At 42.8% G+C, this 68,553-nt stretch overlaps 4 protein-coding genes across 8 annotated transcripts in view; 1 reads left to right on the top strand and 3 right to left on the bottom strand.

Annotated features, from left to right (window-relative positions):
* Positions 1-4,159, top strand: part of LOC125306996 (trichohyalin) — a 151,964-nt gene extending 147,805 nt beyond the window's left edge. For 4 of the 5 annotated variants that reach the window (XM_048262682.1, XM_048262685.1, XM_048262683.1 and 1 more), the window contains 2 exons: positions 2,543-2,720; positions 3,210-4,159. In XM_048262682.1, the coding sequence (XP_048118639.1) occupies positions 2,543-2,720; positions 3,210-3,500 (469 nt within the window). In that variant the 3' untranslated portion in view covers positions 3,501-4,159. The remainder of the gene's footprint in view (positions 1-2,542; positions 2,721-3,209) is intronic. The other variant, XM_048262687.1, reaches the window with a different exon arrangement.
* A 4,646-nt stretch (positions 4,160-8,805) lies between these two features.
* On the bottom strand, positions 8,806-36,816 carry dhx38 (DEAH (Asp-Glu-Ala-His) box polypeptide 38). Its single transcript, XM_048263154.1, has 27 exons — positions 36,654-36,816; positions 35,774-36,208; positions 33,989-34,182; positions 33,546-33,716; positions 33,107-33,269; positions 32,827-32,945; positions 31,946-32,022; positions 31,529-31,684; positions 31,061-31,222; positions 29,714-29,821; positions 25,527-25,645; positions 25,249-25,386; positions 24,801-24,987; positions 23,487-23,672; positions 22,817-22,957; positions 22,560-22,670; positions 21,900-22,016; positions 21,660-21,767; positions 21,440-21,552; positions 18,036-18,244; positions 16,601-16,755; positions 16,204-16,359; positions 14,935-15,069; positions 14,619-14,744; positions 14,359-14,454; positions 13,203-13,324; positions 8,806-10,088 (listed from the first exon to the last, which is right to left on the bottom strand). The coding sequence occupies exons 2-27, from the start codon at positions 36,082-36,084 to the stop codon at positions 10,007-10,009; spliced, it is 3,762 nt and encodes a 1,253-aa protein (XP_048119111.1). The 5' UTR covers positions 36,085-36,208; positions 36,654-36,816; the 3' UTR covers positions 8,806-10,006.
* An 11,693-nt stretch (positions 36,817-48,509) lies between these two features.
* Positions 48,510-55,866, bottom strand: LOC125307567 (cytochrome b5). The gene is made up of 5 exons (XM_048263611.1): positions 55,456-55,866; positions 54,072-54,200; positions 50,225-50,251; positions 50,053-50,087; positions 48,510-49,864 (listed from the first exon to the last, which is right to left on the bottom strand). The coding sequence occupies exons 1-5, from the start codon at positions 55,645-55,647 to the stop codon at positions 49,771-49,773; spliced, it is 477 nt and encodes a 158-aa protein (XP_048119568.1). The 5' UTR covers positions 55,648-55,866; the 3' UTR covers positions 48,510-49,770.
* Positions 55,867-67,956: 12,090 nt separating this feature from the next.
* zgc:162592 (uncharacterized protein LOC561993 homolog) overlaps positions 67,957-68,553 on the bottom strand; it is a 3,331-nt gene continuing 2,734 nt past the window's right edge. Inside the window, exon 2 of the mRNA XM_048263291.1 lies at positions 67,957-68,553. This exon is cut by the window's right edge and continues 1,032 nt beyond it. The gene's annotated coding sequence lies outside the window, so the exon portion shown is untranslated.

Below are 68,553 nucleotides of genomic sequence, written 5' to 3'. Positions count from 1 at the left end.
CGCCCGCCACAAGCCCAGCAAATGTGCTGAGACCCCACAAGCACTCCATAGATATGTGAGCATGCATATGGATGCACTCCTGATCCCTCTTATCTCCCTCTGAGGAGCAGCATTAGGACAGAGACACAGAAAGAGGGAAACCAGGGGAAGAAAGGCAGGAGGGGGCGCTGAGTGTGTGTGTGTGTGTGTGTGTGCGTGCGCGTGTGTGTGTGCGTGCGTGTGTGTGTGGAGTGTGCTGTGCAGTCATCTTTAATGGCAGGGCCAGAGAGCTATTAGTAAATGAAGGACAGCGGCGTTCATGCTTGATTTGTTGTCATAAATATGTAATAAAAGCCATATTTCTCTCACCGGGGAGTATGTGCTGACTCCAAAACTGGGCTCGGCAGGCTCAAACAGGTGAAGGTGATGTACTGTTCTCTGCCACAGCGTGATGGGAATCATTTTGGGTTGCGTCTTTGTTTTTCTCGAGGCTACAGGGTTGTCGGGTACATTGGGTAGTTTTGTGATGGCGAGAAATAGAAAGAGAACAGAGGCGTCGTTAGGATGCTCGTTTCATTAGCAATTTCACTTTCCGGCTCACTTGCCGCGTGCCCCCCTGATTGATGGAAAGCCAGCGATGTTTATTTGGATATCAGGGAATGAAATATTCATATTGTACGCCTTTCCAAGCAGAAGTTATCTAGATGCGGCGTAAATGGTACTCGGGATTAGATTTTCACAGCAGATTGCTGTTATTAAAGAGAAAGAATGGGGGGATGGATGCAGGAAGGAGGAGATGGGGGGGTGAGCAGCCATCATCCTTGGAGGCAATCTATTTCTTTTCTCTCTCTCTCTCTCTCTCTCTCTCTCGCTCTCCCTCTTCCCAGGCCAAGTCGGAACGACCAAGCGGGCTCTTAATGCACTGAAGCAAAAGTGCTTGGGTCCGCAACCTTTCACGCCTTCACCTCCCCTTTACGTGATTGAATAGTTAATGACTTTGACTTTCCAGAGAGAGAGAGAGAGCATGGGGCCCAGGGCCTGACCATGTTTATGCCTGCCGCACTTGTCTGCCTGTCTGCCACACGCACGTACACACACACACACACACACACACACACACACACACACGCACACACACATGCACACACATAGACACACAAGAACACACATGCACACACCTGCTTGCCTGTCTGTCTGCCTGCTGGCGTGGCCCCACATGGTCAGCTGCTGGCCCCCTGCCCACACGCTCTGACTCAACACTTGACCGGTGATCTGCTGGCACTCTAGCTGACAGTGCCGGCCAGGAATGTGGCTCCCAGGAATGTGGTCTTCCTGGCCCGCCAGCTCCTGGTTCTTTTCAGCCATATTGGCGGCAGAACAGCTTCAGATGTTTCTCTCTTGTGTGTTTTTCATCTGTCCATTCTCCTCTGCCTACCTTGTCTCTGTCTCTTATCTGCTTGCTGATACACGTGTAGGCAAACAGCTCTCTGTCTCGCACATTTATACACATTTGCACAGGCCCACTCTACACACATACACACATGCAAATGCATACGGCACATCTTCCTTCTGTCACACATTCTATCTCTCCTTTTCTGTTTCTCACAAGACACACACATACAAACACACACACACACACACACACATACACACATGCTGTCTTTCACTGAGGTCCACACTCCCACATTAACAGCATCACACCTCGTTAGCGCATCCTGTGCTCTTCATTGTGGCAGAATCTGACCCTGTCTAATTGCGTGCCCATGGCTTGTGCACGTGCGCTTGTTTGCTCCGCTCCGGCTGACGCTGACATGGTGACTGCTTATTTATTCTCCTCGGGGCTCGTCTAGCGCATTACAATGATTGACTCATTTCATTCCACACACATTTTCACCCCTGACGATTATTTGATCAGCTCACAGCTCCCCTAACATACACACGCACACACACACACAAACACACACACCGTACTCCCACCCCCACATCTCGACTCTCGGCCCCACACTTGTTAGAAAGTCCTAATGCCAGCCAGCCACTTTATTATTATTCACACCCCTCATTGTCTCTTCTGCTAATTACCCACGCCGGAGTGTATCTTGCCCCTTTTCTCTTTTTTCCCCTTTTGCGTGTGTGTCCGTGAGCCTGTTTGTCCCGCCGGAATTAAGTGGCTCGAAAGGGCACGCATTAGCAATGCAGCCGGAATGGCCAACTAGCCAATTGCGTATGCAAAGCCTCCAGACGCGCACAAAAACAACCATCTCTGAGAGAGAGAAAAAAACAGAAGAAAGAATAGGGCCGCGTTAGCGCAGGAGGAGCTCAGCTAAATGAGCAGACAGGGCATTTGCATTCATTTAGGGGAGAGAGTGCAGGCGCAGCACTGGCGGTCAGGTAAGGCCGTGGCCCTTTTGTTTGGACGTGAATGAAGAGCGAGTGGGGTTGCACCCCAAGCCTTGTCCCTGATGCACACAGGAGTTTGGTTAATGATGAACGTGCTGCTCAGCTCACCGCTCGGCTGCTTCTTAGCTGACCCTGACCCTCTTGACCCCCAACTCCACCAACCCAGCCCTTCACACAGCAGTCAGGTCAGCCGGGAGACACTCTCCCCAGCACTCAGCCACAGCTGCAGGGAGAGACAGAGCCCCAGCCCCAGCCAGGGATCCCTAGAGCAGGAGCAGGAGCCAGAGGTGCACAGGGACAGCAGGGCACACCAGCGCAGTGGAGAGGAGGTCATCTCTGCAGGGGTAGGTTAGAGCACAGGAGGAAAGTGCTCCTAATGGTAGGTCACAACAGGGGAATGCAGCTTTGGGAGCTGTCAGGCACTTACAAAGTGTAGGACAAATTAACTCTTGACATTTGAATTTGATATGCATATCCTAGATAAGATGTACAGTACTGTGTTGGGTGCTGCTTTTTGTAATTACACTCATAAATGAAAGTAAAACTGGGCCTTTGTGGGTCATTTCACATATTTACAGGATGGCAAAATGTAGCAATTTCTTGCTGGAATTTTTTATACTGTATTAGACTGTTGTAACAATTTCATTAAGTCATGTTGTGAGCCAAACAGGTTTAGAGGATGGTATAGTATCAAAATATGAAGCTAAGATAAGAAAGACCCATATAGCGCCATGGCTTTCAGTGCTCCTGAGTTAATATCACCTCATAGTCTCTAGCAGTTCCAATGTATGTGAAGCAATGTGACGATGACACACCTATTCTGTTGGTCTCAGGCCTCTTGTCCAGACGTGGAGAGGGCTGGCGAGCAGTCGGAGGGAGCAGAGCAGGAAGCAGAAAGCCCTCGCCGTCAACCTGACCTGCAGCTAATGGCTAACGCCCACCACCCTGTGCCCTCTGTGCCCGGGTACACCTTCGCTATGGCAGTGGCGTGGCGAATGGGCCAGAGGGCGTTGGAGAGGAGGCCACTGCTGAGACTGCCCCGTGGGGGTCAGGGGCACCTCTGGAGAGGCAGACTCCCAGGCTGCTTAGGGAATGGACATCCACTACTCACCCAGGCAGACTAGCCATGAGCCAATATGAATTAACTGTGAGAATAAACGTCCTATAAATGATGTGTGTATACAAGACCGGTTACGCTGTAAACATCCTATAAATGATGTGTGTATACAAGAGCAGTTACGCTGTTGTTTTTCGCATTGATTTTGGGGATGTGTACGTAATTGTGGGACAAAAGTAATACATAACACTCTGTCATCACAGTTTACCTTTGTAGATTGTGAAGTGTTTGTGTGTCCATTTGTGTGTGAGAAAGTGTGCAGATGTTGGTTAATGTTCTCATTAGGCATGGGCCTTCATTGCATTTAAATGATCAGATATGTATGAGGGTGTTACAGGGAAGTTATTAAGGTTATTAAGTTATAGAATGCTCATGTCACAATAGGGAAAATATATTTATTGAATTGGATCACAACAGTAATTATTTTTTATTCAGATTTCTTAACAGGGTATATTGCCAATTATTTTAGGTTATAAAAATGTATGCCTTTTGCAGGAGGGCTTGTGGTCCTTGGATCGCCTTGTTTTTTTGTAATCATTGATGATAATATACTGTGAGTCTTACAATATAAAGCCATATTCATCACTGTATGTAAAATGTATGAAACTGATTTGGCAGCATCAGGATGTATTCTATATTTGGAAAATTAAAACTTTGAAAAATGAATTTCTTGTGTCTCTATAATCAGCGTCTAGACTGGAGTTATATGTGCTTGGTGCTTGGTGTGTTCTGATATGTACAGTAAAGAATTGAGGAATTGAATTGAGTAGTTAAATGCAGTAGAAAGGTGAATTATGTATGCAGTCTACACCAGTTGTTCCTCTCTGAACAGAAGCAAACTATAGAATCAGACCCAGAGTGTATCAACTAGTAGTATAAGCTTGTATTAAGCTTGCTAGTTCCACAGACTGTTGGAGACAGTAGTGTAGCTCTCATAGCCTGCACTCACATTGCTATACATATATAAAACACAATTACTTGCTAAATGTATTTCTACTTGCATTAGCTAGACAGCAAAACAGTGCTGCATAATAATAGAATTGGAGGTGAGATACTGCGTTCATGAAGTGGACCCATTTAAAATGAGCACACATTTTCATATCCACCTATCATTCCTGAAGCTGATGCATTCCACCCACATTACATTTTTGTATTACATAAAAGCTTAAAGCCAGCTTAACTGTCATTTCCATATTGCACCATGATTAGCCTGAGTATTGGTGTTTAAGACTTGAAATTAAGAGCAGTGCTCCAAGGGCTTTAATAGGATGATTTCCCTCAAGCTGTGAAATGACAAAATGGAAAAGCGGCATGTTTGCTCGTCATGCATGTGGACTGAAATGGGATTTTTCCATCTTCAGCCTGCAGACACGAAATAGTGATGACCAACATTAAGTTGGTACACCTGCATGTTTTACCGAACCTGTCCATCAATACATCAAAGCCACAAGAACTTGTGGGATTTGAGGGGAAAAAAATATATATATTAAGAATAATATATTCAAGAAGTTTCCAAACATTAATGGCAACGATGTAGTTATCTTTCAGTGATATATCGTGCATGTCTTCATCCAAACACTCACTCAATTCACCACATAGTGCACTGGATAATGAATAAGCACCATATAGTTATTCACCATCTAGTGCACTCTGTAGTGAATGAGTGGAGGTTGTGGACACAGACAGGCGGTGTCTGTGAGTGTGTGTGTGTGTGCTGCGGGTGGCCCCACACCTTAGTGGTCAGGGGTCGTGTGTTCCCCTTGTTGATTTCCTGTAGCTGTTGACAGTGAAGCGATGCAGGAGTGGCTACAGTCAAAGGGATCGAGCTGCGGCTGTTTGCTCAGGCTCCCGGCCAGCTTAATCCCTGCCTTTCAGGGCGAGGAGACCATCTCTTTCTGCTTTGGCGAAATCAATAGGCAACATTCTCTCTAGCAAAGCAGTCAATACCCCACACTTAAGGTGTCGGAGGGAACTAAAGAAGGCCAATAATTGTTATTAATGCGCGGGGCTTCCCCTGGCCCGGCCTTTAAGGGCACTTATAGTGTTCCACATGGAACGTCAACACAACATGTGCAGTGGTGGCCCTGCTACTTACACCTGTACGTCATGACAGAATAGAAAAGTGGGAGCAAAATAGGACAGTGTGGCCAAACCACAAGGGGGGTGATGAATGTGTGAATAATCTGTCAAGTAATTTCTCCCAACTTTTCAATTTTTATCCATGCTGCTGTAGTCGTGCCTTTGATACAGTAGCACTTAATTATTGAACAATATCTGTCCCTTGTGACTAATATGAGGGCCACATTGTTCAGGCTGTGTGCAGACTGGGATATCAGACAGCATGGCAGATTAAAGTAATGATGGCACTTGTTAATGCAGCTTTCTTTTCCCTTTTAATGAAGCCAGTTTATTTTGGTGTGAGGAGGCGATGGCATCAATAAGAAAAGAGACGTGTGAGCCTTACAGGAACATGAGAGTGATGCTGTTCAAGAGGGATGCTGCTTTTAATTCTGCGTAGGCTGGGAAACATGATAAAGACAGCCTATGGAATGCGTCTCATCCATTATTTAGACTGCATCAATTTAAGACTTGATGAAAGTGTAATCTAGCCTTTGTATGCCATCGTCTTCAGCGAGACGGAGCTGTTTGTGCTGCTGGTATGTTGTGCCTTGCAAACAAATATGCACCGTGTGAAGGTGACAGCATTGTTCCCAAGGTCATGTGTTGACTCGCCTGAAAGCTTTGTAGTGCTGCAATCATCGTTAAATGGCAGAGAGATATATCCGTTCAAAAACAATCATTCAGTGCTCATCGCGTACACTGAGACTAAAGCATCCCTCGAGTGCCACAGCAGAAGTGCTTTTTCTACCTGGGTGTATAACTTGGCATTGTCCTTTTCGTCAACAACCCTTTCATTTACTCGACGCTTGGGAATCCTAAACATTCGTCTCCTACTCTCCACTGAAAGCCACAAGCAGGGGCAAGGAATGATGTTGGGCTCAGTGTGTGTGTGTGTGTGTGTAGGTTGGTTACATTCTTCTCCTGATTCAATCAAGCGAAGGCCATCCACAGCAGGGCCCGGGGAAGAGGAGACGGCTCAAGTTCAGTTTCCACGGGGGCCTGCTGTGCCTCACACGCAGCCTTGGATGTAATTGGGTCCCAGAAGGCTCTTCATTATGGCGGGGGGCACGGAGGTAGCAAACAGAGACTCTGTGTGTGTGTGTGTGTGTGTGTGTGATGGGGCGGGGGTGGTAGGTTGAGGAATGCCCCCGCACTGTGCCGCCACTCACTGCCACAGCCGCCAGCAGCTGCCTGCCTGCCTGCCTGCCGCCCGGGCACCGTCAGCCCTGGAGTTAATTAAAAGAGCAGTTGATGCACTGTTTTCCTCATCAATCTCACTTGTGCTCTTATTAAGTTTGTAATGACAGCGGGCCCCTGTCCCTCACTGCTGGAAGATGAGAGCGGGAAGTGGGGGATTTAATGGGGGAGGGTAGACAGTGAGGGACATCAAGGGCTGCGTCTCCAATAAACTTCCCAACCACCTGTCAGCGGCCAAGACATGACAACACGTCTCTTGTCTTGTCGCTCTCCGCTCATGGTCACCGCGAGGGGGGTCGTGTGTGTGTGTGTGTGTGCGGTTAACCTTGTTGCGTGACGAGCAGCTCCTCAAGCGCCCCGCTGCTGACTGCCGCTGCCGCCGCTACTGAGGTTGAAGCAGCCCACGGACAGGTAGCTGTGGTTTTATTATTAAGCCTGGACGGCCGGGATCGCCACCGCCTTAACCGCTCACTGGCCGCCTTCTTTAATTCCCTTCATCATCGCAAAGACCTTCAAGCTGAAATCCCCTGTAAAGGTGACGGCCGCCTCTGTCATTCATGCGGGGGATTTTCAAATGTCAGCCAGAACCAGAGATTTGTCTCATTAAAACCGTCGGATGACCACCTCAGCCCTCCACACACAGCCTTACCCCCCTCTCTCTCTCTCTCAGACAAGAGGACCTGAGAAAGGAACTGAAAGGAAACATTTATAATCGTCTCTGCTGGCACAGAGACCTTTGCGATCCAGAAGAACTAGAATGAATGCAAAGTTGAGCTGTTCTACTAGGGATCCGAGCTGCTCTACTTCATGGGGCATCTTTGTCTGGATGCATACACAGCCTTAATAGCATAAGTGGCAGCGAAAGTGCAAGTAACACATTTTCTTTTCAGCTACACACAACAGCAGTGAGCGTACCTGCTCCATTACTGTGGACACCCAAAGCAGTCCGATAAAATTGCAGTGCTGCGTGATTTGGACCATTAAATGTTGTTTAAGCCATTCTTCGGAACCACCTCAAAAGTTGTTCAAGGCTTCTGTGAAAGGAAGAAGCTAAGCTTTTAGAGGCTCGATCAATTTCATAATAGGCTTGAGATGTGCATTTAGCAGAAGCGCAGGTATGTCCAATTTGTTCACCAGAAACACTTCCGTAAACTTCGAGACTGCTTTGGCTATGTTGCTGTGTACAATAAGAGGTTACAGCGGAGGGCTGCAATCTAATATAATTTCAACCAAGCCAACCAACTAAACCAGTTATTTGGAATCCAATTCGAACCATTCACAGTGACTAATCCTGACCTGAAGACAAAGCAGAAGAGTGGAAATCTCCCCGAATCCTCAGCAAACCTGCTGCGTCTGGCCCTCAGGAGAACGTCTGGAGAGGAGTAAAGGACAGGGCTTTGTTTGGCCAAGGAGGATCATCCATCATAATTATAATTAGAAAGTGTCACCTCACCTTTCTGCCCCATCAGCGTCTGATTTAATATTCTCTGCTTGCGGAGAGTAATTGAATTGTGTGTGTGTGTGTGTGTGTGTGAGAGAGTTTTTCAGTCAGAGAGGGAGAGAATAGTTGAGTGTGTGTGTGTGTGTCTTGTGTTTGCATATGAGTTAGACCCAGGGGGTGCTGTGGGAAGAGGGGAATTAATTAAAACACAGGTCTATCCTTTCTGCAGCGCCAGTAATGAGCAAGTGCAGCGCCATGAATGCTTATGTATTCAAATGGAGTTGGTTTAGTGGAGCCAGTGTTCCTCAAGAGCAGGGTAAACACCAGGGCTGGTGGGGAGAGGAGACACTGCTGGGGTAATAGGAGGCTGAACATATTTGTGTTGAATAATATCAACCTTGGAAATGAAAGTTCATCTCGTCCATGGGTGGACCAGCACAGCCCCATGACAAAACAAAATGACATTAAAATATGTAATGGACTTGATATGCTTAGGCTCCAAAGAATATTGTGTGCACACACATACACATTCAGTAAGTGAAGCAAGACAGTCTCTAATTACAAAAGAATTATTTAATATAATTTCCAAAAACCCCACAAATGAGGTGCACTCAGCACACCATGGCAGATAAACATTGACTATGACTGACTGTGAAGGAGGATCAAAGGGGCTTAGGGCTTAAAAACAATCTGCACTGAAGAAGGGAAAAAGACAGAAAGCACAAGAAAAGCAGTGAAGTAGTACATAAGGATGGAGAGGAAGCCAGAATGGGAAGCCCATCACCTCCAACCCTGTCTGTACAACTCTCCTATTGACAGTGAGTCAGGACATGAAGAGCCACAGCAGTGGCCCCTTCCCAGAGACAGGCAGCTGAAGAGGGCACCAGTCTCACGCTGGGTGCTAAATCAGGGCCGCCACGTTTCCAAGACAACACCTACGCCTGGTACACCCTACACAACGCAGATCCTTAATGTGGGAACAAACAGCACACACCATCTACAGCAGGTCTGAGATGGAGGTTCTTTTGTCGTTGTTGTTGATGTTCCATGGGTTCTGTTTACATCAGAACACAGAGACCCAGTGTATTTCATTCTGAGGTGATAACAAATGTTTCAAGACAAACAAACATAAACATGTTTTTCTATGAGGTCTCTTTAAGTTAGGTTCCTGACATGATGAAATGTTGCGGTAATGCCAGGTAGACAAAGGGACATCTATTTTTATTCCACTGACAATAAGAACTCCTACAATAACAGTTGGATAAATTCTCACAACTCATAAAATCTAATCCAAAATGACAATTGTAATAATGGATTGCCTAAAAACAAGACAAAAAAGAAAAAACAAAATGTGCACAACCACCTCCACACTAAACTGGTAAGGCTAAACGTTAAGTATCTTTTCTGACAATGATTTGGTTGTTGTGATTGAACTCAGGATGTGTTGGTCTAAAAGAACACAGTGGATAATAAAACAGCCATTTCAGGGGCTCTATTCTGGCTGCACAGAGGACGATCACTCGGCAAGGCTCTGAAGGGCTGGGCTCTCAGCCTCAACATATTTTACCTTATACAAGTGTGCCTACTGCTGGCCAAACTGGGGAACTGCAAGGCTTTACAGTCCCCCGTGTGTGATCGAGCCCTGGCTCTTGGCTCACAGCACAGAGCACATTCAGAGAGAGTTTGTGTAAAAACGGGATTTCAGGTGGGGGAGATGTCGTGTTTGGTTTGGTCCACTCCGTGTCTGTCGGAGGTCAGAGGCCGAAGCGTGACGGGGTGCGTCTGGGGGTCGAGGGCACTTCCTCTCGTCTACCAGGGGTGCAGATTTGGGGTGACCTAGGAATATCAAGGGAGAAGACAGAAACCATCAGTTCACCAGCTTTAAAATGGTTTGAAATAATGTATGACTAATGTACACTCTTCAGATATCGCCTTCCTCCATGGCCTCGATGTAATACAATGTGTGTTCTTCAGCATTAGTCAACAACACAGATGATTAAAACCACTACTTGCGACCAGACGTTCAAGAATCTTGCTTTGATCGCATTATTACAAAATATATCATTATAAAATATATATTTAGTCCAAACCTTTTCTCTCTCACTTTCTCACTGGACGTGTCGATTGGTTGCCTAGCACACAATTTACTACAACTACACAATGACCTCACTGACTAATGAGAGATCAATTTCCTACACACTTTCTATCAGCATCAGAGTGCTTGTTTTTCATCCACTCATTCCTGCCTTGGGTCATTAAAAACAGGATTCCGTTCTCCTTCCACAGTATCATAGAAGTACACATATCGATTGTATGTGGTAAAGCTGTTTTGTGAATGAAATGTGATTAAAACCTGAGCGAAGGGAACTGAGTCAGACAGCACAGAGAGAGAGAGACAGACAGAGAGAGAGAGAGATGGAGAGAGAGAGAGAGAGAGATGGAGGGGTGAGAAGTGTTCAAAGTGAGGACAGAGGAGAATAAAGAGGACAGTCCGTCTCTCAGAGGGCCGCTGTGGAGCGCGGCATGACAGCGCAATCTATCATCTTTAATTACAGCCGCTACCCAGCAGTCCCCCTCCACACGCTCCGCAATTACACCCATCAGGCCGTGACCTCAGCACCGGCAACACCACCACCCCCCAACCACACACACACACGTCACCCCAGCAGCCACCAGGTGAATTCACACATCCAGTCCCGAGACGTGCCAGCATCTCCTGCTTTGTCATCCTCTCCCGATCAATGTGCTTTAAAAACAAACCACCCCCAAACTGAGGGAGAGGCCTGTAGCTAATCTGCCTCTATTCAGTGGTGCTCAATTGAGCTCCATGCAAAGGAGGTGTTTGTTTGCTGTGTCTGCACTTGTGGTGGTACAGGGCAGGATGGGCAGGGGCAGGGCAGGCCGGCGAGCACAAAGAGAGCGCTGACCCGGGCCTCACTCTCTCCAAGTCCTCCTCAAAAAGCACTCGAGAGTGCAGCAGCAGGAGAGGGGCTCAGATCACAGAGGAGCAGAGAGTGGGAGTGGGGGGGGTCAGGAGCTCAGGGGTGCACTCAGCGAGATTAAAGCCAAATTCAGGGAAATATGCCTGCTCCTAGTACTCTGAAGTTTGGGAGGCAGAGAGGGAGCCGTTTTTGGAGTGGTCCATCCGTATGTGTGTGTGTGTGTGTGTGTGGGGGGGGGGTTACGGGGTTCTCCTTTTCAATCGCCAGGTGTGTGCCGGGACTCGTGGAGATTGTGATAATGGAACTACAATACAGACTCTCTACTCTGTACGTCCAGGGTACACACAGCTCCCCATTCCCATTGATCAGGCAAATGGACAAATCTCAGGCAGCCCAAAGAAAGCACAAGAGCCTATTCTCTGCATCCTCAGGGCCCTTTTACAGCACAGTGACCCTGGCAATTCTTGTTGTTTTGCTATTCTCCTTCTCCTGAGAGGCCAAACGACAACGCAACAGCACTTCATATTTATGCAGATGGAAAAAAACACTTGGGCTTCTGTTGTTACGTTGGCACAGAAACACACAGAACCCAGACGCTGCTCAGTTGCTTCACCCCCATTCAATGCCATGGAAGTGATCCTCACTTAATAAGCAGCAGAGGCAGAGGAGTTTTTAAGCCAGTGAGAGAGAGAGAGAGAGGAGGCACCAAAGCCATTGAGCCACTGAAGGAGCTCACCTTAATTAGCGTCTCAAAATCAGGCCCACGAGTGGCAATCTCCTCGCCTTTCATATGATTACGGCAAAGATCCACCCAGACAAAGGAGATAAACACTCTGATTAATTAATAAAGCGTTCGTTCGTTGGAAGTGAAACTTAACTTCCTCCTTTGTGACTCCTGACAGATGTGTGCAAAATTAATTTGGGGGTGGCGTGGTGGTGGAGTTTGTCAGAAAATGAAGGCCCGGTCCATCTCGCTCTCCCTCTCTCCACCTCTCTCTCGCTCTCTCTCCCTCCCTCCCCTGTCTCTCTCCCTTACACTCGGTCTCGGATGTGTCCCGGTGAAAATTGCTACAGTAATGGGGGTCAGCCAGGAGTCAATATTATTTCTGTTCCCCTCATGTGGAGACAAGAGGTGAGAGAAGCTCATCAAGAAGACAAAGAGAAGCACAGGCGAAAGGGAATGAGAGAGAGGGCTGAAAAAAGATAGAGGTGAGAATGAATGGAGCAGACGAATATGGATGACTGAAGATGCTAACCTGCTCAGCTGACAAAGCTCATATCTGCGTTAACTTGCACAACTAAGGTCACAATTACTCTGACCTCATTAGATATGTCACTTTTTAAGGCACATGGCAATTGGCTACTTGTGTCTTTATTTATGTGCGACTATAGTTTGATAGTCCAGTTTTCAGCCATTTAGTTCTGAAGACATGCATTCTCAGGTTCATTAACACCCCTGCATGCCCAGGAAGGTGAATAATCACTCCGGTTCCCTCTTGGAGAGCAATTAGGTTCCATTTTTACCATGCCATGTCTCAAAGCAGCAATTATGCACAGCATCCCACCCACTGCAGGCCTGCTGTGTTAAAACGCCAGACTTAGGTGGCGAGCGAGGGCTCTTTGTAAACAAGCGTTGCGTTAAGCCAGCCAAGCAGAAAGGCCCGGCCACTGGCTCTACCCCTGCACTCCTCATCAGGGCACCCCGACGGCCATTAGGGGAAGGGTGGCTCTCTCAGCACAAAACTCCTCTAGGGTTAATTACAGCCACGCTGGGTAGGAATGCTATGCATCTTACACACACGCTGGTAATGGACTAGACATGAGGGTGGTGTGTGTGTGTGTGTGTGAGAGAGAGAGGGGCTGTGTGGACATTGTTTGTACAAGTCAGCATGCTTGAGTGGGTTTGTATGTATACAATATTTTATGCCACAGTAAATGCCCATGCCTTAGTGTGTGTATGTGTGTGTGTGTGTGTGTGTGTGTGTGTGTGTGTGGTGAGAATGACTACCTGATGCTCCCTATGTTGTTCTTCCTGTCCTGCTCCTCCTTGCGGGCGTTGATCTGCTGCTGGGCCAAAGACATCTCCTCTTCCATGTTGGTGATCTCTTCCTTGGCCCGCCGGCGGTTCTCCTACACACACACACACACAAGAGAAGAGGGTGCAAGGGAAGAGGAGGTTAGAATTGAAGATGTACAATGTTCCTCTTGAAGTGAGATGGTTCGTATTCAGACTACCATTGCAAGGTTGATGTTGTATACACTTCCGAAATAACTCTAGCAAAGGCCCATATAATATAGTGTTCTACTTATTTGATGAAAACACCTTGTCGATATATTGTACAGAGAAATATGGCCTTAGAAAAATGTAAGAGAAATCCCCTTCCACAGTCTGCTACCACTGTCAGTCCCAAGTAGTGTGTTTATACGCTTTCTGATGGGACCAGAGCATGTCACCAGATAGTTTCGCTTTATATTGCTCCACAATCTTTGCCAGAGGTGCCATGTGTGTGTGTATGTGTGTGTGTGTGTGTGTGTGTGTGTGTGTGTGTGGGTGAGAATGACTACCTGATGCTCCCTATGTTGTTCTTCCTGTCCTGCTCCTCCTTGCGGGCGTTGATCTGCTGCTGGGCCAAAGACATCTCCTTCTTCCATGTTGGTGATCTCTTCCTTGGCCTGGCCGGGTTTCTCCCTACACACACACACACAAGAGAAGAGGGTGCAAGGGAAGAGGAGGTAAGAATTGAAGATGTACAATGTGCCTCTTGAAGTGAGATGGTTCGTATTCAGACTACCATTGCAAGGTTGATGTTGTATACACTTCCGAAATAACTCTAGCAAAGGCCCATATAATATAGTGTTCTACTTATTTGATGAAAACACCTTGTCGATATATTGTACAGAGAAATATGGCCTTAGAAAAATGTAAGAGAAATCCCCTTCCACAGTCTGCTACCACTGTCAGTCCCAAGTAGTGTGTTTATACGCTTTCTGATGGGACCAGAGCATGTCACCAGATAGTTTCGCTTTATATTGCTCCACAATCTTTGCCAGAGGTGCCATGTGTGTGTGTATGTGTTTAACAGAGGACAAGATGAGAGAGAGAAAGTAGGCTTGTGCTTGTGTATATATGTGTGTGTGTGTGTGTGTATTGTATTGTATTGTACCTGTCTGCTTTTGCCGGCGTGTTTGATGCTGTAGAACATGGGCCCCAGTTCAGCCAGCCACTCACCGTCCACTGCAGTCACACACTGCATGTACTCCTGAATGCACAAACCAACAGAGAGCGATGTTAGACATACACACATACCAATTAAGCTGTGACAACAAAGACAGAAAATCTGATCATTTCAGATGCATTGCAAACAAATCTAAAAAATTACAAGCTCAGAGGCTCCTAGCAGAGAGGCCAGTAAAGAAACTGTACCTTAGTGGTCATGACCAGCTCGTGGTAGGTGATGTAGTCCGGTGTGTAGCCCATCCCGAAGAGAGAGCTGGTGGGGTGCAGGTGGCACGGCATCCCTGTCCTCACATTCACATACTCGCCTATACCCTGCACACACGCACACACAAACATTTAGAAAAACCTTACTGACAACATTTACATTAAAATGGCATCAATACTACATCATATGCATGGGTTTAAGGAAACCCTTACAGATCCCACATTAGTGCAGTGAAGTGGTGCACAATAAGCGATTCCCCATTCTAACGCATCTGTCTCCTGTGTGTTGGTGGAGTACCTTGAGTTTGGCAGCCTGGTGGAAATAGGCAGCACAGATGCACTTCCTGATGATGTCCCAATCTGAGCCACAGGACACCATGTTCATCCTCTGCTGGACCATGATGTCCTTCAGCTGGGCACGGACCTCACGCACCTGAAACACACACACACACACACACTTACATTACAGAATTCTGAGCACTGCTCACTTAGCACTGATCACGTGGCTCCTAATCCATTCCTAACCATGAAGGGCAATTTGGCCGGCGCTTATGTCCGGTTTCCATGGTGCTAAGCACACGAGAGCCGTATACTCCCCTTGGACGGGGCATCAGTCCATCGCAGGGAACTCCCAACAGAAGCTGGTGCCTATTTTACAGCTGCGTGGACTGAGACAATGCAGATGACGTGCAATCAAGTCATCAAGTCGTCATCTGGGACTCCAACCAGCGATCTTATGATTGCCAGACTAACCCCTTAGACCACTGAGCTACACGCTCTGCAGCTCCACACTCACCATAGGGGGGGCAAACTTTTTGGCTCAAGGGCCACACTGGGTTTAGAAAATTGCCACACAACAACCCAACCGGATGAAAGTGCTTGGCAGGCCGGATCCGGCACGCGGGCTGCAGTTTGCCCACCCCGCCATAGACAGTAAAGAAATGGACACAGTCAGCCCATATGACTTCAAGTCAAACCCATTTGAACCCGTTTCCTGTTGGACTACTGATGTGTGTGTGTGTGTGTTTGTTTGTGTGTCTTGGCATACATGCTGGACGTGACATTGGGAGTGTAGCTGCATTGTCAATTCTACTTTTGAGTTTGAAGTTCGAGATTGAGATGTACGGTAATTTTGATCGATTTCAACTTAAAATCGAAATCGTGACACCCCTACTACGGAGCCATGAAGTGAGACTATGACGTCAGTCACACAATGATTTCTCTGGAAACAGAAAATGGTCAGATGTTACGTTATTTGATGTCAAAGTAACGCCAAAATGAACGGGGATCAATGGAATTCTAGCTCCAAGTGGTAGACTATTAGCCTCAGAGGGTACGCTTTCCGAACGTTCGCCTACCCCCTTGATATTCTCAGGGCTTAAAGCTTGGAACATTTATGTCTAAAGTGAAAGTCGTTACATATAATGATCTATTTTTAAATACTAAACGTGGCCCACATCAGAATTTTGGCATAGCGCCTGAGAACATTAAGCCCTGTATTTTGCCTGCTGATCTGCATATTGAGGAGATCTAGGGTCAAGTTGTAGGGTGACCATTGTGCAGGTACCTTGCGCATGGCCTTGGTGTGGATGAAGTGCTCGTTGCACCAGACGCTGGAGTAGTTGTTGTTCTTCCACTGCAGGTAAACGTTGAGGTACGTCAGGTGATCGCTCTCAGGCACCGCAAACTTCTCTCTCACCTGGTCGCTCTCCTCCTCTCGGCCCTGAAGGACAAACAACAGTCACAAGTCTTCATCATCAAAAAAAGACAAAGAAAAAAGGCTGCCTAGCCCTTCCTAAAGTGAGGGAGATTTAGCAAATGCATTTATCCAAAACATCAGAGACTTGTAAGCTGGGTCTCGAACCCAGATCAACTATTTGTCCAACATGCTGCTCCATCAGGCCCCCAATCTGTTAGTTGATGGCTTGGTACATGCTAGTGATAAGGGCTAAGTGGCGGCGTACCTTTGGCCTGTAGAAGATGGCTGGCACCGACAGCATGGAGACGATGATGAGGATGTCAGCGCTGCAGCCCATGTCACACGACACAATCAGCATCTTGGACAGGGCCGGGTCCAGAGGAAACTCCACCATGAGGCGGCCGGTAGGCGTCAGGGAACCTGAGGAGAGGGCAGGGAGAGCACAGGTCAGCCAGGTCTGAAGTTATCAGATATTTTGATGTCATAGGCCTAGAGCTATAATTCCTATTTTCAAATCTTGAAAGGTACACTGCAGGTTCAGGTATGTTTGGTGACTGTAAAGCTCCCCCTAGAGTTGTGATATATTTATATTTTACTCTGCCGTTGTAAATAGCCTACTTTTCGTGGCTTGTTCCCTCTGTACACAATGAAGATGATTTTGTTGTGGAGGTGAAAGTTTTTGCCTGTTGTGAATCAATCTCCAAAGAGCTATCTCTACTGAGAAGGTAATGTTTCATGATTCATGATTACAAGGGCCGCTGTTCTTGAAGTTGCATGGCTGGTTCTCTCATTAGCGACTAGCTACGTCTATGCTGTATGGCTATGTTAGGGGAGCGATTCTCCAATTACAAGTACGTTTACCATCAAATTGGCTTCATAAAGGCTATATTAAGGTGAAAACTGGCCCAGCCCATACCTGAATTCAGGCACAGTGGCTGAACATTTTAAGCTCTGTAGTGTAGCTGGTGTCTATGGTGTAGCTGGATAAATGAGCCATCAAAGTAGAGGATGGTGTAACAGCAGCAGGCAGGGAACACAATACAGGCTGCTCCGCTCCTAACGAGGATGTGGCTGATAATGGGGGGAAATAGCGGAGCGTCTCAGGAGCGGGACTTTGATCAAGCCCTGAGCAGCTCAGACATGGCAGCGTTTAGGTGGGATTAGCAGTGGGCAGGAGAGGAGAGTAGAGCACCTGGCCAGCCGACAGCTTCTTCAGGACAGGCCAAGTCTGATGCAATCCCCTGCTAACGCCACTGCCAGTTCACTCTACCCGCTGCTTTTAGACTGAACGCTGGTAGTCAGGTGGGAGTAGAACGTCAGGTTTCATGACCCAGGTCAAATTAATCATAATTTAACTGGAAATAGTGTTTCTGCTATTATGGTTTCTTTTTCAGGCGAAGGGAGAAAGGAGTTATCACTAATGCAATTTCGCAATTTTGAAATGGCAGGCCAACTTCCTATTCACACTGTTCTGAAAGGCAGGCGTTGGACCTAATCTTAGTAGTAGACCCAAAAGCATTTGGGTCATCTGAATATTATATTGTTTCCAAATGACCTGACCTCTACTTTGCTACTCAAAATCACTTTCATATACCGGTATTCGCCGTAGCGTTGACCTATAACTATAAGTTGTACTACGGCACAAATGTGTCGGACTGCCTAAAAGAGCCCAATGGAGCCTGGGGTCCCTGTTGGCCCACCTGTGTTGTCCAGCGCGCCCAGGATCCAGAGCTGGTACATAGAGTTGAGCATGTTGTCCTCGGGCGGAGGGTCCATGAAGTGGAAGAGCAGCAGGTCCTGCACGCCCAGGGACTTGAGCAACAGCACCACGTTGGCCAGGTTGGTCCGCTGGATCTCGGGGATGGTGGTGGTCAACATCTCGTTCTTATACGCACTCTGAGTGTAGAGCCTGCAGGGGGAGATATGAGGAGGAACAAAACTGTGAGATGCAGAGGGCAGAAAAGGCAGAGCGAGTAGGGGAGGGAGAGAGAGAGAGAGAGAGAGAGAGAGAGAAGAGAAAAACAGAGAAATGACCCAGACAGGATAAGGTGAAGCTGGGTACTGTATACCAAAAAATACATTTCTTAGGGGGAAAAAAAGATCAAGCATACCTATTTACATCAAGCTGCAGCTTAGCGTTCTTATTGCAGTGGGTGCCTGTAGTCTGCCTGACACCTCCTAAAAACAAGCCCAGCATGTGGTCTGTGCATACGCGTCTGAGTAACGCCCCTGAGCGCACGTTTGTGTGTGTGTGTGTGTGTGTGTGTGTGTGTGTGCGCGCGCGCTTGTCAGTGGGTGTTTGTGAGTGAGGCATGACTCCCCATCCCATTCACGAGTGCACCCCTCGCTTTTGGAAAAGGCCACCGCCGAGACCCTTGACAATGAACAGGATTCCCAAGTGGTGTTGTTGTGAGCGCCTTAAAGCCCTGGTGATGAAGCCGTGCGCTGGGTCCTGCGGTGGGGAGATAGGTCTGAGGCGAGAGCGGCTGTCTGTCTGTGTAGCCACTCCTGCTTATTGGATAAGCTCTCTGAAGTCTGGGCCATTATTCTAAAGAGGGGCTCTGCGGGGGGAGTGTATGTATATGAGCCAAGCTCCAGTCCCTGCTGCCGTCTGCCATTGAAGTTGCTGGTGTTGTCACGGCTTGAGGTGGGTGTTTTTAGGGCTGTGTATTCTTCTACAGAAAGTCACACACCCACAGACACACACACACACACACACACACACACACACACACACTCGGAGAAAGCTCCCCACAGCCTTGGTTCTTCTAAAAGCTCGTCTCCCAAACAGAAATTGATTCTTCACAGATGCTAGGAGCTGAAGGTGCCAAGATGGGAGCTCGTCTCTAATCTGAAGAGTGAAGAGTTCTTTCATGATGCTTCCAGACATATTTACATGGAAGCAAAACAAACACAGGCTTCTGGGTGTGTGTGTTTGATAGACAGACAGGGGTATCTGTGCACCTTCCCTGGCATGCGGATTAGAGAAGAGGGTCAGCGGCAGCCCTAGCAGGCCGGAAGCCTTTGTGGCCCATTCTGCCTGCTGTAAACAGACTTAAACGGCGTGAAATCCTCTGGAGATTACCATCCCGACGCGCCCCCACTCCCAGGCCGCCCGCCTGCCGCACACAGTGAAGCTGGGGGAGGGTGCGGCTGAGGGGGGGGGTTGGGGAGGTGCCGTGGGGGTCGGCGCGTGATGATCGTGTCGAACGTTGGCGATGCGGATCGGCGCCAGGATGAAAGGATCCCCCCAGCGCGCCGAGTCGAGCTTCTATAAACAACCCCGATTCAAGCAGAGAGGCCCATTCAAGACTTTGTAGATAGGCTTATTTACATGCACACACAACAAACACACACACACACAAAATGTCTACTGGCCCATCTTTCAGAGACTTCTAAAATCAGTTATGAGAGGATGCTGAGGGGCTATGAGGAACACAGTGAACTCATCAGACACTCCGCACTCCATTTGGACATGACTGATAGGGTCAGGGGAAGGTAGCCATGAAGGGCAAGGAGAGGAATACCACACTCCTCTACCAGACCTGGGAGGGAACTGACTGAGGCAATGGGGGTGGGGGGGATGGTGAGGTCTGGGTTTGTTCATAACGAGCTCCTTTAATCAGCGCGGCCATTGTGTCTCAGTGCACTCAGCAAGCTGGAGAGCTGCTGCACAGAGAGTGGCCCTAATCACACTGACCACGTGCTGGGACAGGAGCTGGTAATGGTGTCAGTCTGGGAGAGATGGACACCGTATATATGTGTGTGTGTGTGTGTGTGTGTGTGTGAGAGAGAGAGACTGAGTGTGTGTGCGTGTGTGTCTCTCTCTCTTGTACAGGAAGGAACACAGTGTACCACCAATGTGGCAAAAGATTGCAAGTGTCATTAGGACGCTAAAATTACACAGAGCCCCAGGTAACAATGAGCCCCCGGGACAGCCCGTCTTCACATGTGCCTGGGGTAGGAGAGTGAGAGCTCAAGATCACAGGCCTAATGATCATAATGTAGCATACACAATCACCCTCTTTACCGCCTCAAAATCACACAAAGACCTGGAGCTTCTAATGACAAACGTCACTGTTACACAAAGTTGTCCCCTCTTGTTACACAGAGCAGCAGAGGCAAGAACAGGAAAAACAGCACAGGCCACCAGTCTACATCCATACATCCAGATGACTTGAGCCTTGTTCAGACTGCAGCCTGAATCCGTTTTTCTGTTTTTTCCCCTAATCCGATCAGAATACATGCATTACATATTGCAAGTGATCAGATCCGATCTGCCTGTCCGTACTGACATAGTCTTATCCACATTGATTTCTATGGTAACAGGCTACGCCCAGGAAATACAAATGAGGAAAATTACAGACAGAGAACTGTGCCTGTTTTTCTATTTGTGTCATTTGTGTGTCCCAAATGATTATGTGGAGCCGCGGCGCAAACTATTTGTTAACTGCAAGAAAAGCGACAGAAACGGCGGAGACTACTTAGTTGTGCTGCATGTCGTGCTGCCGCACTCAATTTACTGCTGAGCTGAAACACTTCAGTAGCACAACCCACATTTCACAGATACAGATATCCTTTACTGTCATTGTGACATCCGATGGCCAGCTACATCAACCTCAGCAAATTACCTTTTTGAGAACTTAATTCTCTGTGAGAAATGGCAACTAAAGCATTAATCAGTAACAGTAATCAAAACAGGTTCAGTGTTTGTGAATGGACTGGATACACTTGAAGGTGTGCGCCAAAATGACCCCCCAAAACAACACTGAAGTAAAAAATATGGAGAGCAAACAGAATAATGACTTACAAACCTTGTAGAAAAATACATGCAAATGTAGGACACGTAACCACTGTCACACTGTCCAACACTACTGACAAGGGCCCTCTAACAAGGGCACACTTCACACAAGGCAAGAAATGATCCTGGCAGGTACTGAACATACTACAGCAGTAAAGAGTTATTCTGTAACCACTGTGGAGTGGAATGGAGATGTAGCCAAGCACCTATTTGCTATAATTGAAGTCAAATTTGGAATTTATGGCTGACCGACCCTAATCTACACAGACACCTGGCTCTCGGTGAATTGGCGAGGGCCTTTACCTGTAGCATTGTCCTGGTCCCGTCCTCCCGGCTCTGCCAGAGCGCTGGTTGGCATTGGCCTGGCTGATAGGGTACACCTGCAAGGCGTCCATGCCAATGCGAGGGTTGAACACCTGGGCAAGACAAACAGAAACATGTCATCAAGCGTGTTCAGTGAGCTGTCTGACTGGGAAGAGGGGAGAGGCCAATCCTCTGCTGTGCTAATAACTGATGCCGGTACCTTGAGTTTACAGTATCCAGCGTCCACCACGAACATGATCCCGTCCACAGTCAGAGACGTCTCAGCGATGTTGGTGGCCACGATGCACTTCCTCACACCGTCTGGGGCCTAGTGATGAAAACAGGAAACACAAAAACACAAATCAGGATCAATCTATCACATGACTTATCAGTCACACACCATCAACTTGCTGTCTCTAATCACTCATATGCGGTAGCAAACTAGTGGAGTGGGGAGAACCTTCTGGAAGATCTTGGCCTGCAGGTCGGAGGGCAGTTGGGAGTAGATGGGCAGCACGGCCAGCTGGGGGGCATTTTCTAGCTCCTCCAGACGCTCCACAATCTGATCCGATGTCACCTGTGGGGGACAGAGGAGGGTGGACACGTTAGTAGCAATACTGACAGAAAACGCTGAACGAAGCCTTGAAATAAGTGCATTTAATATTGCATGCAATAACTGCATTTATAGTAGACGTCTTTATACAACAACAAAAAAATTGTATAGGCAGTAGGCACAGCTACACAAATATGAAGCACAGGCAAGCAGTGGTGAAGATTCCCCCTTTGTTTAGAGTTGCTTGAACTTTCAATTGAGTTACTGGACCACCAACAGAGCCATGCCCCTTTAGACAAAGTCCTGCTGTTCAGACTGCAGTCGCCATCGCACGGTCTGACCTTCCTCTCTGATCTTTACATATGCACACCCTGTGCTCATTTCATGTGCACTCCCCAGCTCATTTCCAGACAACTTCCAATCTCATTTACTCAACAGGATCTATTTATTACACTGCCGGCTATCTGAAAAACCAGCAGGCCTCCAGCCCTCTTCTGCTACCATATCTCCAACCTTTCGATCGGTCTCCAGAGCCTTTCAAGTTGTTGCCCATCTCCCCAGACTCACCTCGATGTCCTCCTGGCCGGGCATGAAGATGAGGATGTCCCCCACCATCCCACTCAGGTGGATCTGCAGGGCCTGCTTCACCGCCGCCTCCACATAGTCCTCCTGTGGAGTCTGAGGGTCACAACAAACAGGTCACATATTACCAGCCTTCTTAGTATGCAACATATAGACCATATACAATACAGGCAGTATAAAATATAACCACAATGTATATTCTATGCAATATACAGATGAAGTACATTGTACATGAAATGTACCTTGCTGAACAGGACGTCCACCGGAAATGTTCTTCCTGGAATGTGGAATATGGGAACATTTCCGAAGAATGCTGCAAATTTGTCGGAGTCCATGGTGGCCGATGTGACGATAAGCTTCAGGTCAGACCTCCGAGCCACGATCTGGAAAAAAAAGAAAGAGAGCAATTAAAACTATTTCATACAGAATTGAACAAAAAAGAATTTTCAATCAATTTCAGCATTTTCAGGTCATCTGTGTGATTCAAAAATAAAATCCAACACTACCACCCAGTGGCTAGAGTTATAAGACACCTACAGTTAGGGGTGCAACTAATGATTACTTTCATAGTCAATTAACCTGCAGATTATTTTCTCACTGACTTATTTAATTGATAAAATGTTATAAAATGTAGAAATTAGTGTTTCCCAAAAACACAATGTCCTCAATTGCCTTATTTTGTCCTCATGTCAAAAATATTTAGTTTTTAAGTTTAAGAAGCTGAGGTACTTTCTTAAAAATGGCACAAATCAACTCACTGATTACCAAAATACTTGCCTATTAATTTGATAGTTAATACCTAATTAATCAATTACCGGTATTTGTTGCAGCTCTACCTACAATAAACGAAATAAAAATAAACGATTTGTTAAATTTAAAACTGTATTCCTTGAGGCCGCTGTGGGTGCTGACCTCTCTGAGCAGGCCAAAGAGCACGTCGGTGTTGAGCGAGCGCTCGTGGGCCTCGTCCATGATGACGGCGCTGTAGTGGTCCAGGTCCGACTCACGCAGCGACTCCCTCAGCAGGATCCCGTCCGTCATGTACTTGATCACCGTCTTCTCAGACGTGCAGTCCTCAAACCGGATGGCATAACCCACCTGTCGGACAGCAGAGAGGTTATGGGAGATTATACCAAAGTTAGGTCCACAGATTGGACGAGATGCCAACCCCACCCCACTCAGACCCTTTACCGTAAGTAATCACTCCACATTTTGCACCAAATTGCCCAGCCTGAACATTCTATTCATTCAAAGTGAATGAGCAGCGATTTCATAATGTCACATTTGACAGTTATTGAGTGAGTGCATGGGGAAAATGGAGCAGGGTGAGTGTCCAACATGGAACATGAGGACAAGCGAGTATACTAATTGCACACATGGTTTCCCTCACTCAACTTAGCTGCCGTGACATTTTCTGTTGCTTGGCAACAGAGGACGCCACGACTGCATTTGGATTGACTGAAACTATTTTGGGGGACGGAGGATGAACGAACGAAAATCAAAATGAATGACAGAAAAACAAAATCTGACATCTTTAAACTTAATCAGCTGTAAGTGGAGCTCTTGTATGAAAGCGATATGGCTCTCATGACCCATGGTTGTGATTCAGCCAAGTGCCACAGATAACCACAGCTGTGGGTATATCCATTACCAAGCCCACTCTTACTTGTGCCAAGCTGCTTAATTATGTACCCTTGATAATTGTTTTCAATCAAACCATTATTCAAACTCAAATTCAAATAAAATGTATTCTGGTCACCAGAAAAGTACACTACCTATGAGGTCAGTTTACAGTGTTGAGTTATTATTATTATTATTATTAGGTTTTATGAAAAACTGTTCTCAGCAATCAAACCAAGAACTACGTTCCTTCAAACTTATAATGCAGGTAAAAAGCATGCACTGCCACAGGTATCTCCCTCTAAGACAAAAAGTACCTTATCGGCTCTGTGAGAGATCAGTGTGATTCAGCTTTAACTTTTGGTGTAATGCAAAACATATCCACAAGGTGTCAGTATTACTAAGCACATAAACTTTGCAGATATGGGGAACCACAGGAGACACTTAAAAGAGAAGAAAGTCTCAATCTTCCAGCCAGCTTTTTTTTTTTTTAAATTTAAGAATCAAATTTAGAATTAGAATCTAATTATTAATAAGTAGGCTTGTGAAAACAAGCTTAACAGAACAGAAAAAAAGCAACACAGCGAGAGCCAGTGTGCTGCTCACCTCGGCGCCCAGGTTGGAGCCGATCTCCTCGCTGACTCTCTTGGCCACGCTCATGGCGGCCACCCTGCGGGGCTGCGTGCAGCCCACCATGCCGTAGCCTGTGTAGCCGTCCTCATGCAGGTACTGAGTCAGCTGCGTGGTCTTCCCACTGCCCGTCTCCCCCACCACGATCACAATGTTATTATCCCTGCAAAACAGCCATTTACTCATTTATATAAGTGGACCAAACAACAATGACCATAACAATTACACAAACTGACAAAAAACGTTAATTATTATTAATTACTACTACTTTATAATTCCCACACACGCACATTTCAGAGGAAGCCATTGCCCAATTGAGCCCAATTATACCTAATTATGTCTAATATCTAAGTATACTGTTTGTGCTAAGGGAAAGGGTCTCCATGCTGTACGGCTGGGTGTAACCCTGGCTGCAGAGTTGTACCTGATAATGTTGAGCAGCTCCTGCCTCACAGCAAAGATGGGCAGATACTGCCTCTGCTCCAGCAGGGTCTTCTTCTTGGCAAACTCGCTGCTGGCCTCGCTCTTGTCCTTCATGTGGTCCGCAAACTTCTGCTCCGTCCTGGCGTGCCAGGGGGATAAGACAGACAGTGTGTTACAGAGTGGCTACGGACATAACCGCTTAGTGTGGGGTTAACCAAGGGCTCTCAAGACAAGCTTTTCCACAAATATGTGGAGAAATGTGTGTCGTTAGGGGGTCACCTGTAGTCCACTTTGCCGTCCTCCCCCTCCTTAGGCTTGCCTTCTCCGTCTTCTGTCTTCTTCACACCCATGATGTCCCCCAGCTTGGTGCCCGCCAGCTCCCAGTGCTTATGCTGGGCCTGTTGTGGAGGGTTAAAACATACATAAATAAAAAAACTTCACACTCAAACAATATTCAGCAATGACAACAGGGAGGCCATTTGTTTCATCTGGCACACTTCTCTGGAACAAGGACATCTTACTGACATCCACATTCTCCATGAGCCTTAGTGCGTGTCCTAACAGGATCTGAGCGAGCGACTGTCAATGTTATCTGTCTACACTGAATCCGTTAAATATGCCCTTCTATTGCGTCTAGGGATGGGCATTAATCGACGACCGATAATTGATTATTAAGAATTTCGTCGATCACGTTAATTTGCTATCGATTAAACTAATGCAGGTTGCGTTGCGTAGTATGAGTCTTGAAGCAATGAAATTAATTCCACTGTATGGCAGCAATTAAACATTTTACCACCCGGGGGCAATATTTGACGGCATAGTCAGTTACCTGCGAGTTTCTGTTTTGATTTCAAAAGTAGGCCTAATCATGAAGAGGTCACGCGAAGTGTGGCGTGCGGCCATTTTGATTTTAAAAAATAATGACTTAGTTCACTGCAAACACTGCGATGCCGTGTATAAGTAGCCTACAACATGGCCACGACTCAAATGATGTAACCTAGGCTACCACTTAAACAAAGTGCATCCGACCCTGGTTAATGCAGGGATTAAATTGAAAAAAAAATTGTTTGACTGAACTTTTTTCAGGCCATAAGTCATACATATCTACCTATAGAGATAGCAACCCTTTTGCGGTCGCGACCTATTGGTTTTTAATGTACAAAAAGATGCAAACAGCAAAGTAAAGGATTATTAAGCTTTATTCACACACGGCGCCATTGTTTTAAACCAAAACGAGGCTACAGGGTACACTTACTATAAAATTAATGCCACCTACAGGTGAATGTATAGAACATAACAATCCTATGGTTTGTGTACCCTGTAGCCTCGTTTTAGCCGCCAATGGCCACCATGTGAATAAGGCGAATTGAGAGTGTTCTTGATTGAGATTTGAGTTTTCCTGATGAACAAAAATATATTTTAGTACCATCCCTGACCATTGCTGATTAGCCATTGCTGTTCTTTTCTACTGCAGCAATATTGTAGAAAGGCTTTAACACACTCTTATTTAATTACTTCAGGCCAAAAGTGTTTAAAGGGGAGATTTTTTTCTTGTTAATATGCAATTCTACACCAAGTAAAATCTATAAAATCAAGTTTGCAAGACTTCCCATTTCCTCATCAAAGTAACGAATCAGAACATTCTAGATATTGTTCATATTTCCATTTGTTGCCTCATCCGCATTTAATGAAAACATGGTAATTTTTTAGTTTTCAGACAACTCAGTTTTCAATGAGCAGCAATACTGTGTGTAACTCATGCAGGAGGTGTGCGATTTGATAACGACAATCTGGAGCTGGTGCTTTTGTCTTCAGCAACAGATTGTATAAGGTTGACAAAAAGGGTTGCGATATGGTGAGGGACAGGTCGTGTTAGCTATGAAAGAACATCGTAGCCTACTTTCTAACGTAAAAACGGTCAGCCATAGATAAACGTAGCCTACCTCTGTCGTGGTGGCTAGTTGCACCAGGTAGGGAAGATGTCCTGAAGTGCACGAACGTTAACCTTATGGCGGTCTTCTGATTGGTGGCGTGCTAAAACGCTTTTCCTATTGCATCCATAAACAATTTTCTTGCAGCTTAACGGCGCCAAAGCAAACCCCTGGCGCTTTTAATTTTTTTACACCATGGCTTGTTAGTTCTCCCCCGTTTCCAACAGCTGCCCATCTCCATTTATTTTTTATTATACTCTTTAACTTTTGACACCTGCCTTCCTTTAGCAACAACGCATCCATGACAGCTAGTGGCCTTGCCAAATAGACGCACACAAATCATGACGCTAATATGCGAGGTTCTGGTAGGCCTACTGGTTATGGTTTTGTGCTATAAATTAATAATATTTTATAGCAAAGTTTTAAGTTGACTATTTTAATTGTATGGTTATTTTTGTCAACATCGATGATGACAGTGATATTTTTTTTATGCTAACACGCCAGTCAAAACCTTCCGTCGCAAATTGTGAAAACATTGTTGTACATGTCATAACAGACGGGATAATAAATTGCATAGGCTACGGTTTATATTAAGGCCGCTTTACACATAATGTTAGTTGCATTGATTAAAACTGTAACAACAATAGTAGCCTACATCGGGTGGCATAGAAGGCTATCTGTTCAAGTCATAGGTGACACCCAAAATTAATGACCTCCCCTGACAAGAGTTCATGATAGTAAGAAATTGTCTACATTGATGCACGGAAAGAACACAGCCCACGCTTCTTCTCTAATTCGCACATAGAGCTCACAATATCATATCCAAAAAGTTAAATGGATTGGCCAACCTCATCAGCTGTCTCTAATGTGTCACTATAATCCAACTTTTTAGACCGTTATAGTCCTCCATATGTGTTCTTTGGAAAAGCAAAAGGTGATAGCCCCCCCATCCTATTTTTTTCTCATCGGATCTGCATCGATCTCAAATATGACATTTCTAAAATCAAATTGACGGAAATCCGTCCTATGACGGAGAACTTTAATCCTTGTATTAATGTCTCTGGCGGTGCATCCTGCTCTCAGTCTTAAGACGGCGGATTCCTAAAGAAGTGCAAGCACCCACCCCATAAGTGTACATTGTACGGTCACTGTCACTCGAAGAGCAGTAAACAGTGTTGTAAGGCTGCGTGTACAAACCGCTTTGAGCTCCAGTGGAATTTTGATTTCACGACGCAGGACTCTGTTTAAGAACGCCGCTCGCGAAGCTGTAGGTTCCGCTGCTTTTAGAGCACCGCAGCGCATAGGCTAGATCTTCAAGTTTAGCCTAACCAAACGTCCAGTTTACAGGAACCGTATGTAAGAAATGTATTTCACTTAATCATAAAATAGCCCTGATATGTCACTAGACATTAAGAAATCATGTTCATTTCAAATACTTATATCACTGACAACAGTAGTCCGGCCAGGATATTGTCATTTAAAAAGTGAAGTTGCAGCCCTCAACTGATGTTGATGTTGTGTTTTGTCATGTCATAGGTGTTTTGCCTGATCGCCACCCTCCACCTAACTACTAATCACAAAGTCAGTAGTGTTTTGGCATCTGGGTTGGCAACCTCGAGTCAGGGGAGGGGAGGGATCACTTCCCCTACAGTAATTTGAAAGTGATTGCAATACCGGTTTTGGCCACAATCTTACATATGGTTCCTTTAACTGCCACAAGTTGTTCTTCTTGTAATAAAGATGTCATTGAGGAAAAACACGATGTATTTTTGTATTTCCATTGCATTTTTAATTTACAAAAGTGAAATAAATAATGAATTTTAATATAAAAATATGAATGATTAATCGATAGTCGATCGTTAATTCTCCCGACTAAGAAAATGTAATCGAATGCCCATCCCTAATTGCGTCATATTTCCCATTCAAAATAGCAGAGCAAAGCAAGCGACAGAAAGAAAATAGAAACAGGGTGCCCGACAAAAGTTCTTTCAAAACGTTGCGCTGCTTGCGTCGCTTGCAGTCAGGACACTCCAATTGACAACAATGTATTTAAACAGATTTTATCGCTAATGTTCGCTCGCATCGCGTCTGGTTAGGACACGCTGTTAATCTCAATGACAGACTTTGAAAGAAGTCTTAAACCTATGTGTCAAACACATAGACCAAAAATTATTCTCATTGTTGGACAAAAATCTAGTAATAAATATCTAAAGAATATGGCCATAGATATACTGTATATGTGTGGGCGGTGGTAGTGTAGTGGTTAAGGAGCTGGGCTAGCGTGCAGTAGCCTGAAAGTTGTCGGTTCAATTCCCGGCTTCCACCGTTGTGCCCTTGAGCAAGGCACTTAACCCCAAGTTGCTCCGGGGACAATGTGATCCCTTGTAATATAGCTGACATATATAAGTCACTTTGGTCAAGAAGTGTCTGCTAAATGTAATGTAATGTAAGGTAATGTATATGTGTGCCACCCTGGCCTTTGCCCATCATTGAAATGAGGGCTCCATGGACTCTGGGTCCTAAAGGGTTGCATACCTTCTTGCGCTCCTTCTGCTCCCGGTGCTTGCGCACCAGCTGACTGCCCTTACGAGAGATGATGGCCATGTCCGACGTGGCGTCCTTCACAGGGATGACCGGCTCGGGCTGAGGGCAAAAACAGACAGCAAAGTTTAGGACAGGCACTCACATCTCAGAGTTTAAAAGTTTAAAGTGTTTTTTCCAGGATTGTTTTAAAATGAATGAACTCCGAGATGTTAGAAAATAAGGTCCTGGGTTCATACAGCCCTGTCATGTCCTTTAATTAGCCCTGGCGCAAATTAGCTCAATGGGAGAGCCAGGCAAGCTGAACAAGGTTGTGTCTTTCAGAGGGTTTAAACAAACACTGAGCGGGGCCCGAATGTTATGGAGGTTGACAAGTATGTTGCTCGAGTCGACAATCAAGTCTAACGTTTACTCGGGGTGCCGACTTTGAAGTCAACCCTTGACCTGTGATGTAAATTCGAACATTCTTTGGATTGTCTACCAACAGATTGAATTCTGCCCAGTGTACTTTCAGTTCCTCCGCAATAGACTCAATCACTTAACAATGCATTCATTAAATAATTCTAAAAAAATAGAGTAATCAGGCAACTGCAGACCTTCACCCTAAAGTAAATGGACGAGTAATATTTAAATTTTGTGAGCAGACACACACACACACAGCTGGATGGACAGACACACAGTCAGACAGGCCTAATTACCATACCCTTCCTCACCCCCTATCAGAGAAAAGAGTCATCAATGCCTCTGGATGGGGAGAGAGGGATTGGGGTTTGGCACTGAGGGAGGATGTGTCAATGATCAGGAGTTTTTTTTCTCAGGTCCCCCTGGCTAGAGGGGATGCCTCTGGAGCCTCATTAAGAGTCATTACTCTGGTTAGTTTGTGTTTAGTTACGTATTACCCACAAGTAGAATAAAATCTGGAGCATATGGGACTGAAAGTTCCTGCTGTTGCGGAACTGCAGCAACCACAAAAATGGACGGGAGTGAAAAAGTCATTAAAACACAAACAAGTGGAACGATAACTTCAGGGTGTCTAGGGTTTGTATAATGATTTGCAACACTTCAATCAGACGCAATCCCATCTGTCACAGCAGACAGAATGCTCTGGGTTCCAGCTTCTCCCTTAATGAGGCCCAAGAGGACTTCCACAACACTGTGTTTGGCAGGCTGCAGGCAAAACAAGCTGGCATGCTGACAACACTCTGGACTCCGGACTCAAGCCTTCCTGTCTGTCAAGATATGCATTAACTATTTGACCTGCAGTAAACTCCTTGTTTTGTGATGGTGAAACCAGTGGTTTAGCCCCTGTGTGCAGTGATAGTGGTCAATATGCCCTCTCACCTGTTTGGTGAAGACGATCCTGCCGTCCAGGAAGGGTGGCACCAGGTTGTGGACGAGCAGGTGGACCTTGGTGGCGTTGTCCTCCTCAAAGTCCTCATCCACCTCCAGCCTCTGGACCACACCGCTGGTCAGCATGCGGTTGGTCTCCCAGCGCTCGTTATCCTGCATGGGTCAAGCAACAAAACAGATTCAAGCAGGTGAGGTTACAGCTTATACAGCTCCAGGCTGGAAGACCTAGACCAAGGACTACATGCTGAAACCATCAAATCACCATTCATTCAAAGTGGGCCAGCAATTCCATAATCCATACCATACAATCAACACAGCTCTTTAGGTAATAATTACAGCCTCAGTGCTGTTATTGAAAGGATGACAGATGTATGGGGGAAATGTCATTCTAACACACATCTAACACACATGTAAGTGCACTGGGAGGTTGGGAAGTGAGTGTTTAGTGAGTGGCCGTACCTCATTAATTTGACGCCTCTGCGCAGAGATGCGCTTTTGGGTCTGCTTCTGCAGGATCTGCTCTCGCTTCTTCACATACTCCTCGGAGCTGGAGGCCAACGGGTTGTGGAACTCGTCATAGCCCTCGTCCATCATGTACCAGTCCCTGTCCGCTTGCTGTCAACCAGCAAGCAGTCACACGTTCACAATCATTAGAAGATGGCAGACAGCATCCCTAACACTGCAGAACTGAAAATACTGAAGCCAAAAAGAACCTTATTTGTGCTTAACAGCCAATAGTTTGGGCAAATATGCTATTGCTAAGTACATAACTACTACATAACTATTACATGTTAGTAATCCCAATCACACTGATATATTGAGCAGTGCTAATGGGACTGTAGAAGCTGTGTGTTCTGAGGGAGGGGGTCCACTTACCCTCTGGTCCTCCTCCCACTGCTCCTTCTCACTCTCATTGTCAAATGCGATGCCATCTTCTCCATCCTCTTTCTTTCCTGCAGCAGAAAAACACAGCAAAGGTTAACAAATCTACATTCACTACATTAATTTCTCACTTGAGTGCATCACTTCAGACTCAGTCCTAACATCTGGTCAGTTTAAACTTTAAAGTAATACTAATGTCAGTGGATGTACACCAAATAAGCTAAATGTTTCTAGATAAGCTTGAGGTCATCAGATCCTACAGATAACTAGGGGAGTCTTGAAGCCAGAGGGAGTGTCTAAAGCCATCCGTACACCAGAAGACTTTGACAAGATTTGGGGAAAATTCTTGAAATATTGTAGTGTAGTTTTGAGTAAAATTTGAATGGGGGCATTAGTTAAAGTGACACCAGGCAACATTTTCGTGTTAATTAATCATCTTCGTAAGTCGGTATATTGTGACTCATTACAGGGCGAATGAAGACTCTCTCGCCCACCCCTACTGCCTGTAGGAAGAATATCCCGCTTGCAAGTTCGGTGTATCCTACCCGCAACCTTCAGTCTCACAAAGTGTCAAACATTGCGAGAAGCAGGATCAGTTTACATCCTTTATCCCCAGCACAAAGACAGGTTAACAAAACTCGGCTAGCAATTGTTGCAAACGTGTGTATAATGGCAGACCCGGCGAAGAAGCAGCTTCAGACCGAGCGAGGGCTCGCACACGTATCGACACGTACAGGCACTAGGGGGAGCTTCGTAGAGAAAAAGCACTCCGGCTTGCCTGGTGTCCCTTTAAAAGACTCCAATCTTTCAAGAATCTTTCCGAAATCTTGTCAAAGTCTTCTGATGTATGGGTAACATAAGAACACATGCCTGACCTTTTCCTTTGGAGAGGCGTGGGGTGGAGCCCAGGTGCTTCCTATCGCTAGCCCATTCGTTGTACTTGTACGAGGGCGTGGGCAGAGGAGTGTCATCAGGGTAACGATTCCTCACTGACCTGGAAGCAGGAGGAGTAACAATAACACATTAAATGACACATTTTTTGCATTTCATAGTATTCCATTTAAACATTTTACGGAGTGGTAAAACAAAAAACATATCGGTATGCTGATATTCTTTTATCTTGAGAGGAAGTGGGGTCAGGTATCCATGTCATACCGGTCTCTCCTCTCACTCTCGGAGCCGGAGCGATGGCTGCGTTCGGATCGGTCTGAATCCCGATGAGAGGGAGCAGGAGAGGGACTTTCCCAGTGGGAACGCCGGTTGCTGCCATACCCAGAGTCATCCTCATCCCAGCTGGAGCGAGAGGGGGTGGTGGCATCTGTGCAGAGAACACGCTTGGTCAATTAGAGCTATTTCATATACGGAAAACCTTTCATTCAGCATCTGATTTCCGTAATTCAACTGGAAAAATTATTAGGATTACCAGTATATACAGACAAACTGACAGTCAACCAACTGAAGACCTATTAAAATTATTTTTTGTTAATGACCAGATACGTGTAAAATGTTTGTAGAAATTGTTTTTTGCCTATAACCAAAGAGAAAGATGTGTAAACCAAAGCTGACTGTGTGGGCTGTGAGTGTGTTGACTGACCTTTGGGCCTGTTTCGGGGGCTGGCAGGCTCATCCTTGCGGCTGCCGCGACTGATGCTATGCTCGGACCAGCCTTCTCTGTGCGAGCGCTCGCTCCTCACACTGCCCTCGCGCTGGGAGCGCTCACTTCGCTCCCCAGGGCCCTCACAGCGGCTGCCGTGGCTACGCTCACCTGACATGACAACAACAGAAGAGGTTAGCATGGCACGCGCTATTAGACGGACTGCCATGGAACATACATAACTGAAAAAGTAAAATTCTGAAGTACATTAACAGTGATTCCATCAAAAGATGAAAACAACTCTTTTATTTAGTGACAGACAATATCTAGCCAGTGTGATTTAAAGTAACAATCGTTAGATTGATATTACACAAATAAATGCAAATTCATACTCCCAAATCTTGAAGAACATACAAAAGCATTGGGTCACAGCTAGGACTTACTTCGGTCACTCTTTCTATCTCTGTCGCGGTCTCTATCTCGGTCTCCACCCCTGTCCCTCTGCTTGTCTTCCTTAGAGGAAGCGAACACTCCATGTTCCCGACGATCCTTTTCCCTTTGCTGGTGTCTACGGCGAAACTCCTCACTGACACCACCTGGATTGGACGGCGTCTCTGAACCAGTAACACGGTATTGCCTGTATAACATAAGACAGAAAACAGAAATAAGTTATCATGACAAAATCAATGACATGTAAAGATTAAAGTTACCATCCGGTAGTGTTGATAATATGGGGAGATATACAGTGTTGGGAAGGTTACTTTTAAAATGTATTCCACTACAGATTACCGAAGACATGGCCTAAATTGTATTTTCTAACGTATTCTAATAGATTACTCAGAGTAACTTATTTTGAATTCTTTGGATTACATGAATGTCGTTAACAACAACCCACAATGTGCTTTACAGTGAGGATGGACTGATATACAGTATAAGCTATGTGCTATGAAACACTGTGTCAAAGAAGAACAGAGATGTTTTGTCTGCACATAGGCTAAAGGGCTACCACATCCCAATTTCAACAGCACAAGGGGAGTTCCATGCCTTTTTGCAGAACACTGTCAAGAAATAAAACCAATACCGCCCTAAAACATGCTGGCTGGTAATAGACCTACTGGCCTACAACAAAACATATTTTACATTCTACATTCCCTGAGAGGTTTTTCATTTAGGCTATATAAATATAGAGGGAACAAGAAAGGAACCACCTGAGAGATAGATAGGCTACATGGTGTGAAGCATACATGTTATAGTGATTTAAAATGTAATCCCTTAAATTTATCAGTGTAACTGTATTCTGAAAATCACCCACTTATAGTAACTGTATTTAAATACAGAGTTACTCATATTTAGTATTTTAAATACGTAATCATTTTTAAAAAAGTTGTATTTTGAATACATGTATTCAGTTACTTCCCAACACTAAGTGTTTCCCATACATTGGCTTATTTGTGGCGGGCCACCACAATATCAACATTGACCACCACACAATGATTTTCCAGGTTGTACTAAATTGTGCTTAAATCTGGTTAGCATCATAACCACGCTGCGCTAATGTGTTAAAAACGGTTGCATTCAAGTTAATTCTGCAAACCTACCACCACAAATAGAATTTAATTCTGTGGGAAACACTGAACACTGATTTGAAATATACTGAATATCAGTAGTAAGAATATTTTGTTGCAGAATTCTACTTTTCATCTGTAAGCCCAAGTCATATTAGTGTCATAGTGTAGCCCAAGTCATATTATAGGCTTTTGAGTGGAAAAAAAATGAGTGCCTACATTTTGTTGTTTTCGCCTACAGCCAAACAAACGCAGTCTCATCAGATTCATTTAATCTTTGTCCTAATTCTGGCAAAGTCTGAATTTCAGATATTTGTGTCTACGAATCTGTAAAGTGTAGCCTAAGTCATATTGGAGGCTTTTGATCTTGATGATACTAACCAACAAGCTTCATTACATCATCCAAAAGGTGATAAAAAAAAAATATCCTCCCAACAAAACACATCACCACATCTAACAGAATATGGAACTGAATAATGATAATCAGGGGCTAACCAACTGATGTGGGCATTTTTTTCTTGTCTATGTGTGTAGAAGCAGCATTAAACCAACAATGGACACTTTATGTGGTCTCCCCATTTGTGCTATGCCCTTTTTAATCTGCTTTTGACACATTCACATCAAAATTCAGCTTTAAGAAAGGTAGGCTAGAACTTTACTTACCGCTCATTTTTTCCACTCGTATCACCCTTCTGTTCTTCCTCATCATCAGATCCAGAGTCACTCTTACTCTCTTCCCAGTCCTTATACGATGACACTTTCGACTTTTTCACACTCTGTTCAGCTTCCGCCTCTTGCCGTTCTTTTCGCTTCTGTGCCGCCAACAGGTCCAGGCCCAGCAGCGAGGTGCGTGGTGCGGGCGCACGGAACACATGCTGCTCGGAAGCAGCGCTCTTCTTCTTCACTATCAAACCTCCCACCTGCTCACTCAGGTCACTGCCTTCCAAACGGTGCAAAGATAGATCATCTTCCATTTTTTGGCCAGGTGAATGAATGAAGTCGAAGATTTGTGTTGGCGTACTACAAACCCAGGTAGACCATCATGGGGTTACTTAAGTATCCTGGTCCACAAGAATATTGGCAGAGCTTGATGTTCACCTATGTAGAATAAAAGGGGAAACGTTTAAATGGTAACATAATGTTACAATGCAATACAAAGTACACGTTTCAACAAAGGTTTGTGTTTACTTTAATCTTGAGCAAATGTAGCAGAATGACTATGAAATAATCTATATTGTAATAGTTCATCACTCAAGAGCAACGTTATTGTGAATCCTCAGTGTATACAATACGAAACTGATCAACTAAGCTAGCGAGTTAACGTTAGTTAAGGTCATATGACAAGTCATTTTAGATGCATTGGTCAGATGTGTTTGTTATCTAAAGCTAGCAATAACGGTATTTAGGAACTAAACGTTAGCTGGCTGATTTCACTCCGATAGCTAGCTTGCTTGCTATTTATTATGCTAAGACAACTAGCATGTTGGCTTCGAAATTAGAGCTGAATCATTCGTATTTACATAAATATTAAGTTTTAACTCACTGAAAACGATACACCATATACAAATATCTTCAGGGTGTAGTGATCATAAGGACTGAAAATGACTAAATGTTTGCGTTTGAACGATAAAACTACGTTTACTTGCAGGGATGTAAGTCGCCATTACAATCCCACAATTCCCTTTGTTATCTTCTTCTACTCTGTTCTAACATCCTCCCACTCTTTGAGATCATTACTGCCACCCATTGGATATGTTCGTCTACAGTCAAACAAACGCAGTCTCATCAGATTCGTTTAAACTTTGTCCTAATTCTGGCAAAGTCTGAAATTCAGATATTTATGGATCTGAGTCCTTTGTTTCCCTCGGTGAGTGCGTATTGATACCATTAGTATATTGTAAAATACAACATGTATGAATAAAATAAATCCCCCCAATAGCCCTCCCCTTTGTGGAAAACCCATAGACTGTATATAAAATCTTTTTCCGTAGACTTTTAGAAAATCTTTCAAGTTCAAGTAGCCTAGGCTTAATCAGTGTGACTTAAACTCGACTCCATGTAGGGGCTTAATTAATATATTTAATTAGGGTTTCCCATAGACTGTATATAGAGAACAGAGAAGGTTTACAGTTACAGTGCGGTTTACTGCAGCATTATTTGCACATTTAAAGTGCATGGCTACAGCAAGCACCATTCATCATGGAAAAGCAAAACTTCACACAGAGTCATTTGGATCTCAGATAACACTGCATTAAAACAGACCTGTTTAAGTATTGAAAATCATTGGGCTCAGGTAAACCTCTGATAACTATTGTCTATGAGCACAGTTTGATACTCAATTTACAAATGTTAGTGTAAACTTTACCATGCAAAAAAATAAATTGTATAAGAGGTGATACAGAAATACCATCATCATCGTATCTGGGCCTGAACTGGTTTAAAATGGACTAAGGTACAGTGGAAAAAGGTCCTGTATTGAGATCAATCAGCATTTGCCATTTTTTTTGGAAATCATGGACTCCTAGAGGAGAGGGCCATTCCAACTATCCAACTTATTTTAGTGCTCAGTTCAAAACCCAGCATCTATGACGGTGTGGAGGTGCATTAGTGCCTACAGCATGGGCATCTTGCACATCTGGCCAGGCACAATCAATTCTGAATTATGTATACAGGTTTTCCCTGTCTGCTGTCCGGACCGGTCAAATTAGGTGCATCATGGAATGAAAAACATGATTAAGAATACCCCATACTGTTAAGCAACAGAAATGGTAGCCTACAACATTTCATTCTCAAAACTCAAGCAACTGGTGTCCTCAGTTCCAAACATTTACAGAATGTTGTTAAATGAAGAGGTAAAGCAGCACAGTGGTAAACATGCCCCCCCAAAATGAACATAATATTTTCCTAGCCTGGGTTTCCCCATGCTGCCTTACGCGCGTGATTTTATTCGCACTGCTAGGCAGCCTTGATTCCATGGACCTGATTTTCACCTCAACGAAGGAACCGATCAGAGAACGGAGGGGGGACAGCAAGACTCAAATATGTTATGAACGTGACAGTCGCATTTGATAGACATTCATAGCCCAATAAACGGCTCTGGGCCCAGTAAACCACGCCTCCAGTTCCCAGACCCCATCCCAATGAGATGAGGTCTGGCGTTAGCCAGGCTAATATTTTCCATGAAATGGTCAAAATGTTCATTTTCTACATTTGATATGTTGTCTTTGTACTTTTTGCAGCTAAATATGGGTCTATGATATTTGTTTACTATGATTATGGCCTTGCTGAAAATTAAGTTATATTAATGTTATATGGATAATTAACCACATCATAGCCCATTTCAAGGTTTTTGCCTGCAATGGCACAGCACGTACTTCAGAGGCCACTGTTCCCACCTAGTTTGGCCTATAATTTGGGAAAACGCTCTTGAGTTGTACAGATGCATCAAAAAAGTAGAATATTGTGGAAAAGTGTGTTGGTTTAAGTTATAAACAAAACTTGCTATAAACTGATCACATTTATGGTTCTATGTCACTGTTGGCAAAATGATCATGATAGCCTTTATATTTCAGCCCTCTGTGGTTTAGTCTTGAGTAGGCCTAAAGGTTACTTTGCTCTTATATAAATGAGCCTTAGGCCTAATAGGCTGTATTGTAAGTGTGATTTATGCTATGATGTATGAAATATATTTATATCAATTTACCAGAGGTGGAAAAAGTATGAAAATATTGTACTCAAGTAAAAGTACCAATACCTTGATGAAATATTACTCAAGAACAAGTTCAAATACCGATCTGAAAATGTACTCAAGTAAAAGTAAAAAGTAGTTAATTTAAAATGTACTTTAAGTAAAAGTTACTTAGTTACTTTTTTTTTTTGGGGGGGTGGGTACCAGAACAACCAGTTTTACCAAAGACTTTCTAATGAGGAGATACAGCACTCAAAAAATCCTCCATAGTAATGTATGGGGTCATAGTAATGTATGGGGCCAAACGCCAATATGGCAGTTGTCTACACATCATATGTCTACACATATCACAACCCTTCCGCGGCAAAACGTCGACATGTGACATTGAGCCAATCATGTGGTGTGTTGTAAAATACATTGAGCCAATCATGTGGTGTGCTGTGAAGACATCGTGCCAATCATCTGTTGTGATCTCGCTGCTGGAGCAAGATTGGTGTAGTGAAGCCTTACGCTCACGCATTTCTGCTGAAATAGATGCACGATAAGTGTTGCAATATGGCCGCCGAGGGCCGCAGTAGTTGATTTTCAAAGTTAGTTGCACTCATCCTTGGGTCGCTTTGCAGTGAACCATAATCCAGCACAACTGAAAAGCCCCTCACAGGCAGCTGAGGCAGGCAGGCCAATATTGAGTTGCAGAGAGTTTTTTTTATATTTGGAAACGAGCAGAAGGTTCAGCAGATTAAAGGGCGTCGTACTGGGGGGGAAAGTGGGAAGTATAGGGCCCCAATGGAGGAGAGGGCCCGTAAAAAGTGGAATACAGGGGGCACAACATTTTCACCAGGCATTAGTAATAACTCAGGTAATCCACACATAAAAAATCCAAACAACTCCATAAGTAGAGTCATGTAATGAAGTGGAATAACAAAGGGGGAAAGTATTGAACACGCTAAGAAAAAGCACTAAGGCAAGGAAAGGGAAGGAACGAGCTGGAATCTGTATAGAGAGTAGTTATCCTTTCTATCTGTGCAAATTAATATAAGCTTGGTTAGTAGCCTAAATATTAATGGGCTAGGTTTTTCATTACCAAGGTGTCACACAAGAAACATTTCATGATGGATAAAAGCAAAAAGCTCTCCCAAGACCTTTGCAACCTTATTGTTGCAAAACATATCAATGAAACTGGTTACAAATGCATTTCAAAACATCAGAATCTTCCAGTAAGCAGCATGGGAGCCATTATCTGCAAGTGGAAGAAACATCACTGCATCATCAACCTGCCATGCACAGGAACCACTCGGAGAAAGCTCCAGAAAGACTTGAAGGCAGCCAATTCAATTAAATAGTTCTGGAAGTAACTAAAGATCAGGATTCACAAGAGGGACCCCTGGAATCTGTTTAGAACAATGGGCCAAAATCACTAATAAGTTTTGTCATATAGGAAATGTCTTGAAGCTGCCTTTACAAACAAAGGCTTTTCCACAAAGTATTGAAGAAATTTCAGTAGGCACGAATACTTTTTTCCTGTGTCATTCCACTTTAATACATAAAACTCTTATGTTTGGATTTTTTATATGTGTGTTAATATAATGTGTGGTGAAAATTTCGAATAGACTCACTGGAAGTTTAGGCTAGTTACTGAAAAAAAAATTAAGCGTTCAATACTTATTTCCACCATATATTTATTTTACCTGAATATTTTAACTTCCAAATTAAATGTCAAAATGAATGTCAGACGAAATGTAAAGTTTGACTGACTGGATTTTGTATACAAAACATAGTGAAAACTGTGTAAGGTCACTCTCACTCTCCCTTGCTAAAAGAGCTAAATGGTTTAGTCCGCCTGCACGATTCATAAGGTAGTCTATCTTTTGTTTATTTAGTTGAGCATCGCTAGTAGTGGACCGCTAATTGTTTTGCTGCTGGTGCAATGTCTTTCTCTAAGAAAGCCAAGTCAGGTTACTAAAAACAAAGGCCAAAACAGGAAAAAGAGAGACATCAAAATGAGGGGAAACAACAACTGCTAATAAACTTCTTTCCAAAGAAAGGTGAGCACAAACGTCAAAACACGAAATCCCATGGTGTTTGCTTAAATATCTCCGCAATCATTAGTGCTAAAATGAACTGAGACAACGATTGGAATAGTGGAAAATACACTTTCATAGGTTAGGCTAATCTGATGCATCTCGTGATCCAGCTCCATCACTTTCAGAAAGACTGCATGGCGCCAGCTTGATTCACGTCCTGTTGTAGGCTACACGCTGATCATTATCACTAGGCTTGTGGTTTAGGGCGCGATTTTTCCTCTCCCTTTCCGTTTTCGTCAGTCTTTTTTTTTTTTTTTTTTACTCAAGTAACGGATGGGATTTTGATGTAGCGAAGTACAATACTTCACTCAAAAATGTAATCAAGTAAAATTTAAAATACCGATTTTATAAACTACTTAAAAAATACAAAATACACACAAAAACTACTCAATACAGTAACGTGAGTAAATGTATTTCGTTACTTTCCACCTCTGCAATTTACCTATTCGTTTTCACAAAATTCACCAGTCGTCATGTAAGGGGTTATGTTTTACATTTTTCTTCTGGAGGGGGCATGCTCCCGGCCCTTCTAGCATTTGGGGGGGCCCAAAATAGGGACGCCCCTGACTTGTATTTGAAAAATTCTGGCTACAGCCTTGGTCAAGTCTCAAACATCAGCTCAGTTTTGTAATTTTAATGTTAGCCATTTAATTACAGGCCCTAGTGGATAGAACAATAAAACACCATGTGTATGTGTATATTCTGCCGTTTGGCAATAAGTTATAGCCAATTACATGACAGCTCAGTCACCTTCATGTCACCCAACTTCACATCTTTGCATTGCAAGCCTACTGGCCGGTAGCTCATGATAACAGACCTGTCTGCAGGCAAAAATCAGTCTTGAATGTAATGAAAGATTGAGCCTGAACATTAGTTTGAGTTCACATTTTCAGAAAAGAATAGTTATTTGTTAAGTGATTATTATTATTATTTATTTATTTATTTGTATTTATTTATTTATGGGGTTAGATAGCAAGCAAAGTTTACTTCCAGACAGGTGACACATTTTAAAACACAAAACGTATGTGTTTTCCTTTAATTTCTTATCCTGTTAATGTTGGTTGTTAAACAATGTTGGTTGTTAAAATCATCTCTTAATGTAAAAAAAATAAAGAAATTGTATTAATATACTGGGAAATGGTGGAAAATCTTGAAAATTGAATTTCAAAGTGCTTGAAATTAATCTTGGAATAGGTGCATGAACCATGTAAAAAGAGAGAGGTTTTGGGGTTTCCAGCAAATATAGCTATTCCCCAACAGATTAACACACAGCTGGGCTCATCTTCGCTGACCGCAACTAAGTATAAGTATATATACTCTTTTGATCCCGTGAGGGAAATTTGTAACTTGAAATTTGAAAAAGTAATTTGAAACTTGTGGTTCTTCCCAAACTGGACTATTACAATTCATTGTTAGCTGCCCTCTAGTTATAGTGAGATCATTATAGGCCTTACAGATGATTCAGAATGCAGCAGCACATCTCTTTAATCAGCAAAAGATGATAAATGTCCTCTTTCAGTTATGCTTCATTGGCAGCCAGAATTCAATTCAAATTCCTCTCTGGTCTATAGGACACTTACTGGGTCCGCCCCTTGTTATTTTAATTCCATGATCCACTGATGAGCGCCTACAGTGTCAACCATCCATCAAAGCTAAGAGGTCACCGTTAAGACTCTCCCTCAGTGGTTCCTCATTGGTGGATGAGTTCTACATTCAATAAATGTGTCTATTCACTTAACACTAAATTAATTGGGGGGCAAGCAGCGAAGCTGCGCGGCAACCCATAGTGTTTGTACCTTTTCTAATTATAATTCTTCTCCAGTGGATGTCTATGGCAGCCCATAGAACCGTACAGTAAAAAGTTGTGAAATTTGGCACATTGATTCCATACACTCCCATAATCCATTTCACCAAATTTCAAGTCTGAACCCCAGGCAGCCTAGCGCCACCAATGGACTTAACTTTTGAACCGTATGTCCAATTTTGAACATCGATATATAGTTGGAACCCCTGGACCGACCTGAGTTCAATGACTCCTATTACGTTACTTTCCGCCATATTGGACCTCCGCCATATTGGATTTCATCAAAAACACTTAAAAGTTTTTATAGGTCACAAACTTCATCCAATTTTCACGAAACTTGGCACAGATGATCTTCAGACCATGTCTCATAATTGCATTGCCTTTGACACCCATACTCAAAACTGGTCGCCAGTCACGACCAATCTCTGTTGAAGTAAACTCGGTATATGGGCTCAGGACCCAATTAGGAGAAGGCTCAATAAATTTGGTGGCTTTTGACCACTATGGGGGCTCATATCTCAGCAACACTTTCACATATCAAAACCAAACTTGGTATATGGACTTGGGACCCCATCCTGAGGACACACAATCAATTTGGTGACCTTCTACCACTAGGGGGGACGCTAGAGTTACAGAAAGTTAGCTCCTATCTCAGCAACGCTTTCACGTATCAAAACCAAACTTGGTTCATGAACTCGGGACCGCATCCTGAGGACACACAATAAATTTAGTCACCGTTGACCACAAGAGGCGCTATAATTAATAACACTTTCTCGTATCGACACCAAACTTGGTACGTAGACTCGGGACCACATCCTGAGGACGCACAATAAATTTAGTCACCGTTGACCACAAGGGGCGCTATAATTAGCCACACTTTCTCGTATCGACACCAAACTTGGTACGTAGTCTCGGGACCACATCCTGAGGACGCACAATAAATTTAGTCACCGTTGACCACGAGGGGCGCTATAATAAGCCACACTTTCTCGTATCGACACCAAACTTGGTACGTAGACTCGGGACCACATCCTGAGGACGCACAATAAATTTAGTCACCGTTGACCACGAGGGGCGCTATAATAAGCCACACTTTCTCGTATCGACACCAAACTTGGTACGTAGACTCGGGACCACATCCTGAGGACGCACAATAAATTTAGTCACCGTAGGAGACCACGAGGGGCGCTATAATTAACAACACTTTCTCGTATCGACACCAAACTTGGTACGTAGACTCGGGACGACATCCTGAGGACGCACAGTACATTTAGTAATGTTTGACCACTAGGGCGGCGCTAGAGGAACAGGAAGTGCTGATGCATGTCAGTTGCAGTGCAGTACAGTTGAGAGACCCTGGGCAATGGGCAAGTGGTGCAGTAGAGACCTTTAGGCAATCGGCAGGCGAAGCAGTTGAGACCTTTAGGCAATCGGCAGGCGAAGCAGTTGAGACCTTGGCGATGTCAAATATATCTGCCATCTCGGCAGCTCAAGTATCTGCAGCCAGCTTGGCCCCCTCATTGCTGCTTGGCAGCTATATTTATTTTAGTTATGGTTTGTATGTTTATGCATTTTGTTATTATAAACACTCATAATTTACATTGTTGATATTTGATACTGTCATTAGGGGCCAAGCAGCGAAGGCACCCATTGTGCTTGTACCTTTTCCTATTATTATTCTTCTCCAATGGAAGTCTATGGCAGCCCATAGAACCGTACAGTAAAAAGTTGTGAAATTTGGCACATTGGTTCGGGACAGTCCCATTATGGGTAGAGGAAGAAGTGATTTCTCAGCAAGGCTTTCATGTATCAACACCAAACTCAGTACATGCCTCAGGACCCAATTAGGAGGAGGCCCAATAAATTTGATGACCTTTGACCACTAGGGGGCGCTATAATCACAGGAAGTGGGCTCATATTTTACCAATGCTTTCACGTATGGAAACCAAAACGTAGTATATGGACTTGGGACCATCCTGAGGACACAAAATAAATTTGGTGACCTTCAACCACTGGGGCGCTAGGGTAACAGAAGATTAGCTCATATCTCAGCAATGCTATCACGTATCGAAACCAAACTTGGTTCATGGAGTCAGGACCACATCCTGAGGACATACAATAATTTTAGTGACCTTTGACCACTAGGGGCGGTATAATTTGCAATCACTTTCTCGTATCGACACCAAACTTGGTAGGCTACATTGACTCGAGACCACATCCTGAAGATGCACAATACATTTAGTGACCTTTGACCATAGGGGCACCATAATTAGCAACACTTTCACCAATAGAAACCAAACTTGGTGTGAGGACCAAATCCTGAGGATGCACAAAAAATATGTTGACTTGTGACCACTATGGGGGCGCTAGAGTTAGGGAAATGAGCTCATATATCAGCAAGGCTTTCACATATCAAAACCAAACTAGGTATGTATGGGGTAGGGTTGCAAAGGGGTGGAAAATTTCCGGTAAATTTCCGGAAACTTACTGGAAACTTTCCATGGGAAGTTAAGCTGGGGAATTTTGGAAATATTCCAAATTGGAAACTTTCATGGAATTAAAGGAAATTATGGGAATTAATGGGAATTTACTGGGAATTTTTGGTAATTCCAACTTTTTCATATACAAACATTAACATTTTGTTAACCAATATGATTTGTTTGTTCATATTTTCGCTTAGCTTAGCATACAAAGGGAATTAATGAGAATTTACGGGAATTAACAGGGAATTTTTGGTAATTCATACTTTTTCGTATACAAACATTAAAAAAATTTTAACCAATATGATTTGTTTGTTCATATTTTCGCTTAGCTAAGCATACAAAGCTAGCTACCATGCTAGCGGGAATCCTATTCTCTGCCTATGGTTTACTAGCGTGCTAAGCTAGCAACACTGAAACCACTGAACTGCCCAAGATACACCACGCCACTCTGATTGGTTGGAACATTAACTGACTATCAGTTTGTTCAGTTAGAATCCTAGAAAATGGTAAAACAAGTAAAAAATGACACAACATACCACCCCAACCAAACCTTATAGATTATGTAAGTTATATATAAGTTGTCAAGCTTAATCAGACAGATTAATCGTCCCATTACAGTTTAATTACAGTTTAATTACAGTGCCAAATGACGCACACCAATTTGAATGAGGACAAAAGTGATGACAAGCCTTTAACTGGGCAACTCTGTTTGCAAACTTCTCCCAGTTTCACACCAGTTATTCCCACATGAGATGACGTTTTCACTGGGAATTTATTTTCCCCATGCACATGAACACACCATAGGTTTCCTTTACGTCTAGTAGCCTATGCTGATTGCTGTGTGCATGGGATTGACGTATGTGCAGGGTAGAAATTTGACTGAAATTGCATTAAATCAGGTTGTTTTAACTAGTATTATGCTGCAAGATGGGGTTTTGTCTACTACATTTAAGTTCCCTGTTATAGATTAACTTGCCATATTAAAATTTCCCAGTTTATTCCCATTAATTCCCGTATATTCCTGTTAATTCCCATGGAAATTTTCCAACTTTGAAAATTCCCGGAATTTTGCAACCCTAATGGGGCGGTGGGGAGGTAGGTATGTGTATGTGTGGGGGTAATGGGGTGTGTGGGGGAGGAGGTTTATCACCCGGAGAGAAGAAATACTCTTTTCTGATTGGCTGGCGGGGTGGCTATTAATTCTGAATAACAGGACACCGTTCCATATCAATGCTTATGAATGGTAACTATAACAACCATAGTAGGACGACGGTTGCAGGCTTCGCAACAATGGAATCAACTGTAAACAACCTAACTGTCCATGCTATCGCTGTTATAGGGCCAACGAAAGTTGTACAACAAGCTGAACTAGTGAGCTTCTTTTTAAACGGAACCGCGTGTTTCCTTTGCTTTACATTGGCAACCGGATGATAAGCGGGATAACGGCCTTCGAGGTGTGTCCAGTTATACGGAATTAATGGACTCCACTGCGCGTCGGGGAGTTTTTTGCCCCTCGCCCTCGTCCATTAATTCCGTATAACAGGACACCTCGGCGGCCGTTATCCCTTACATATGTGTGTGGGGGGGTTAATTGGGCATGTGTGTAATGTAACAACATTGTGTTGCCATGACAACTCCTGCTCAACTGCTTGGCCCCCTCATTGTCGCTTGCAGTTATATTTGTTGTTATTATTACTAATATGGTTAATGTATAGCCTAGAAATCTAGACGCACCCTAGCAGCAGCAAATTACATTTGCTGCCAGGGCTAGTCTAGTAACTCTCAGTTGGCTTGTGAGCTCGAAAAATTAAACTTCTATCAGGCCAATCAAATCGTGTATAGAGTTGTTAGGTGGCTTAACACATAATGATTGATGGCAGAGTTGCAACGGTTTGGCTTGAATTCCCTGCTACTTTGAAAACAAATAAGATGAATATTGCTGTTGGCGAACAGTGACACGAGTTAAGCTTTTATTAAGTTAGCAAAAGTTTGAACTAGCCAACTAGCTCCGCTGGTGGGAAACGCATGGGACTCATAGCGCTGTCCTATTGCGTGCAGAGGGAATTTGAAAGACAACCGATTATCCCGCCCCTCGGACTGAGCACTGCGAACGGTGAGTACCCAGACCCTACATTTTAATGTGGGTCTGGCTCGTCAGGCTAGTTAATGTAGGCATTTCACCTTAATTTGAAACTATTTGTTTTAACTAATGTCATGTTAATATACTGTACGTCGCATTGGGCAAAAACATCTGCCAGATACCATTTATGGCCACCATTTTACACCAAACAAAGATTTGGGAAAGATTCTTAAAAGATTGTAGTCTTTTAACTAATAGGCCTACCCCCCATTCAAACTTTACTCAAAAGACTCCAGTCTTTGAAGAATCTTTCCCAAATCTTGTCAAAGTTGTTTGGTGTAAGGACCTTTAAGCACAAACATAATATAATTTACAACTTGTTGCACTCACCTGAATCTAATTAATAATTTGTATACTCATAAAGTACATGTAAAGCCAAAGTCCCTCTCGGTTATGTTTATTCTTTGGAGTAGGCTATAAGCCGAAGTTAGTCACCACTCAAGGCTAACAAATGCAATCCTGACTGTTGCCAAAGTCTCCATGGTTAAAAGGAACAAGCTCACGGTCGCTCATATCGCATGGCCATGGTTTATCTCTCGAAACCTCAGAAACTCAGGGAAATCCTATTTTTCTCAGCCAAATGCCTTGAACGTGCCTTGATCCCCAGTTACTTTGATGGATGATTTGAAAAGGCCATAGCCAATGCAAAGTCATAGTCCTTCATGCATTCACATTCTTCTATTTCCACTTGTAACGGGCAGGGCTGCACATAGCGACATTTCCATGAGATGTGAAAAAAAGCAGATTATGTGAAAATGAAGAAAGAGTTTTTGTCTTCTTAAAACTTCTTGAAACAGGAAAGGATTAATGTCTTTGAGGCATTAGACCTGTCTGCTTAATAATACATGAGTGTGTATATTTAAATATTACTCTTTTAAAATAAACGTGTTATCCCTATCTGGACACATTTGTTTTAAGAGTGTAGACTGTGTGCTCCTTAAATACACAACTGAGTTGGAAATATATTTCCTAGCACAGTGGCATTTCAACCTGCTTTAGTGCAAAGGACAGCACCCTTAAGACAAATATGTTTTCTGCAGACACACTACTGAATGGTACATTGCTAAGTCATGTTTTGAAAATTCCTCAAATAAGAAAAGGGAATAACCATCACAATCAGACATTCCAATCTCAGCCTGCAAGTTTATAAATGACCCTCAATGCCAATTACTCTAATAAACAGACACAGCCATTCAGACAAACAAATAGAAGACCTCTGAAGAGGACTTAGGGTTTAATAAAGGACACTCTTATCAGACCACATGGTGTACATTTTGCTTTCCCATTTCATCAGGATTCTGTATGTTAAAATACAGACCAAATAACAAAACCAGTCTCCTGATGGGGCACATATCTTCAAGAGCATAAGTTGTATGTCATTAATGCATAGAAATAAACTAAACATGTAGGTATGGGCATAACATAAATATATACGCTGTGCAATTTCAAGTATTATGGGTTACAAGCTCAAATTCTCACTACCCGAATGTTTCTTATAAATGTTTGAACAAATAAATTACAGATGATTGTAGTAGTATACTTCAGTATATGCATATGTAAAAATAAGAAAATAGGTTTGGAGCAAGAGATTATTACGTAGACAACACAACACAAACTATTTACCCAAGAAGAATGTATAAACCAATGCCTAGTTTATCCTGTTAGAAAGCACACCAGTGTAAAATCTGTGAAAACTTTTGAATCAGCATGCTAACCTATTGAGAAGAAACATGCTTTTGGAGACCCACTATGGACCAATCTGGAAATCAGGCAATTTGGTCCATTTAAAATTTCCAACAATTTTTAACTCCTTCTCATCTGTAATTCTTAACAGAACATTTGATTTAGTTGATGAGAGGATCACGTTAGGTTAAAACTAAGGCAATCCCCCATTTTTCCATCGGCAAGCTAGCAGCAATGCATAAGAAAAGCTGAAGACCTTAGATACATTTAACATCAAACCTCACACTGCTGTTATAAAAAAATATGTTGCTATGTTTCTTGCTTTCATCCTCATCAGCTAGTACACCCACATCATTTTCAGATCTCATGACGACACCAGGTATAACAGACAATTCTAAAAATGTATTCTGTTTAGAACATTTAGACACCATTATGTTTTTTTTTGTTTTTTTTTACAGGAGATCTCACAGTTATTACTAATTGATAGAATATCAGCCATAAGAAATCAGAAACAGGACAGAGGACAAACAAATAGAACCATTGTGACACAACAAGCCATCACTTGTTCAGGAAAGAGCAGAGTCTTACAAAAAAGGAGGAGAGCACTCAAATGGGTCTCCTCTTCTGTAGAACGAAAAACTGGTTGTCATTGAATTCAAGGGCTCCATTGAATGTGTCTGTGCATTCAACTTGACCATGAGGCGGATTTAGTCAAATACATTATTAAGGCCTCCGGTCAAATGAGAGAAAGGTCTGAAGGATCTTCAAAGGGAAAGGATCAAGACGACTTGTGTTCCATAAGGTAGAAGCGATACATGACCCCAACAACAGCTGCTGCAACTGCAGGGATAAGCCAAGTGGTCCAGGAAGCACTATAGCAGAGGAAAATAAAACGGTCATTCAGCTGAAGAGGTACAAAGACGTAAAAACACATTGAAAGATGTTAAGAGCAAAACTGGTATAAATGAACAGAACAACAACGACATACAAAACAGAGTGACCAGACTGCCCACAAAATTGAAACCAGAAACAATTTAAAGTAAATAAATGTATGACTAACCTGCCAGAATCATTTGAAGTTGATATATAGACGTCCTGAAATATAAAAATACATACACTTGAATAACCTCAAGATGTACAATGGACATGCATTTACATGACTTTCCTCCTTATCTTCTACTGACATTATACAAACAAATTTGGTTTGATCTAACAAACAAGTTTGATCTTACCTTTTTCGCTTCTTTCTTACGGTCTTTCTGCATAGGTAAATAAAGAAAGAGTTATTTCTCAGTTTTTTTTTCTTACAGGAACACGCCAACTTTTTGGAAAATGTTCTAATTTGCTGTGTACCCCAGAGTTAAATATGAGGACGCATACCCTTCTCTGTGCATGCAACAACCCAGTCTGACACCGTCTATGTTAGTATAATTTACTGGAAGTGAGTTACACCAGTTAGCCTATAAGACTCTTTTGGCTATGTGTGTAACACACTTCTAGGCTAACAGTGTCAGACTGGGTTATTGGTCACACAGAGCAGAGAAGGATATGCATCCTCTTATCTAACTCTGGGATAGACAGCAAATAAGCTTATTTCCCAAAAAGTTGGTGTTCTTTTTACACTGTACATCATTACAAGCAGGCTTGGAATTTCACCATTCTGGGGGCAAGGCCACTTGGCCTTCAGTTGGGCATATTTGGTGGGGGGCACAAAGCAGTCCCTCCAGGATTTCGCAAGGATTTTTTGAGATTCTTGCGATCTAAAATGCCTGATTTCGCGACAACTTGTCTAAAAAATTGCGATGGAAGTTGCAGTGCTTTTAGCTGTTTGTTGCGAAGAAATTGCGGGAGGAAGTGAAAATTGCAAAAATTTAATTGAGGGCATTTAAGGTTAGTAGGCTAAGACCAAAATCACACTGATCATCTTGATGCTTATTAAAAAGGATAAGTAAAGGTAAATAGTGAGGGTTACAGAAAATCAAAGTAGGCCTACTTTATTTGTGTAAATACTTTGACTGGGGTAATTCACAAAGCAGTAACCTTTCGTAGAACTGCCCAAAAAAGACAGCCCCCTAAACAGATGGCATCATGTCATGTTTCAATACATTCATATATTTTGTAATTCATATTAAGTTCAATATATTTTTAATATTCATATTATGTGACTTGCATAATTAGCCAATTAAGTATCTAGTAATTTCATATTGATTTAAACTATTAGACTACACTTTTCTTTAATGTTATTAGGCTACATTGGTGGTGTGTAAGTCTAATTGACTGCCTGCCACTTTAAGGACGTGAGAGTAGCGTAATTACATTTCTAAGTGGATTGGAAGGCTTGCATCTCACTGTGTTCGGCTACGAGTGGAACTTTTTGCATAGTGCATTACGATATGTGGATGGAATTCGGGATGTTGTCTAGGTCATTAGTTAAAATAAATGTTAAAAAATAACTGTGAATGAAATCATTCTTGGATCACAGAAGAGGTAAATGTCTTGAAATGTTATTAATTTGTATGATTTTGGTAGCACTACACAAACTGAGCCCACAAGCTAGCAAATATGACACGAGCTAAAAGGAAAGGTGTAAACGTTTGCCAAATGGGTTGCATACTGTAGCCTACTCAAATGTCGGTAAACCAAGTAGGCCTTAATTAACTTACTTTCATAGTCTAGGTAGGTTAGTAACACCAGGTTGAGAGATGCAAGTAAAGCAGATCATTAACGTTAGCCTTCTATTTATCGTCATCAAAACTGCAGAGGAGTGAACAAACAAGTTATAGGGCAGTGTCTGGTGTCTGCACAATATTCTGCGCGAGGGACTGTTGTGGTAGGTGAAATTTCACGGGGAAACCATGATGATTGGTCAAATTTGTGAAAAAGTTGCGGTGTTTGGACAAAATTGCGAGGTCGCCCAGAATTCACAAGGATTTGCTGAATTTGCGTTAATTGTTGCGATCGCAACATTGCGAATTCCTGGAGGGACTGACAAAGGCCACATGTCAGGGCACCAAGGCCAAAGTTAACTATACAGTAGTAGGCTATAAAAAAGATCAAAGTTGTATTAGGCCTATTCACTGCAGTAGACCTGCATCACTGTATGAAACATTACAAAAACATGAAACATGACATAACATAGAACTGTAAATCATCTGATCATCTAATATTTACAGATATCTAGGCTATATAACATTTATTTTATATTTGGCCTGTTATGAAATCATGTATTGAACAATTTAAGCATAGCTCAGCTTTAAGAAACTCAAATAGCCTAGAGGCATGCTTAGCATTTTGTGATCATTATGGCTACTTTCACAAACTCTTAGTCAGCTGTCCTCTGATTTACCAATATCTAGGCGATATTTGTAACATTTATTCTGTATTTGGCCCGTTATGAAATCATGTGGAACAATTTAAACACATTGTAAAACTTAAAGCCCAAATTTGGAGACATCCATGTATGTCGAACTTTACTGCAAATTCAAAACTGGATTACTCTGGAACGGCTAACTGTACAGGGGACTGCTTTACACCTTTGTGTTCGTAAGGTCTCCGTTTATTCTGATATATGGTTTGTCATGTGTTAAAAGAAGGGTTAGGAAAGTATTCCACCGAGATGAATGGGTAGGGAGATCATGGGGCCTAAACCTTCAGTAGAATGTATGATTAAATTTAATTATATTATTTACTTTTCATGAACCGTTCAACACAGCAATTATCGGCTAACATCGTTTAAAATCTGAGAAAAAGCTCTTTCATGTGATACTTGTGATGTCTGTGTGATGAATAGGCTACTTCGCGAGTAGTTCAACTGAGAATGGGTGAATTTGGACGCACTTTCTTGCGCTGTCACTTTCTCCACTGCGTAAAAGACTTTAAAAAAATAATTTTAAAAATCGCTATTAGTAGGACGCAAAGCAGAATATTGAAAGAAGGGGGCACCAAGGCCACCGTGGCCTGTAAACCTCTGATTTTCAAAGGGGCCTCACGGCCAACGCCATCGCCATGGCCATGGCCGCCGTGAAATTCCTACCCTGATTACAAGTATTACTTATGCAAGTTCATGTTAACAATACTAGCCTTTAGAATATTACACTTTTATTTTGAGAGGCATGGCCTTAAATTTTAGGAAAATCTTATGAAGCCATGGCCTTTAGGTAGCTCGTATATGCCAGAAGGACTCTTTAGGTAGCTCTTATATGCCAGGAGGACTCTTTAGGTAGCTCTTATATGCCAGGAGGACTCTTTAGGTAGCTCTTATATGCCAGGAGGGTTCTTTAGGTAGCTCTTATATGCCAGGAGGACTCTTTAGGTAGCTCTTATATGCCAGGAGGACTCTTTAGGAGGGTTCTTTAGGTAGCTCTTATATGCCAGGAGGACTCTTTAGGTAGCTCTTATATGCCAGGAGGACTCTTTAGGAGGGTTCTTTAGGTAGCTCTTATATGCCAGGAGGGTTCTTTAGGTAGCTCTTATATGCCAGGAGGACTCTTTAGGAGGGTTCTTTAGGTAGCTCTTATATGCCAGGAGGGTTCTTTAGGTAGCTCTTATATGCCAGGAGGGTTCTTTAGGTAGCTCTAAAATGCCAGGAGGGTTCTTTAGGTAGCTCTTATATTTCCGGCGGAGAGTCAGCACTGTTGTAGCGGCTATTGTTTTAGTGTAACTGTTTACATGGACCCGTTTGGGTGTTGCGCCTAGTGAATGATCATGGTAAGATGCTGAAAATGTATGTGTGTCAAAGTTGAATAGGATAACGGAAAGAGTTTCCAGGTTGGGCATAAACAAGATATTCAGTGTCTGAGTGAACACAAAAGAAGCAGAATATAACAGAAGATGCCATTACAACACAGCTGACGCTCCACCAGAGATATAGGAGCTGGCTGAAGAGCCTTCCTGGCCTATAGGCAGTTTGTCAGTAGCTCCGCCTGCAAATCATTGCCCTAACCTCCTTACAATTTGACATTTTTGCATTAGAATTTAGGAACTCCATAAGTGTTCACACATAGGCCCAGTGATTCAATTAGATCAGTCTACATCAACTTGCACTTTCACACAATCATTCTGAAATTTAAGACTGTGTACCATGTGAACCTCTCCAACATAATACTGCTCCAGCATCTCCCTGGCGTCTGTGGAATGACCAACATCTTCGAAGCTTTCAGTTGCGTCTGATCCAGCCTGCTCCAGTAACACCTCCTCACCGCCTGGGTGCTGTTCATTAAGACAAAGAATTTAAGAATTATAAGGCAGAGAACTATTTCCACATTCTCAAGTTACTGAAAACAGCTTATAGCTTTTTATTGCTCCTGGAAGAGCACCAGATAATTCTTTTGCTGGTTTTGCAAGATGTACTGGTTAACGGTGAAGGGTTTAGACCCACTTGGTGCTTGATGGCAGTTTAACAGTTGACAGTTTAACTTCGCATAATGTTTACCACATATCAATCTTCCACAGAACCACCTAATTTATGTGGCCATCATAAGAGTTGAGTGAAGGTCTGATAACCTTAGCCCCATTTCAGACTGTACAAGGTTGCACAACACCGGAACCATGAACTCAAATAACCCCCAACATTACCAAACGACGCCCATCACAGTGATTCTGAACTAGTGCCCCCCCTCACCGACTGACTATTCTGTTTACTCCAACTACCTCTGACCCACCTATAATCTTTAATCTCGCAAATGCGTAAACCAAGTCCATGTGCTTGTATGGTCACCCTGGCGAAAATTCATTAACTAACGTTAGCTACATGGCTTACTTATCCAAATCAACCAACTTAACATTACACAACTCACATCTCCGATAAAAAAAACGTTAGAGGGTAGGCTTTAGTTTCATAACGTCAGGTAAAGCATTTCAGCTAAAATGGTCCTGTATTCGCAGAGATAGTATTAGCCTGTTCTACTAATTATTACCAACGTGAACACCAGAAAACACCGGCGATATCGCCACGTTATCACCGGTAGCACGGTGAGCAGTATACTTTGCAGTGTTTGACGTAAACTAGCCACATTTGCTAACTAGCTGCTATAACAGCATCAGTGATGTCAAGTGTCTATCCGTACAGGCATAGTCTGCCTGTGGTAACGGTTGGGTATATGGTTGTGTATTAAAACTATGGTTGTGTATTAAAACTATTAAATCCACGAGACATATCCAAAACACTTGACAGTGTATAGAAACAAACGCAACGTTAACACTTAGCATATCTTAGCTAGTGGGCTATATCACATAGCCTGCTACATGAATTGTCTACCTAGCAGCTACCTGTAGAACACGTATAAACTGGAAACGTATAGAATTTTGACCAAACAATTTCACTATGCATCACAAGACTACAGCCAAACTTCAGTGCTACAGATTAACTTCAAGTTAACCATTACCAATGCATCATATCTCGAGACATGAATTTAGCTAGTGCTAGCGCTATCATAGCTTCTATCGTGTAACTTCATGGCCTCACCTCTTCCAGGAAACTCGTAATATCATACACTTTATCGTGAATGATGAGCCAAGTGTCCCTGCTGAGATTATGAGCTTGGATTTCCTCGAGTGTGTAGTATTTCACATTGCTTTCTGGCGTGTCCCCATCTCCATTTTCCTTATGAGTGAGGGTATCTTCTGTATTCATAATAGAGTCGACTTCCTCTCCCATTGTTCGTCCGAGTTATTTGCTATCTTTCAGCCTTTGAATGAATTTAAACTACTGTTGAATTTTCAGTTCACAACACAACACAATGTAAATGCGTAAGTTATCCTATGACATACGCATCGCTAGCGTTAGGAAAACTCTGAACTGCACAAGACCGAATTCTCCTCCCACGCCAGCGTCTAATCAGCAGACAAATGACAGACCAATCACTATCTACGGAGCCACTTTTCAATGAGCCTTTGGTGTTCGCTGAAACCAACCAATACAACGAGGCCTTTTAGATCTTTAACCAATCACAGTAAACAACAGCGAATCACGAGAACTTCACATCATACCACCAGAGCCCGCTTACGGATACACCTTGCTGTCGCTCAACAGGTTCACTTTTTGTATCCTTAGGAGGTTCTAGATTACATTGATACACTCACTTTTAGTTAAATATATGGTGTAGGCTAGACCTACCATTTTTGTGCTGTCATCATGAAATCACTTCAGTTGAAATGTAGGCGTCAGAGAAAAATCCTAGTAGGCCTATCTATGTTTTTCAGACAGTGATTAATTTGGTTAATTGTGTGCATGTGCCAATATCATTTTATCTAGGCCTATGTAAACTTCAAGAAATTTAGCATGTTTGCAGTGAGTGTAGATAACTGATACCATGGGTCAGCTATAGGCTATTGCGTCACTCCTGACCTTATTTTCCTCAGTGTAGATAAGAGCCGAGGGACATGTGCAAAGCCCTGATACAGACGACGATGGCAACATTTCAAGTTGAAATGAATGAGTGGCAAACATAAATAATCAATATCAATCAAACATAATTAGGTGTAGGGCTTTATTCCATTTTTTTTTATCTGGTACTTCATCCCAACTCAGTTAAATGAGCACACCGTGTCATGTTTCTTATTTATTTACAACCCCAATTCCAAAAAAAGTTTGGACGTTATGTAAAATACAAATAAAAACAGAATATTAAAATTTGCCAATCTAGTAAACCAATATTTAGCAGCAAAAAGGACATAACAGAATAACAAATGTTGAAAATGACAAATTTGACGATTTAATGGTAAATATACCTCCCTGGCGTCTGAATTTTGAATTTAATGCCAGCAACACGTCTCAAAAAAAGCTGGGACAGGGGTAATAGGCTTGTGTAATGATAAAGACAACAAAAGGAGGAACATTTCACAACTAATTAGACTAACTGGCACCATGAATGGGAATAAAAAGAGCATCCCAGATAATCTCTCAGAAGTAAAGATGTGGGGGTATTCATCACTCTTTGTAAACCTGTGTGTGCAAATAATAAAAACAATATAATGCTCATTGCTTACAAAATAATGTTTCTTGACATGAAATTGCAAAGAATTTGGGGGATTCATCATCTACAGTACACAATATTATTAAAATATTCAGAATCCAAAGAAATCTTTGAAAACAAGGGACATGGTTGAAAGACAATATTGGACAGCCATGGTCTTTTGGACCTCAGATGGCACTGCATTAATACCAGACCAAATCATTATATGAAAACATTGTATGCAAACTTCCAATAACCATTGTCTATGAGCACAGTTTGATGCTCCATTCACAGATGCTAGTGTTGACTCTACCATGCAAAGACGAATGTGTATTTAGACAAGAAATTCCCCTGTCTAAACTGTCTAAAATTTGACTTTGAAAAATCTGGTCTGGAGTTGATCAGATCTGTTCGACATGTACAGTAGGTCACCGGCAAACAGGCAAACTTGTAAGTGTGGGTGAGCAAGTACCATGTGGTTGAGTGAGTGGGTTAGTGTGAGAGAGGGAGTGTATTGTGTGTGAGCAACTCATCTTGCACTGGATCATCTTCCTGAATCTCAATATTCTGATCTATGTGAAAAACGGCCATTGTTTTCCTTTAAGGTATCAAGAGGGGGGTTTACCTAACAAGTATACATAGGCCTACTGCACAGCTATGGACCAGCTAGCTACCATTACACTCAACACCAACTCATCTACATCCAAGCTGGGTTTGAGGCTGCACACTGCGCAGATGCACAAGTGAAAATAAAATGTTTTTTGACTTTGTTTGGGTGGGTAAGACACAATGCTTGGGTGGGCCTAGTTCACCCTCGCCCCTGCCTAGAACCGGCCCTGGCGTACTAGGAGATATATCTGCTATGACTGTAGCATATAGATAATAGAAGGCGTATTCCTTCTTCAGATAAATCTGATTATGTTAGTGGTGATATTAGAACTGAAAACAGATTTTCATTTGTTCTATCCATGTTGCCAGAGATCACACAAAGAAAGTGCATCCTCAACATATACACACATTTTATGCTGAGTATAATGAGGGTGTTAACTTAGGATTGTCTGCTTATCACATTTCAAACAGCCCAATACTGTGGCTAAAACAATGGCCAGAGCCATAATTTGCATGTTGTGAACAAACCTGTGACAGTACAGCCGCCAGTTTAACTCTACCAGCCAAGAGAGGCGCAATCAAGCTGACTTAAGAGGGGCTATCAACCCATTCATTTGTTGGCTAAATAATACACAGCACTACTAGCTTCCTAAACAAAGGAAGCACACACCACACAGTGTGTCCACTCATGAACGAAGCCACCTCACCCATTATGTTTATTTTTATAACAGATGCAACAATGTGCTGTCTGTCAAGATGCAAACTAGATCCATTTCCACTGTTGGCCTGTGGACACTACATGGCCGGGGCTTGCAGATAGCATTTTCCCAGACGAACATCGAGTGACAATGCACTCTCCACCTGATTTTCTCAGGAACACAAACTGCTGGTGTGACAGGAGTCGTGTACATTTCTACATTAAGGGACCTTTATCTACAGTGAGTTGAGATACTATGTGAGTAAAAGTCATGGAAAAGGAAACATTGGAGGAAAGTTCAATGAAAATTGGCCTCGTTTCAACACCATACATGGAAGTGAACAAAACAATAAAGATCAATAGCACCTGAGGTTGCAGAGGAGTTCCATATTCACCTAGAACTGGATGGCTCATTGCTCCATAAAGGCACAACTAGGGCAAAGAGCTTTGCATCTTCCTCTCATTGGCAGCGGTCTGCTTTGTCAAGGGCGGGGTCATCCCTATGTTCCCCGGGTCCTATGTTCCCCGCTCGGGGTTAGGGTTATGGTTATGGTTTTAAAAAAGGGTCCTATCTTCCCCGGTCCCATCGAAAACGGGGAACATAGGACCCGGGGAACATATGCTCCCGTCAAGGGCTCATGACCACACCCCTTTCACTAGTGATTCACAGCGAGGCAAACTTCTGAGTCATGGCTTAACCAAACAAAGAACATTGATCATATCCATGGACAGACATGTAGCCTAAATCCACCAGGAAAAATGACTGCGCTGTGGCACAACATGGCTACAGCATCCATACCATAACCACCAGGTTGGAGTCTGACCTGCAGTAATTTCCAGATCCCACCCCATCTCTCTCTTCCACTTGCTTCCTGTCATACTTCATTGTCCTATCCAAATACAGGCAAAAAGGCCAACAATAAAATGAAACTAGAAAATGTAATTTCGAGGAAATTACCAATGCATGTGTAGATTATGTTGATGGTTGATCTGGCAACCATCCCTAAATCCTATCTACAGGAGATGACGTGGGACTATGGGAATGTAGAGCTACCTGCATGTTAATAAAAGCTACTTCGCTTCTACAGCGTACTCGTTAAGTGTCTGTTTCCACACATCTACAGCATAAAAAAGCAAAACATACATTAACATAAAATGCAAAAAAAAACTTTAATTTGGAAACAGTTGTGGGCAGAAGAAACAGTTGGCGGGAGTCACAGTTGATGACAACTGACAGTTCCAATGGGTGAACAGTTAAATAGTTGGATAGTTTAAATTTGGTAAATTATTTAAAGGATAATTCCGGTATTTAGCACCTTGAGTCCCTTTTCTGGTTTGTTTTGAATGAACTAGAGTGGTGGACACCGAAATTTTGATGATTGGCCCTGTCTCGACTTTTCTGATTCGTTTTGAATTGCCTTTACTGATTCAGAGTGGCTGCCTACAGGCATGCACAAACATGTCCTTAAAACAACCATTAACGTTCGTTTTTAAAACTGTGCAACTCACCGAGTGGTGTTCACCACTGAGGACTTTTATTTTGACTGAAACAGTTGTGCAAATATATAGGCTGATTCATGTTCCCTTGGGCAGAGGCTATTCTAAATGCAAAAAAAGCGGTAACTCAGTTCATCCAAACAAACCAGAAAAGGGACTCAAAGTGTAGCAAAGGTGTTTTGCCGAATTATCCTTTAATAGGGAATTATTGTAGTGAGGACTTTTATTTTGAAACAGTTGTGGGCAGAGGAAACAGTTGGTGGGAGTCATAGTTGATGACAACTGACAGTTTGAATGACTGACCAGTTCAATAGTTGAGTAGTTTAAATAGCTAAATTATTTAATAGTGAATTAATAGATGTACATAGGTAGATAGTTTAATGGATGTTGATAGACAGATAGTTTAATGGATTAAGTGAAGAAAAAGAAGTGAAAGAAAGTGGGGAAGAGAAAAGTGAGCTTTCCAGTTCAATGGAGAGAGACACAGAGAAGAGGTTCTATTGAAGTTGCTGCATTCTAATCGCATTCTAAGTCGTTAATTGGCTCTGTGAGGGTTTACAAAAACGAAAAATACATTCCTCAAGTGTCCTTTTCAAGACCTACGTTACAAAGTTTGAACGGAGTTTCTATGTTAAACGGTTAAAGCTGAATTAGATGCAGAAATTTGGTGGGAAGAAGAAGAAGACTTCGGATAACAGAACAGCATTTTCATGCACTGTAATAATGACACCCTCTTTGGCTACAGCGATTTGTGTGACCTAAAACATTTGTATATTCATCCAGCAGCACTACAGCAAAAAGTCCAAAAGATACAGTACCGTGCCCATGAATGCAAACCTTTTGCTGTTCACGCATTTTGTGCTGAAATGAGGGAAACACAAAGTGGCACGAGTGTACATATTGTGTGAACGTGGCCTTGAACATTTGAGACCGTGTTATTTTCATTGCAAGTGTAAGTATATACTCTTTTGATCCCGTGAGGGAAATTTGGTCTCTGCATGTATCCCAATCCGTGAATTAGTGAAACACACTCAGCACACAGTGAACACACAGTGAGGTGAAGCACACACTAATCCCGGCACAGTGAGCTGCCTGCTACAACAGCGGCGCTCGGGGAGCAGTGAGGGGTTAGGTGCTTTGCTCAAGGGCACTTCAGTCGTTCCTACTGGTCGGGGTTCGAACCGGCAACCGGTTACAAGTCCGAAGCGCTAACCAGTAGGCCACGGCTGCCCTAATTTTTTGCAGATAGAATTTTCCCAGACAAACAGTGACAATGCTCTTTCCACCTGATTTTTTTAGGAACACAAACTGCTGTTGTGACAGGAGTCCGTCAAATGAATAGGTGTAAATGGTGAACCCTGAGGTTTGTAACTCTATTGGCACAACCTCTCTGCTTTGAGGAAGGGCCCTTTATATACATTTCTACATTTAGGGACCTTTACCTAACCTGACTCTCGCCAGATGAATTTCGTTCCGCCTAGCTCCACTCATCCATCTGGGACCAATCCATTGGAGTGTTGCTTCAGAAGGCTGGGCCTAATCAAAAAATGCTTGCATATGATTGAATAAGCCACTTGTCCGTCATCTATTGACGTGCTACTTCAATCACTCACATCGAAGCCAACCCGTGGCGCTGATAACAGTCTCACAGTCGCTTCTACGCTATGTCACATCTATGAAACTCCCGCCCTGCGTCCTGATTGGCTCTATCATACAATCTCGTGCTGAAATCACTCTCAATGGAAAAGGTCCCAGATGGATGTGAGTGAAGCTAGGCGGAGCTAAGCGGAACGAAATTCATCTGGCGAGAGTCAGGTTAACCTTTATCTACAGTGAGTTGAGATGGCCTTCTAGTGAGTAAAAAGTCATGGAAAAGGACACACTGAAGGAAAGTTCATTGAAAATTGGCCTCGTTTCAATGCCATACATGGAAGAGAACAAAACAATAAAGATCAATAGCACCTGAGGTTGCAGAGGAGTTCTGTATTCACCCAGAACTGGATGGCTCATTGCTCCATAAAGGCACAACTAGGGCAAAGAGCTTTGCATCTTCCTCTCAGTGGCAGCGGTCTGCTTTGTCAAGGGCTCATGACCACACCCCTTTCACTAGTGATTCACAGCGAGGCAAACTTCTGAGTCATGGCTTAACCAAACAAAGAACATTGATCATATCCATGAGTCCATGACCATGACAGACATGCAAATCCACAAAATCCACCAGGAAAAATTATATCCTCTTTACGTGCCCTAAAATATTTGTGTCAATTCATCTAGCAGCACTGCAGTAAAAAGTTAAAAAGTTAGATTACTGTATCCATGAATGCAAATCTTTTCCTGTTCACACAAATTGCACTGAAATTAAGGAAACATAAAGTGGCATGAATGAAGGCTACTGTATGAGCATGGCATTGAACACTTGGGGCCGTGTCATTTTCATCAAACAACACAGGGTGGCACCAAATACTTTCCACAAAATATTATTTCTAAATCAGGATAGCACCTAATATATCTTGTGGTTGTCTTTTAAATCCATGCTGACAGAACTTTGATTCTGTATGTATGAAGTCCATCATGGTTTAATGTGATGAATCATCCTAGCTCTTGTTTGGTGCAACAAGGAGCTAGACAATGTAAAGGCCTGCCATGTTGAAGTTGAAATACTGTGTAAAATCTGTCCACTGAAGCCGCTATGGTCTCTAATTCTATATGCAGTACCGTATTCTATTCTGAAAGACGTGTCATTTATGTCGTCTGCTGAGAAGGACAAATTAGTTACAAGTGACAGTGTATCACAGACTCCCATCCCATCCTGCTTGTGCACCTATTGTGATGCTGACACCAACGTTCTGATAGTTTGCAAGGTAGGCTACTGTATGATATGTCCCACACAGACAGACCATAATCATTAAATCTCTAATATCAAGGAATCTCTTGATATCTCTAATCAAGGAAATCTCTCTAAAACCACTTATTTGCCATATAAATACTAAAACAAACTAAATATGTCATTACTGTTTCCCCTCACAGAACCTCTGTCAAACTTTTTTCTTCCTTTCTCTGATAGCAATGTTATGGTTATGGTTATGGGGTTTTGGATTTGGCAGACGCTTTTGTCCAAAGCGACATACAAATACAAAACAATATAATACTTACATTTAACAGAGGTCCTAAGGGAACAATTTAAGATGTTTTAACAATGTTTGTTAAATCACTCAGTGAATGGCACTCATTTTTTTATTTTCCTGAAATAAAAGCAACAGTATAATAACAAAAAATAACAGTCCCCATGGGGGTCATTGGCATAATCCAACCCAGTGTACAGTGTCAACACATCAGAAGGCACTCATTTCCCTGTGCTGATGCAGGAGGCTACACAACAAAACACTGGTTGAAGTAGGACAGCTCACTCCCACAGTGCATGTGTAAGTTGTATAATCACCTAAAACAAACAATTACTGTAGTAGGATGAATTAGGCAATGGAGTTCTGGCAGAGTAAAGACTTTTATCAGTTTTCATGTTACCTCATAACAGCATGCACAACCATTAAGCCACACAGCCTGAAATCAATATTCTAAACCAGCCACATCAAGCATGCTGTGCACATAGTTCTCCTGAAACCCTACCTAGCGGTGTAACATGTGTTAATAAATAAACAATGACATACTAATCAATTCTGCTAGGTGCATGTGGTGAAATAAGGAGCATTAGTTTCCTGTTTTTTCGCAGGCATAATCTCTTTACCTCAAACATAGTCTAATCTCACATAATCCGTTAGTTAAAGCAATTTAGAGGATGAAATAATGTTTCGAGCTCTCAGTTGTAAATCAGTGCCAGATTATATTTAAACGATGATCTCATACAAATGCATTGTGAGTTCCATTTGTACTGTGTCTTGGTCACTAGGGGGCAGTGCACCATCATGTTGATGTTAAAACTGCCAAATGGGCCAACATCAGTCAATATCACATGAAATTTCAACTGCAATATTCTATTGAGTAACAATTCTTACATGTTCAAAATATTATACTCATTATTGCAAACCCTTTAATGAAGCCCAAGCCTTTGTTTTATTTATTGGGGAGTGAAGCAACAAGTGAACAAAATGACCATCTCCCTTCAGGAATTCACTGTAAACACACAGAAACAATGCTCACCATAGAGCTCTCATCAGGTCCACCTGGGTTTGTTTACGTAGGAAATTGCACCCTGATTTCCATGCACCATCCTATGGAGGATGGCATCATGATATAGGATATGCATCCTATGGAGGATGGCATCATGATCACTCTGAAAGTGATGAATCAGAATGGTGCAGCCATCATTGTATCCAAATGGTCATGCATAACCAGCTGTCATTCTGTTCCACAGGAATCAACACACTGATGATAATAATTCAACTAATAAACTGATATAATAATAGGGTTTCTCTCTTCCTGTTTTTGCTCGGCTGAAGGACAAACTGGGAAAACCTTATAAAGAGGATGAAGACCAAACATTTCATATACACCATATCACCATAGCGATGGAATATGAACATTCTCCTCCTCTATGTGGTGGCAGTGTAATGCTGACCCACCAGAAGCAGGGATTTCGCAATGAGATTCAAGGTCATGACATCCTGCAGAGAGCTTTGCGTTTTATTCTAAATTGATAATATGTCGGCCAGCAAATGAATTCAATGCAAAAATTATGGACCACATGTTGAGAAGCTCAGTAAATGCCTGGTTAAATAGATGCAATCCATGAGATAAAGAAGAGGTTACAGTTAACTGACTATTTTTAGATATTATTCTTATATTCTTTATATATTATATTATATGTATATATTATATAATCCTCATTCGGATATTTATCAATAGCAAATACACAGGCAAGTGTGCCATATACTCTATGGTGTTTTCAAGCCACATATATTGTCTATTTGTAAAGTCTTCACAGTTTAATTCCCATGCACACTTAAGCTGACAAAACATTACAGTGTAATGCCTATGACTTCTAAATCCTGATATAACTACTCACATAACCACAGTGATGTGTCAGGCTGTGTAAATTGATACTGTCTATGCTTAACACAGGATGTTTTCTCCATCTCTGATGGTGACAAAAGGAGAAAGTATGACATGCAATGAGTGACATATTTAAAAATAAATCTATGGGGTTGTCCAGGGAACATGTCTGCATGCCATTGATTAAATTATGGCATACACATGAAGCATGATAGTGTCAAAGGCAATGAAGGATGCCTGATCAAATTAACGAGATTAGCTAATAGAGAGGTTGTGATCAATCTTGATTTAGTATTTTCTTTTGTGTCTCTACTTTTCAGGACTCAAACTGGCATATTTAATTTAATTTTATTCACTCCATCAATGGGCTAAGGCTGACATGTCACAAAGGTTTGGTATGCTGTAGCGTCAGAGAGCACAATTCACTGAAAAATATTCTACTATTAGTCCTGTAAACTACTAATTGTCCAACAGGTGAGAAAAGTCTGTCTACAGCACAATGGGGTATGACTGACAAAACCCTCTGCAGATCATAGTTTAAAACCGTAAGAATATTTTTTTGAAATAGATGTGAAGAGATGAACATAGATGTGGGGAATGTCATCATGTTTAAATGCTGCTGCTGTCATTGAATGCTTTCTTTGGAACAGTTTAAAGCAGTGGTTCTCAACCTTTTTTGAGCAAACGCCCCCCTGACCTTACTTTGATCCTCTGGTAACCCCCCACACACACACACACACACACACCCATTTCTGTGCTGTTTTGGTTTCTTCTGGAATTATAAGAAAATGTCCCTAAGCAATAGGAGACTGGTTGGGTAAAAAAAAAAACTCTACCACATCAGCATTGGTTGTAATGATTTTTTTTTTTTTCACATTAAATGTAGGCAACAAGACGTGTCATTTTATCAACGGTCTTTTCGTGGAGACTACGCTCAGAGCAGCTGCAGAACAACAGCGAGCGGAAAACGGGCATGTGCAGGCCCGAACTGCACTGTGTGACCACTGAGCATAGATAAACAGTAAAATGTAGCTGGGACGGTAGAGGGGTTAGAAACCCATGAATGAAAATAGCCTATTTATTTCAGGTAGCCTATTTTTGCACCAAAAATATGTGAAAACCATGAAAGTTTAAAATGTAAAAAAAAAAAAAAAACCTCTCACGTTCCCAGCGCCCCCCTAGGTAGTACGAACGCCCCCCACCGCCCCCGTTGAGAAACCCTAGTTTAAAGAGTTATCATGTAGCCCATACACAAACAATACATCCAGTAGTGTGTTGCAAAACACAGTAAAAATATTCGTTGAGATGTAGCATTGCATGTTGCATTGACAGTTCTCATTTCCCTGACCAGACATCAAGTGACAGGATCTATGTATGCTGTTATAGACGGCTGAGTGCTCTTGTATTCCTGAATCCATGAATCTCATTCATATTTTACATGTCACACATTCCATTCTTATTTTTGAACAAACCCTGGGGCATCTTTATAAAGTTTCAGATGCAATACAGATTTTTTGTTGTTTGTCAAAAAAGAGGGCAGCCGTGGCCCACTGATTAGCACTCTGGACTTGTAACCGGAGGGTTGCCGGTTCGAGCCCCGACCAGTGGGCCGCGGCTGAAGTGCCCTTGAGCAAGGCACCTAACCCCTCACTGCTCCCCGAGCGCCACCGTTGTAGTAGGCAGCTCACTGTGCTGGGATTAGTGTGTGCTTCACCTCACTGTGTGTTCACCTCACTGTGTGTTCACCTCACTGTGTGTTCACTGTGTGCTGCACTAATTCACATGCACCAAATTTCCCTCACGGGATCAAAAAAGTATATATACTACTACTACTACCGGAAAAAAAAAAAAAAAAAAAGTGTCTCTGCAATATGTTTCTCTCCCTTGTTATTTGAATGCATTACATTGCTTAATGAGCCTTCTGCATCTCCCAACCGGTAGTTTGGCCCACTCTTCCTGAGTAAACTGCTCCAGCTGTCCTCAGTTGCGGAGGGTGCCTTCTACAGACTACATGTTTCAGCTCCTTCTAGATGTCCAATGAAATGCAGATCAGGGCTCATAGAAGGCCACTTCAGAATAACCCAATTTTAAAAGGACTATTGGTGGTTGTTCTGCACATGGAGCTGATGTCTTGATATAAATGTTCCCGTTTCATCCCATCAATCCTAAAGACATTTCTCCCAGAAGGACTGTGATGTCTCCATATGCATTTTAGCTGTTCCAGAAAATGTTCAATTCTCGCCTCAGAAAAAAAAACCCTGACCACTTGCACTGATTTTGGGATATGGATCTAAGAATAAGACATTTGTATACACTTACCATTGTAAATCATCATAGCCATGCAAGGTGTCCAACATGCATAATAGACGGCCATCACTGGTACAAGCACACGGGATGCCACGTTAGGCCTGTTGCGTCCATTCAGATAACTCTTACTCAGTTTCACCTGTTGTCGCTTGGCTGCGCACCAAAGTCTCAGATTGCAATAGGTCATAACAATTGAGCATGGGAAGAAAATACATCCTGTCAAGCTCAACGAGTAGGCAACATTGCTGGAGTAAAATGGTTTGCAGACCAGTGATGCTGTGGAGAAGTGTACTTCAATAATTCCCTCAGGTAAAGAAATAGACCTCCTAAAGACATTTCTCCCAGAAGTTTCCTCTGGCACTTTGTCCTCCAATTTGCACATCGTTCTTATCAGTCTCGGGTTAAGTTTTCTTTTGCGGTCACGTCCAGGGAGGTTGGCTATTGGTCTAATATACATCAGTGATAATAATTAAGGTGAAAGATTTACTTTAAAACAATATTTTTTAGGGGCACTAACAAAATTGTCAAGGCCATTTTAGATCTACTCAAACGTGTTTTTGTTTTATGCCACTACATACCAATGGCATGCAGCTATGAGAAACTTACTTTGAATTTCATCACTTTTATGAAGCATTCTTTCAATGCGCTGAAAGGGTACCATCAAATTTGGCAACTCTACATCATGAGATTAGGACTTGCTGAAGCTTAGTTGAATTTCCTGAGGTGCATTCAAAAATTGTGCTATGAAAAATTAAACAAAATTCCATTTCTAGTAAATGACAGTCTTTTTCAACTAATACCTTATGTAAGAGTTTCTTCATGTTTAACATGAAGAAAAACAGCCATATTAAATAATGTTAACGAATCAGATTCATAGGCAAAATGCATTGCAGACTTAAATAAACAAAACTTTATTTCACAATTAAATGTCTAGATAACAAACTGCAAATGTTAACAATATTCGTTTGTTTTCCATATAAATATAAAATTCAGTATGTACAATACATTGTGGATGACTTTTTACAAAATAAGTGTTCTAAATAAACATCATGAGGGCACAGGTAAAACAACATAGATACAGACCCATCTTAACAAGTCAAGCTACCAAACCATTTTATGTTTAAACAAAACACCCACTGATAACATAACATTATTGTTAGGGAAATACACTTATTTACAAATATACACATAATTAACAATAGGCCCTATTTTGAGACACACAGGCATGAAGTCACGTGGCTACCATAAACGGTTTTGGCTGTCAGATCACAGGACAACTGATGTTACAAACAGCAAGTAAATGGGTAAGTAGGATGATGCAAAGCAAATCAAAAAATGAAAAGAACAATCAGCATGGTAAAAGTAAACAACCCTAATTAGCAAGACAAAAAAGCTTTAGGAGTGTTGACGTGGAACCACCTTAGTGACAACTAGCATGCAGTCTTCAATAGAACAAGAAAGAGTACCTCCCACACACAGTTGCACTGACCTT

Source organism: Alosa alosa, chromosome 14 (assembly GCF_017589495.1).
Source record: "Alosa alosa isolate M-15738 ecotype Scorff River chromosome 14, AALO_Geno_1.1, whole genome shotgun sequence".
NCBI classification, from domain to species: domain Eukaryota; kingdom Metazoa; phylum Chordata; class Actinopteri; order Clupeiformes; family Clupeidae; genus Alosa; species Alosa alosa.
This window is presented reverse-complemented; position numbering and strand designations above follow the sequence as displayed.

Bases quoted from the DNA above. Each gene is read 5' to 3' on its own strand.
- LOC125307567 (XM_048263611.1), bottom strand. From the start codon at position 55,647: ATGGGAGAGGAAGTCGACTCTATTATGAATACAGAAGATACCCTCACT. The intron at 50,252-54,071 runs GTACACAGTCTT...TTACCTATGCAG, and splicing joins ATGTTGGAGAGGTTCACATG to AAAGACCGTAAGAAAGAAGC. The intron at 49,865-50,052 runs GTTAGTCATACA...CCTCTGCTATAG, and splicing joins ACTTCAAATGATTCTGGCAG to TGCTTCCTGGACCACTTGGC.
- dhx38 (XM_048263154.1), bottom strand. From the start codon at position 36,084: ATGGAAGATGATCTATCTTTGCACCGTTTGGAAGGCAGTGACCTGAGT. The intron at 32,946-33,106 runs GTATGACATGGA...TCCTGCTTCCAG, and splicing joins GAGAGTGAGAGGAGAGACCG to GTCAGTGAGGAATCGTTACC. The intron at 31,685-31,945 runs GTAAGTGGACCC...GCTGGTTGACAG, and splicing joins AGTGGGAGGAGGACCAGAGG to CAAGCGGACAGGGACTGGTA.